This window comes from Rhipicephalus microplus, chromosome 4 (genome assembly GCF_043290135.1).
Source record: "Rhipicephalus microplus isolate Deutch F79 chromosome 4, USDA_Rmic, whole genome shotgun sequence".
In the NCBI taxonomy this organism is placed as follows: domain Eukaryota; kingdom Metazoa; phylum Arthropoda; class Arachnida; order Ixodida; family Ixodidae; genus Rhipicephalus; species Rhipicephalus microplus.
In genome coordinates this window covers 65,288,878-65,360,966 of record NC_134703.1, presented here as the reverse complement: position 1 = coordinate 65,360,966, position 72,089 = coordinate 65,288,878, and the positions used below count along the sequence as shown (strand labels likewise).

The window sequence follows — 72,089 nt, the reverse complement described above, 5'->3', positions numbered from 1 at the left end:
AACAAATTTTTAAATTAAAGGCTAGAATCAAGTCTCAATACTGTCATTTCCTATGGGATGACAGCTTAAATGCGCGCGAATATGAATAGTAGAAATTTGCATGATGTAGCGCATACTTGGTTCTTGCCTTCGTTACATGTAAATATAAATGCGACCTGTTTCACGGGACTAGAATTAAATACATGAAAAAACATGACCCACTGCTGCTACATAAACCCAACAACATGTGATTTAATGTTCTGTAGCACTAGCCTGGGTACCTTTATAATACAACTAATTAGTTTCCTGACTATTATCAATTATGCAAACTTATTTATTATCGCTTTAGGGCTATTTGTTCTTGGTCCTAAATACGCTGTAGAGGGCATTCCGACATGACCAATCGCATTGTTTGTGTCGACATACTTGCTGCGTAAATATTTTTTTTTCTAAGACTGAAGAAAAGCTCCCGAAAATGTGAAATAAAGTCACGTGCCTGCGTTTATTCGCCCCCTTAATGCAGCATTTTGAACCTCGCTGCGAGTGAATCGATCTCGGCGCATACGGTCAACCCAACGCAAATTTGGCGCTAAGGCACTTCCTTGCCGCGTATGTGGCCATAGCATCGACGCAGCTTGAAGTGACATGCCTAAAGCCACTCCCGCTCATTTCGCCTTTTTCAGCGCACCGGTTTGTTGTCACAGCTTCCTGAGCAAAGACAATTCGGACCACGAGTATCCTAGTCCCAAAAGCAGCCATACTACAAAGGCTGATAATTACTTGAGCCGGGGCTTCAGCAAGGTTACTGTCTTTGTGTTATATAGGCAGCTAACCTATTTACGCAATCGCGTTAATGAGCTCGTTTCGTATAAATTCCAGCGTCGGTGTTGGCGTCGTTGGTTGTGAGCAAAAAATCTTCGTCTTGTGCGTGATAAAAAACTTGAGAGAGGCAAATAAAGTATAAATAATCTGGGTCTTGGTGGGGATCGAACCTGGATCGTTTGCCTTCAGTCACAAAACCACGCGGATGCTTGTGAATGCAGTGAAAACAACTTCCTCTGCTTGAAAACGCAGTGAAAATAACTTTCATGCTGCATGAACACCCGCGTCTAGTGTACATGCTTCACAGTACAACATGAATTATTGCAATAATAATGCACGCTACAAGCCTATAATGCTATAGAGCGTCACAACATGTGATTGTCAAAGTGACTTCATAGAGTAAAGCTGTTCGCCCACTACAAAAAACACACATGTTACTGCGCCTATTTCATTAAGCCGACATAGGCGATGTGTGGAAGTTTGAAAAGATTTCATACACTAAGTGTTTAAAGTACGCTCAAGAGACCGGATTTGTTATCGAGTTCAACTGTCAAAGGTGATGCTTAAGCAGCAGGTAATGTAGTTTTCCCAATTTTGTTCACTCTTAAAAATGTCTTTTTCTTTTCATCTCCAAAGCGTTGTTCTAACACAGACCTTTCACCAGTTTTTAAGGTGAAAGGCGATCAAGCCAGATCAAACTAATGCGCCCAATTATTCCAGAGTTACCGACCGTCATCAAGCACAAAGAAGAAAAAGTGCAGAAAAGACTAGGACTGAATACATACGAATGACGAAGTACGTTAACGATTTTGCAGACTTCCGACAGAGGCTGTAAATAGCCGTAAGACTTCACGATAACACTTGACAACAGAACAATAGGTTTGTGGTTGGAACATAGAACGTTTCTTCAGGCTTCTTATGAAGAGCAAATGTATGCGGGAACAGCTACAGTGAACTGTTATGCAGTGCGCTTAGTTTCATCTCTGCATGGCTGGGAATGTAATGCGTAGTTTACAAGCAGCCTTTCAGCTTGTAGTGCGCCAAATGGGCGTGAAATGGCAATTTCCGTAGCTAACGCAGGCCATAAACCAGAGGTGGAAGTTCCACCTAACATGAAGTGGGCAGAAGAGAAAGAGATAAGAAAGAAGCCCAAAAAACCCGGGTTCTCTGACCGCTGAAAAGGACCATGGTGGAGATTTATTGGCCGCCATGTGATTTCAGAAGCAGCACATTAGCGTTTGCCACGAGATGAAGATATCAAGAAAACAGAGACATGAATTGGTCACTTTTCTTTACTTTGCACGTCGTAGTGATCAGCGTATAAAAAAAGGAAAATGGCTTCTAGGGAGGTAGACTGGAGAATCTCGTCCGCCTTTCAGCATCTTGTATCAACGATGCGTGCTCTGCCATCTCCCACCCTTGTGTCCCTTCATGAATAATGCTGTCGTCATTCAGTCTAGTCAGTAGCGTTTGCATGCGGACTGGTGACATTCGATTGGTTCCTCCGGTCGTCGCTCGGCCTCAGCTTTTCTCGTAGTCACTCAGTTTCGTTCCTTATATCCTATTTTAAAATAAAAATGAAAAAAAACCCGACTTCCGATGAAATAACGTTGACTATGATGCAACTATGAGGGCCTCCTGCTGTGACACCTTATAGGAAACAGATGGGGCATGTTGCAGAGACAAAATGATGCCTTTGATGCAGGGATTATCAATTAACATGAACTAAAAATCACCAGTACTATGCGGAACAGGTAGAAACGTCAACGGGAAAGCTGGAAGAGCGGCATTGTCAGAGCCCATTGAAAAATCTCTCGGTGAAAACAAGTATGCTTTCATGGCACGCACAATGTGTAAATGGCCATAATATTTGCGAAGTACATCACTACCCACTATGCAATTATTTATCATCGTGCTCAGAAGCGTGGTGCCTGTTACACATGTACAATGACTAATGTGCCATTTAAGCTGTCGCTGGTATGGTATCGTATTGTAAATTCACACGTGAGGACCTGTCAATACGTTAGTCATGTACGTTTTTCAGGCCTCACTAATTTTAGTTCATGGTGAAGCGGCCGCCAGAGCAACTAAGCTATAGCATCCAAATCATTTCTTAATGACAAGTATATGTCACGAGTTTCAGGATATACCAATCCATTAAGTTCGTCCTATACAGTCATGTTATGCCATACCAATTTTGGTATATATCCCATTACCAAAACTGCCAGGAGAGCACGAAGTCGCCGGTGGCCAGATATATGCACTCTAAGTCACAGAAGTTCGATAAGACGCTTCGCATTTAAAAAGTTGTGCCATGTTCCGAAAGTTACTGCCTTGGTTCACCGTAAAATGTACGAATATCTATAGAGGAGGCTGCGCTTCGTGAAACGAAACCAACTGCTATGCGGAGGAGAGAACGGCGACGTCAAGCCGATCTTGAATCACAGCTGGAGCACTCAAAAAACAAGAGACGTTGACGACGTGGCAATCCTGTATATGCCAGCCGTTTATGAGAACGGCATTTGCGTATGAACGGATGCGTTGCCAGAACCTAGTCATCAGGGAAACAGACTAATGGTTGTACTGCCAAACCAACGGCAACCAACGGGTTGCCGTTGGTGGCTACCAGGGACGGCTCAGTGCTCTCCCATAGTAGAGTACCGAGTACTCTAAATCGTTACCCACTTCTTTTAAACACAAAAGATACCGAGCCAGTCACCCCGACGTTGTAACCTTGCAGCAGCCAAGTTGAACACCGATATGCTAAAGCCAATCATGAGATCGACCCCCTTTACTCTGATTTATTCTTTTGTGAGCTAATGGAAACTGCATAATTTTTAATAGGCTCTCGAATAGCCACGCTTCCAGAATTTGCTGTGACTGTTGTGTGCGTTCAGTGCTGGCCTGGCGCTTTTAACGTGATAGTGTTAAAGAGCTTGTTTAGCAGAAATGCCGGGGTAGGCGTCGGCGTCAACGTCGGCACCGTTTCTTGTGAACAAAAATTATCATCTTTTGCGTGACCAAAATATCCAGAAATATGCAAATAAAAAATTGTAAATATTTCAGGGTCCTAGTGAGGACCGTATCCGGGACGTTTGCCTCACAAGCAGGTATTCTAACACAGCCACGCATTCGTTTAGGAAAACAGTTCACAAAACTTACTCTGCTGGAAAATACAGCGAAATCACATTCATACTTTACGAACACGCGCGTCATGTATACAGGCTTCATAATGCAACGTGTAATATCACGGTAACATCGCCTGGTACAAGCATGCATTGCCATCGGCCGTCGAACAGGCCATTACGAAAACGAATTTGTGGTTTCAGGCGAGCCACCCATTACAGAAGCCACACCCGTCACTGAACGCTTCAACGCGATAGCGTTAGAGAGCTCGTATCGCAGAAATTCCACTGTTGGCGTCGGCACCATTGGTTGTGAGCGAAAGATCGTCCATGAGCGAAGAATTGAGAAAGGCGAATAAAATAAAGAATAAAATTTTACGTCCCAGTGATGATTGATCCTGGGCTGTCCGCGTGGCGAGCAGATGTCCTACCACGAAGCCAAGAGGTTAGTTGCAGCTGCTTAAAGACTGCATAAATGTCATGTAATTGAACGAGTCTCCTTAACGCATCTCGTTCGACGGGTGTCATGACGAATACGAGCCCGTTCCGCGATTTGTAGACGCATTTGGGAGGCCATCAAACTGCGTCGAAAAAGGCCGGGATAGTGCAGCCATCGCCGCTAAAAAAAAAACACAGGAAGTTTAACACAGCTCTAGAAATGGACGACTATGTCCATCTAGCGGAAAACATGCCATGCATTTTCAGAGGTGTAGAGGAGGCGTTGCGTTGACCAAGCAAACAGCCAACGCTATGTAATGTGCTGCCACCTGTGAGGCATTGTGAGACTCTTTACGGCAGAAGAAAGTGGTCACACTGCACAGTCACTGCATTACTATAATTGCGTCACGCGCGCGCGCGCGCGCGTGTGTGCGTGTGTGTGTGTGTGTGTGTGTGTGTGTGTGTGTGTGTGTGTGTGTGTGTGTGTGTGTTTATTAAAACATAATAAGCATAATAAGTATAAGTATGAACTTAGCGGTTCAACGGTTCATTAGGGCCGGATTTCACTATCGCGCCCAGCTCTTAAAGGAGAAGCCTAAGGATCCCCCTATTTTCCCCTTAAGACCATGAAGTTGCTGCATAGCAAGGGTCGGTCGAAAAGATTTCACAGTCACATTTGCTCGTTGTTCAAAGAATGCAACCTATTACACAAAAAGCAGCCATATGCAAAAGTTTCACCGACACAAATCACTTCAAGCTTTATCGGTTACATTCCAGTAAACTACATTTTAATCTTCTCATGCACCCTTTTGGGCCAACTTGACAAAGATAATAACTAGCGCTAAGGCTGAAACTTTTATAGAGTATATATAAGTAGATTGCTGTACTCTATTTTGGAGTTACCTATTATTCGCATTCGCAAGTGCCCATTTGTTTTACTGAGAACGCCAATTTTGGGTGAGTTAGTACAGAGAAGTGGGCGCTATCCTTTCCGTCATTCATACATGTGGGAAGTGTTTACACTGTATCAATACTAATATGTTTTTATCTTAGACTGCCAGAGGTCACAAGCTCCCAATCAGGCAACCTTCTAGCCGGTCATCTCCTGTTGGCTACTACTATCTGCTATCGTTATGAAAGTAATCGTTGGAAAAGCAAGACAACTATGAACTTTTTTTCACACCATTGTGTTGTGTTTCCTCAGCGGCACTATTAGTACGAAAGTAATTCGTGGTGTAGTTTTCAGGAAAGGATCAAATGTTGCTACTCAATCGGAATGCGCTCGCTACATACATGAACGCTTTTTGTAATAACTAACCAATATATTCTCTAAAGTAATATAACATATTATAACATATGCGTGTGATAGAAGGGGGTGGGGTATGTGTGTTTTGGAAGATCAATTTAGTGACTGAAGAAAAACAAGGAAAAAGGCTCTCCACTTCGAGTGGTCTTCCGCGAATGCCTAATTCATTTCGGTACAAATTAAATAACAGTAACAGGTCTGACAATGTAGATGCGGTCACTTACCAAGTCAAGGTGACAAAAAAAACACTGATACGTTTCGGAACTAATACAGGTTTCTTATTAACACTAAGCAGGCAAAAGTCGTCAATCCAAAACAATAGCCTTGAACATACGATACAGCTCTTGCGCGCTTTGTGCGAACTAAGGACCCACATGTATCCCGAAGCGTGTCTCTATGTGTCCTTTTTTCCCCTTGACTTGGTCAGTGACAGCATCTACATCCTCATTATGATACCTGACCAGACGAGCTTTCGTCGAACTCTTGACTAGTAACAGGCCTGATGCCTTCTAACTGCTTTCAGCATTTTATTTTGGGGCTCCTGCTTTTGTGTGCGAACTCCTTATTTGCATCCATGGAAGATAACAGTAGCTAAAATAACATTGATATTTTACATAACATTTCCACAATATACTGCATTGTATCTAGTGGTTTAGGTACCAAAACTACCACAGGTTGGTTGGGTACATCATAGCGGGTAATTTTAGATTCATATTACCAACTGGTATTCCTACTACGTGGCTAAATCCATGTCAATCGTCCTCTTGCAGTTCCTATAGAAACTTGGTCGCTCTCATAAAACGTGACGTTTTCTCATTTAAAAGTTGAATAAAAGGTTCACTAAAAGGCGACGTTTTCACAGCAGAGCCTTCATGACAAAGGTCTGCCGTGTTTCACAGATAAAAGAACAAAATCATTATCAAAATCAATTGGCACACGCTCAATCACCACGATACACTGAGCTCAGATAGTCAACGAGAGAAGGTTAAACGTGTTGTCCCTAATCGCTGATTATCACCTTTTTTTACATTGGAATATTTACACTGGACTAGCGTGGTGAGTGCCGATTTCCGTGGTAGTATACCATAGTATAGTAAAGTATAATAAGTGGTGGAAAAAAAGTAGTTCATATTTTGTAAGTCCAGTCAAGCCAGGACCTGCATTGTGCCCAGCAGCGCTGCAAGTAACTGAGCAAAGCGTGATATAGAGCAAGCTGTGCTATTTTTTAAATATTTTTTATTTCGCAGAATTTCGGCAACTAACGTAACGGTGAGTGTCTCTCTGAAAATCGGGTCGATATTGATTTTGAAATCAGGCTGCATTGCGGAATCGTCACTTGCGAAAGGTGACACATTGCTGGTGGTTGAGAAGCCAATGCGGCAGTTGGCCTCCCAGAGCCTTTTTTGTTATTATTTTTTCGGGCTTGGTTTTACTGGACCAACGTGCGCGCGGTGCGCTGCACGTTGAGTCGTGCACCTCAGGACATCAAGTAATAATTCGCTTTAATCTATTCCTCTGAACCCTACCTCCAACCTTTCTTTCTTTCACCTACCACAATTATAATGACTGATCATAGCCAAATTAACTCCTAACGATGCTCGTGTTCATTCACGAACATATTCTTCAGAAAGCGTATTGCTAGAGAAATAAATTTTGTCCATGCAGCGTTCTTTTCTTCACCCACTATTGCTGCGTTGTCTTCTTTTAGTGACGGTGATGCTACATTATTCTTGAACAAGACGAAAAAACAAGCAACAGAAATTTGTAATTTCAAAAAACCGGGCACTTATTACTTTTCGGGACGCCTGACAGTGAAAAATGCGCACATGATCACCGCGAACGGGAGCGCTGAGTTATGAGTCGATACTTCCCAGCCAGTTAATTAGGATCGATTGCTTCCGATATCTGTTATGTACCTTTTTACACAAAATACAGAACATTTATCATTGGCCCCTTCTATATGTAACCTCAGTAAGAAACCACTTGGCCTGCGCGGAACGTGTAGCACAGCCACAGCGAAAGGTAGAAGAGCAGCCTTTTACCCCCGGATTCAGAAACGCTGCTTGATTTGATCTTGACTTGCCACCGACTTCAATGCAGCGCAAACGCGTTTCGAACGCTCTGTTTTTAGGCGGTGCCAAGGCAGCACAAACACACAGATGACGCATTGCGAACTCGCTGCATTGAAGGCGGTTTTAAGTCAAGTTCAAGTCAAGTAGCGTTTCTAAATATGGAGGTTAGAGCCTCTTTAGAGCAAAAGCTGTTACGAGATCACAACAGCGGTTGCGTTCGGCGAACTGTTGCCCGCCGCCGATGTCCTTAGCCACTATTGCACGAAATAGGAGAAAAAGAAAAGCTCAATAAATAAAAATGTCAAGGACACAGCGAGATGTAAACCTGCGTCCCGTGCGCGCCAGCCCAGTATTCCACCACAGAGCCACACCGGTGCTTGAAACTTCGTCACAAAAATTCCCTTAGGCAGGCTTGATGTCGAGAAATGAATCGTGTTAGCAGCAGTTTTAGAGCAGGGAAGGAACATCCAGGCGTCCCGCAATGCGGATCGCGTTATCAGTGGTTCGTCCAATGCTCCTACCTATTACGAAAGTTTGTTGCTAATCACATACAAGCTGTGGCACATACCCACTTCAGCCATAACTCCTCATCGTCGTCAGCCGCTTCATAAAAAACTTGCAGAAAACTACTTGCCAGTGCGTGACAGATACCACGTTTCTTCGAAGAATGACGTAGAAAAGAGTAGTGAATGTCGGGCTACTAACCGACAATAGTAAATACCCAGCAAGTGTGCTTGTAGCAGATGCCCAAGAAGTGGGCATCTACCCCGCTGTGCACGTGATGACTGGAGATAGGCGTGTCAAGAAACGAAAGATTGAGAAATAGCCTGAATCCTCTCGTTTTAGTTGGTAAGAACACGAGCTCATAGAAAAAGAGAGGAAAGGAGAACGCTTCACTTACAGCTTAATTTGGCATCAGAAGTACTGAACTCGATTCCGGGCCTACACAGCTGCTTTTTAAGAAGAAAATAATAAAAAACAATATAGTGCCCTTTGCAGAAACAAAGAACAAAGGAAATATTTACTGATATCGGTGCTCTTATAATCGTCATCAAATTAATATTTCTTTTATTGTAAAGCTTGCTATACGAGAATAAATTACTTCTGATGTTGTCAGAATATATTGCAATGTAATATGTACAAGTCTAACAATGCGCTTCTATTGGAGATAAGAATGGATTCCTCCAAGGCTTATAATATATTGCATAATATAGGCTTGGTGCGACTGCCAAGTATCCCCTGTGCAGGCTCATCTGTAGTGATCCCCTTGCAGTTAACATCAGTTTTTTTTTTCAGAAGCCAATACAAATCAAATACTTATGTCAAATACCTCTGCAAATGATATTCGGAGCCAATACTGATACGAATCAGCTGATGAGGTTCAAAGTCAGCCGCTCTTGTACGTAAAACAACAGCCAAGATGTTACGTTCTCTCAAATGGTGCACCCTGTTTACGGACTTTCCATGGCTACAGCGCACGGATTTTGTAAATGTCCAGTGCGTCACCATCTGCTGCGACGTTATGATAACTTACTTTTTGCATATTACCTAATCACTTCGAATGAATACACAACGCTTTCTTAAAACAACAACATATACATCGCAGTTCCTGATACGAGACCAACTTTCCAGTACTGAAAACAATACGTCTTTATATATTTACACAAATGCTGCTGTTAGAATATTCTGCGCTATGTTTACAAAACACTGTTAAGATATTTAATGAATGCCTTCCTCGGGATATCGCTCTTTTTGTTGTTTTCCCGCAGATTTCATATATCCACTTGGCATGCTAGGCGCCCATTCTTCATAAACGAAAGAAGCAAACACGGTAACCAGCGTTCGACCATTCAGTGCCGCTCACTAGAGCCAGCAAATATTTGACAGTGCCCGAAAAAACTTCGCAGAAGGGCTTCCTGCATTAACCATCAGACAAAGGAGTACGACAAAAAAATAAATAAGGACTGAGAATAGCACACAGAAAATCGCGATGAATGGGGCTATACACCTCCCACGCCTTCTTTCAGTGAAATAGACGGCAATTTCAAATAACCGGGGGGAATAAGAAGGTTCTTTGGGATTGAAGAGAAAGGTTAAATATTGGTCGTGTACTAAGGACATCTTGATGTGTGGCATTTTTGTTTTCTTCTTCCACTCCTCTTTTTGAAGAAGTTCTTCACGAAATGGGCACATCAGCTATTTCCTCCTAAAAGGGTGAACGTTACATTCACTTTCAGTCGAGCCTCCCTGTTCTTCTACACTCAGGCTTTATTGGAGGTTGTTGTCAAACATTGTTCCACGTACTCATTTGCATTTGTAACTCTCAAACAACCGAGGCCAAGTGGGAGTCGTCTAACCGGCTGTATATTTGAAACCTGTGTCACATTCGATTGTTATTCAAAATGACAAGAAGGCGAAAATGAAAGTTTGAGAGGGAAAAAAAGGAAAATTTATAAAACAGGTTTTTGAACTCAGGCCAATGTATTGGTGTGTGAAGTAGTCTTTTTCAAAGCTAGAAATAGCCTAGAAGTTGTTCTAGCCATAAAGAAGGCAAGTCCACAGCTCAGAACATGGGCCCGAGCACACACACCCTACTTACAGATCTTTTTTTTTTTTCAAATGTTATACCGCTGATTGATTGTATTGATCTCTTAGTCCTCCAAATGTTTCTGTACCTAGCGGAATTTCGCACTTCGATCGAGATCGAGTCATTGCTAGCTTTCTGCACCTGAGACATCTCCGTTATTGGCACATTATGTCCAAGTCACGATGCCATGATATGACGTCATCATTTGACGTCGCAATATGTTATATCGTAGTGACGTCACTATGACCTGACGATGGCGCCACACAATGTTTTGAACCTGTTACTTCATGAGGGGACAATGTTTTCAACGCTGACGCCATTTGGTGAATCATTATGTAATTATTATTTTTGACATCCTTTGCGTTGACCTATATGATTAGTTTTCGGGTTTGATGAGGTACCAAGGGTTCCACCTTTATAACGGCAAGCAACCGCCATAGTAAAATTTAGAAGCAGGGCACTTTCTTTAGAAGGGATGATGCTCTTTCTAATGCAGTAACCAAGATACCTTGACAACAACCGAGCTCGTAGCAAGTTTGCTAGCCATGGGGTTTATTAAACTATCGATGACGCCAAAAAAGTGGGTCGTAAGTAAACACTTTCTGGCGGGAATTCCATGTGTGCAAAATGCTATTTTAAGATATATCGATGTGTGTATAGTATACGTGATATTTAAAGAACTTTCAGAAGCTACAAAGTTAAATCATCCAGCGGCATTTCAGTGGGTTCCCAGTCACTGCCAAATCAAGGGAAGTGATATGGCAGATGAGCAGGCGAAAGCCATTCATCATTATATGCAAACTCTCCTCATTCATCTATCTTAATGTGGTGTAAACGAAATTTTAAGAACTAAACGTGAATTATGCTTGTTCATTGGTTTTTAGACAAAACAAAGCAATCCTATATGTTGCTGATCCTAATCTTGAGGGCCAATTAGATCCTCGGCTCTCAAGGCATATCGACACTCTAATTCAAGGCCTAAGAATTGGAACCGCTTACACAAAGCACTTCCTCCATTGTATTCAGTGTGAAACATTTTCAGCATGTTCATGCAGCCAGGACGACGAGAATATATATCATATTTTGCTGGACCGTTCGAAACACAAAACATTCAGATAGCGTCTCGAACAGGAACTCTATACGCAAGATTCCGAGCGAACATCTACGTTGGAGAAGATACTAGGCCCATGGTCATCTATAATAAATCGCACAGCAATGAAAGTGCTGCATTTTTTATTTATTTCGAAGGCACAAAAATTGTGACCAGCACTCAGTGAATAGGGTTCAAAGCGAGGGTGGTGGCTATGTATTTGTTATGCTAAAATGCTAAGTAAACTTTTGGACTCACCGATGTACGACTGTATATATGTTTATATGCTGTTTTGTTTTTGTGTTTTTTTGTTACAATCAAGTGAAAAGGGGTAGTTGTCACCAAGCAATGGTGACAACAACCCCTTCGTTTATTTTTTGTTTATACGGCAGATCACTGCAACGATGCTGCCAAAGAGCTTGTTGTCATCGTGAATATCGTGAGTGGACACGCAGAAATAAGCGCCCCATAGGCGAGAAATGAACTTTGAAAGAGTTGACTGTTTGCGCCTGTGTTCATCTGGTCCTTCCCTTGTATGATGTTTAGTTGTGCTCACACGATGGTTTATATGGCAAAACTCGCCCAACGGTCAACTATTTTGAACAAGCTACTCCACGCAAAGAATGAATGTTTGGTGGCGGAAAGAGACAAGAAACATCTGTTCGAAAAACAACGCTAGCGCAGGGATGTGACATATTATCATTGGTCTCTGCCTTATACTAGTGACATGCGAATTGCGAATTCCTATTGAATTCAAGGAATGTTTCAGTATTCGAATCTATTCAGTAATAAAATCCTCAAATGTTCTCGAGTAAATTATTTATATTTTTTCTCTATTTGATGTCGAGCGGAAGGTGCCGATTGCCCTGTGCTTAGGGAAAAACTTGTATCCTACGCTGCCCAGAAATTTCTGAAAATTCCTTAAAAGTACTGCAATCACCGTATGATTGGCAGCCCTGCTTCATACGCTCTCTGTAACCAACCAAGCGGTGCTGTTTTACAAATCCCAGCGACATGAAATTGTAACCCATAGGTGTGTTTTGGGAGAAACTTATTTTTTACCACGCGTAGCTATTTTTTTTTTCATGCAAATGAAATCCGATAAGCCGTGGCTATTACGAAGCGCAGCTTAACTAATACTCTTCTACGCACCGGGTGCTTCATACAATCACACCCATCATTCATTATTAATACCGTTGTCGAATTTCATATCTTGAAGTGGTCTGCATAGCCTTGCGCATTCACTGCACGGTGAATACATTTTTGGCTTAGAGGCTTTAAGGTGCTGCTTGCTTCTAATGATGCAGTTCAGGCCGAGCAGAACAGGCCCAGCGCACGGGAAGGCCACCTTCCTGGGCGGGTGATGAGCCATGATCAAGAAGTCTAATTTATGTAAAATAGAAAGCCAGACACTTGATAAGTAAGAACTTTGCGTTAGCAAATATATTACGCCACAGCCTGTAGACGAATAACTGTAGAGAAGTTGCTAATAGCTCTTGGTCGTTTCGATTGCTCTTCATTTCAGTCTACGTGTGCAGCGGCGTATTATTCCATCCAATGTGGCGTTGCAAATGATGCCGAGAAAGTGTTTAGAGCCTCAATTAGAACGGGATGAACAAGAAGAACTACACGAGCCCCGGAGAAGCTATCAAACTTGTTTCAGTTATCCACCTATTTAATTCCTTCCAAACGCATGTTAAGCCTTCCCAATGCAGAGCTTCTCGGCGGGCCTTGCTCGTCACTTTGTGTTGTTCTCTACGCATCTCTGCATTCGTGTTATTTTGTTTGATAAGGTGGCGCGTTAATAAATCTGCTGTCGTAGACTTCCAGGCTGGCACTTCTATTTCCGAACTTTTTTGCGGGCCTCAACATAGCGCATTTCAAAGTCCTTTGTTTTCCTGCTTCATTCCGCGACATTTGCTAAAGCAAATTTCATACTCGTACAACCAATTTTAATGTTACTGGCAGTGTTCTTTCTGGGAAAACTGCTACATGACCGTAAAGTTGCACACTCTGAAAACATAAAGGAAGTAGCTCACTGTGAATCAACAGGCCCACTGAGCAAAGTTGACCCAAGAATAAAAAAAAACACTCGTGGCCGCTCAAGGGAGAAAACTAAACATCCTCACAGGGAGGAGAAATTCCCCATCCGCAAATTGGAGAGCCAGCTCCACGAAAACCTCGGAGCAGAACAATTCATTTACTTGCGCTTCCCCGCCTCAAAGATCCGGCCCTTCTGCGGTGCTCCCTTGAGCCATGAACGCCGTTGCCTATGAAGGTCCACGCTGGAAGGCCATGCATCCAGATCCCTTGGCGCATTCCCCGGGGAACCCTCCGACCCTTCCCCTCTGCGATTCTCGGCTGACCACACCGAAATCAGTGACGCGTAAATGGTGGAGGCCACTGAGCTTAATGAACGTCTGGACCGGACCAGCGTTGGTGAGGGCCAGGTCTCTCTTGAGCGATGTGTATCGAAGCCGCGGTGTCACAGCTCCCCGCTGCGTTTGCAACAGCAGTCCACCATAAATCTCGCCCCTTCAGCTCTCTTTCTGTCTACTGTGCACTGCACGCGGCGGTCGTGAGAATACGTAAACTTCTATGGCGTTTCTGTGCGTCGCTTTGTTTTTCACAATATTTTGCATGCAGTGCCGCATATCAGTGAAATGCACGGACTCGAACGTTTTTCTGAATGACTTACATCCAACCTGATTCTTGACATCTGCAATAAAAATTCAGTTTTACCATTGCGCTCAGTGTGGAAATCTCTAATAAGAAGTAAGTCTATTAAACCATTCTCCAGCTAGCCCAAGTAACGCATTTTCGTAAACATATCGATGCATTTATAAGAAGAAAAGTCGGATCTTTTCTGCGTGTTTTGAACAAATGTTTTCAACGACTGTGCTGTGAAAAGCTTCATGGGAAATTTTATTTACATCAATGTGGTGTCAGTGTATCTTTTTTACCGCAACTCTTTTATGGCGCCACATGCCAGCACATTTGTGAGAGCTTGTAAATTGAATTACCGAAGCTAGGTTTGGCCCTAGGAGACCGCCTACACTGTCCAACGTAATGGAAGCAGTGTTACGTTCTACGAAGCTGTGACATGCACGGTAACGTGTTCGGTCGCTTAGTATATACAATATCATGGAAATCTAACTGTCCTGATTGTACTGATGTTCACCTTCATGATTCAGCATGAAGTTTGAAAACGTCTCGCTCCTTGTACACTCACTTTTTATATTCCTGTTCGATAAGTAGTCAACGAAACAGGTCTATGGTACAAAGCATTTGGGCCACAATAGTTTGACGTCTTTGTTCGTACACCTTAAAACAAAATTTTTGCGGTTTATGTTAGCCAACAGCTATCACACGTTACAGGAACAAGCTAATGTTTGCTTCCAAAACGTTTTCTTCATTTCTCCTTACATTCGATGAAGGCGTACTTTACAAAAGCTTTCGCCACTCTCATTCTGCAGAGCTCAAAAATTCGAAACTTGTCAGCTTTACCCGGGGTATTACGATGTTGATGTTTTCACCTAAGTGTCAAGCCTAATGATTGTTTAGCGAACTGGATGCGCGGGAAGAACACACACACGAAGCAAAAAGGAGGCACATAGCACGAGCGCTCACTCAAAAATGCATACTGCACTGAACTGCACGCTGCACTAAACAATTATGAAATACCAACATGCCCAGCTTTCCATCCTGTTGCAATGCAAGCGTAACGACAACGACTCACTGGTTCAGGTAACCTACGGGTGAGAAAAGAAATCTTGCTAGTTGCGAAAGCATTGCTCTTAAAGCGAAGGCATGAATCCGCATAAAGGGAACTAGCAGAAGCGGGTAGGGTTTGGTAACAAAAACATTCGCATAGTGAGCGCGGCGAAACAAATATAACACCTTGATCCTAGGGGTAATAAACGCTTGGTTCTTGACCAAGAATGGCATGAACCATAGAATTGAATACGTGGATCTCCAGCTATTTTTTTGATGTCCTTCATTCGTGAAGTGGTGGTCAGATTAAACAGCTCTGCGGGTAAGTCACCTAGAGTCAAATCATTGTGTGTGCTGCCTGTGTATAGCATTTTGTTTTCGTGTAATTACGCTGCGTAGCTAGAGATGTTCTAAGAACTTCAGAAGTAATAATAGCATTATCCGTGTGACAAATTACGTGTCTCTGAGAAACCTGTGTCAATTCTACGCTCTATTGTGCAGCAAGCTCTGCTAACCTGAAAAGGATCACATTAGGCAGCCGTGGCGGGTGACTGCAAAGAACGAACTTAACCTTAGCAACACCTTACTAGGACAGGATCGTATTCCGTGAGCACTGTAGTGTGTCTGATCACACAAAAACTTGCCTAAACAATCTTCCTAATGGTCGAGAATACCCGATCTAACGGACTAAATTCCTAACGAAGCTCCGTCGCTGTAAATAAATGAATGTGCTACATCGCCTGGGCCATTGGGCTTAATGGTGAAGCCAATCTTTCTTCGGGCTTGAGACAGGTTGCACAGAAAAAAAGAAAAACCCCTTATCGATTAGTAATTGCAGCTGCGTTTTTCCTAACAAGAGAATGAATGAGACCTGATCGGCTTTACCCAGTGCTGTCTCTTCACCTCTGCTTAAACAGCAGATTTGTTTCTGCAACTACAGCCACGTCATGGCGCCACTGGAGGCATACATCGATTCCAAACGTTCATTCGGGTTCACGGGTCGCAAGTTGTTAGTGTTCCCTTACCTCACGCTGCAATCAATCTCTCACATGAAACTGAATTCATGCGATGTCGTTCAAGTTTCAATCACCAGCAAACTAGTAGATACATAGGCGAAGTGTGATATTGAATACCCTGACCCCGTGAACAATACATCGTAACCTCCTGAGCAATACGTTATATGTTCTTCGGCTTGCACTGCAATAACGATACGTAAACGCATCCTCCTGAAAGCTTGCCGACTGAAACGCGGGCGTACGCCTTAAGAGACGCAGTGTTCTCTTTGGAGGTGTCCAGTGGCATAGTGTGCAAGGCGTACAATAATTTGCGTGTACCATGTTCTCGCATGCGTGGAAAGGAACTGCAGATAGCGTTGACTTCTTTGGCCACGTATGTTCAAGCTTGCTACAATTACCTGCATAGTTACGAGCACTGAGATTAGGAGGAGGAGAAAGAAAGTTTAGGCGAAAAGACAGGGAGGTTAGCCAATTCTTAGACCGGCTGGCTACCCTGTGCTGGCGAAAGGGGTGAGGAGAATGAAAGATGTTAAAAAGAAATGTTGCGAAGATAGAGAGAAATTACAAAAAACTGCGACAGAGAAAAGGCAACATCAAAGAGTATAAGACACTAAAGTCTGTCTCTGAGGCCAGTTGTCCGCAAATAGCGCAGCAAAGCTTTCAAAGCCTTCTGGGCTGAGGATGGGCTCGGCCAATGACCCAGAATCCTTTGTTCCGACAAAGGCCGATCATCTAGTCTATACAGAGCTGCAGTGAGTTCTTGAGATTATGTTACCATAGAAGGTATGGGGACTACTGCCTGGCATGAAAAGGTCCTCAAGTAGTGTTCATAAGCTCTCGAAAAACGGTTTACCAAATAACAACCACTATCAAGTTACATAACACTCTTTAAAAGGTTTAGAGCTCATCTTAAGGCCTCCCTGTTGCGTCTTTGACTTAAGTGAACGTTAGGCTTCATAATTTGAGGATTAATTGATAACTCAAACTCTAGGCTCCAAGACCGTCTCTTGACATACACCATCGGCTGTCATCTTGACTAGTGTGATGTTTTTAATATTGGTTAAGTGGTTCCCAAAGTCTATTTCGCAATTTCATATATGTGTTATCTCACTGCAACAGTCACTCCAGTTACATACTCTGTTCAACGATGTTCCACCATAACTAAATTCCACCTTCCTCCCAAAAACTTCATTATAAGGACTGTTACTTTCTACGCCTAAAATGTACTGGCCCACGATGCTCATGGAACAATATGCGTCACAATTTCTTCGCACAGCCCCTACCACAAAGTCTGCCCTTGTTAAACGTATTCTCTTATTACATCTAAGCAAACAAAATGTGCTTCTTATTCACCTCTCTGTTTTGCACACAAAGTTCAACTAGAAGTCACTGATAAGGCTTAATGCTCACGTGGTACAATCCCACGTGATGCTCACGGCAATCTCATGTGATCCTTGAAACGCAATCATAGGAGAAGACTACCTTTAATTACCACAGATGACGCAATTCAAGTCTACAATGAAGCTACAGAGCATTAGTCGTGTGAGCATCCTAACTGCGCCCCCCTCCCCCGCGTCCACGGCATCACTAATCCAGGTATTTCAGTAAGGGAATCAAGGCCACCGGTAACAAAATACAATGACCTCGAAGCAAGTGGGCCGGACGAGATCTTCGTAAGTACTGGTAATTTAGACTCACTGGACCATATTTATTCGTTTGTTCATTCTGCTTTTCTGATCAGCCTAGCCTTAAGACCCAAGAGATCTGGCCGAAATTTCATGTGCTTCATTGATCTATCCGCAAGCCACAATACGACTTATTCTTCCGGAAACACGCATCGATTAATCCCAAATCTATCCCTCCGACCGTCCCATCTGTTATTAATTTCCGGAGCCCTCCACTACGGCGTCTCTCATAATCATATAGTGGTTTTGGAACGTTAAACCCCACTTATCAATCAATCAATCAATCAATCATCTGTTATTTCTGTGTGTGATCGCTACCAATCATTGCTACCGATGTGGGGTGCTAAATCCATTGCGTTCATTTTTTTTCCCCCTGCTTGCTATTGCTGTTTTCGTGGCTCCCGCACGCAGATCTACGGGTTATCATAAACACCATGCTTTCCCTGAATGCAAAATTTCCCGTTCCCTGGAGCATCAGCAATGCTATGGGACAAGGCATAACGGAAGAAACCATGTGCATAAATGTATAAAAGTTTGCTTCTTCAACAGTACTTCAATTAGTCTGAATATTATTTTCACCTCGTAGAACGTGTGAAGCGGTAATGTATATTTACGTAGACTTTTGCGTATTTGTTTCCGATTTAGCTGATAGCCTCATTTGTACATTTAGTCCAGTTTGGTTATAAAAAAGGATTGTTGCCTTTAGAATTGGTGGTACAGCTTATTGAAGAGCTTACGCCGAGTGGAAGATGAGGACGCAAGTGAAGCCCAACAGGTGGCACACACACACACACAAAGATATATATATATATATATATATATATATATATATATATATATATATATATATATATATATATATATATATATATATATATATATATATATATAAGGCCGCCATGGCAACATTTTCGACTGAGGTGAGAATGCTAGATGCCTGTGTAGTTAGATTTTCGTGCACGTTAAAACACCAACTGATAGACATTCCAAGACGATGAACCATAATAATTAATATTTTCTTAATTACGCGGCGTAGATCCTGCTAGCGAATTCCGGTCAGGCATGTTTTCACACTTTCTTTAATATTATTTGAGATTCACTGAAGGTATGTTTCATGAGGGGTCTGATTACCCTTCAAGTAGCGCCCCCGATATGTACTTGAAAATTTGTCTCTACAACCGTCGACAATCCCAGACCTTCTCGCATATCCATTGTTGTCTACTGAGCACACAAAATGGCTACGTGTGTGGTAGAGGAGAGCCGGCAATCCTACTATTTCAAAGCTTCACAATATTTTGCTTATCGTTACAGTAATAGTAAATAATAATTTATGCTACAAAAGTGCCAAAATCTATTTTGAACAGCATCTCACTCACTCAATTACCAGAGATTCCATAACACGTGCCCATATTTAGGGAGAAACCATTCCAGGCACAAACACAAAATACAAACCACCGGACAGCATAGAAGTGCTTCCGTTTAGCATCAACACTAAGGCGAAGGCTACGGGGCTTCCGGTGATTTACATTTTCCAACCCAGAAAGTTATTAGATGCGACTGAGTGCAACACTGTAGGGGGCTGAAGAAAACGCGCTTGCTCTGGTAGAACGCACGGCATCCAGAGGAACTAAATGTTCTTGTCACTACTACATTCTTCCAGTGCATTATTTAGGCTCACGAGTCCCTCCTTGCTCGCGCTTCACTTTGTTCACGCCACACCACTGTGCCACCGTGGCTATACAGAGATTCTGGCTATCTACTTCTGACGACGGGAACTCGTAGGATCTGCGACCGCCAGACTTAATAAGTGCTTATCTTTCTTTGCCAAGCTGTTTTGTTGCAACTGTGTGGGAGGCATTAACCGGAGTCTGGGTAGTCTTACTTAGTAAATATTAATTGGGACCGTAAGAATGGTTCTCGCGAAGCAAAGCTGGTTTGGTTGTTTTTATTTATTAGCATGATTTTTACAAAAAACTTGACCACCATGGTTACGAAGCTAAAATGATAATGGTATTAAGAATACTTTTTTCCTAAACACGTCGCAACATCTTTTCGTTGATCTGGAATGTATACAAAACACAGGAAATCCTGGTTGATGTAACTGGCCTTGACTATCACAGAAAAGTATATTTAGTGCGAGTGTGACACTTGCAACCTCGTGTTATGTGTGAACACAGTATGGTCAATATGTAACCGTTAATGGAATGTCCATTCAATGTTAAATCAGTTAATCATGCAAATACGTGCAGTGCGTTGTTATTCCAGTTTTCGAAGATAGTTGAGTAGCATACGCAAATACATGACGGGGAAATTTGTTGCAATTAAGATAGAAAGCAAGAAAACAAAATGAAGAAAGCGGGGAGGTTGACCAGAAACATGCACTGTTGGTGACTGAACCCTACGCTTGGAGAAATGGAAAATGAAGAGAGAGATTAAAGAGAAGAATAAAAAGGTGAAGAAAAAAGGAAATAGCGAATAAACGCACACATGTCACGTTCACTATACAAAAAAAGGGGGCAATCGCACAGTGTTGTCCTCAAAAAGTTCGGAGGCTCTAAAGATTCGGCTTTAGGAGTTGAACGCGATAGCGATATCATATTCGTAGTGCGTACTTCGAACACTTAGTGTATGAGTGAGTGAGTGAAACAACTTTATTCGGTCCACAATAGACGCGAGTAAACTCAGCGTCACCTGGCTAGGCCCACTCGGGGACCATCAGGTTAAACCTGACGGCCCTCGCGCGGGCCCTCTGGACGGCCAGGATTTGAGAGGTCTGGTCCTGGGCCTTAATGAGTCGCTTCATTTCCTCTTGGGTGAAAGGGGGACCGGCAGAGGCGCTGCCCCACAGTACATACTCGAAGTCCGCATAACCACCACACAGGGGGCAGTCCGGGCTTGGAAACCGTTCAGGGTACATTGTGTGCAGTGCCGCAGGGCTCGGGTAAGTGTTTGTTTGTAGCAGTCGGAGAGTAACAGCTTGGGCCCTGCATAGCGAGGAGTGTGGTAGAGGCAGCAGTCTTCTTGACAGATAGTGGTGCTTGCATATCTCGTTGTACGAGCAGAGAGGCTCAGGTCGCCCAGGAGATGACGCGTTACCCGGCACACGGTCAGTCAAACCTCGTGCAGCCGAGTGCGCCTCTTCGTTGGGATTGAGCGAGGCACCCTCAATGGTTCCAAGGTGCGCAGGAAACCAGACCAATGAGTGATTTTTGAGGTCTTTGACTTTTTGAATAATCTGTAGGACCTGGGGAGCCACCATGCCCATCTGGAAGGCCTTGATAGCGGCCTTGGAGTCTGAATAAATTGTGTCATGTACACCGTCCGTCAATGCAAGAGCAATGGCAACCTGCTCTGCAACGCTGGAACTAGAAGTGCGGATGGTAGCGCAGCTGATGACTCTGCAATCACAGTCGACGACCACTGAGGAGAAAGCTTCTTCTTGAATGTACGAAGCAGCATCGACGAAGCAGGCTCGATCCTTGTCCAAGCGGGCACTGGTGAGCAGAGAATTACCCCTGACTCGTCTTCGTGCTTCGTTGTAGGTTGGATGCATATTGCGCGGCATCCGCGCAATCTGGATCTTGGATCTTACGTCGTTGGGCAGCTTCACAGCGTCAGGACCGACAACCGTGGGGTTTCGTCCCAGCATGCCGAGTATGGCTCTACCCGTTGGGATGCCAGACAGTCTGACAAACTGTGCAAACTCTTGGGCTTCGACAATTTCTTCGAACGTGTTGTGGATTCCCAACTTCAGGAGGTCTTCCGTGTGCGTTCGAACGGGAATGCCAAGGGCCAGCTTGAAGACTCTTCTGATTAGGGCATTGATTTTGTTGCGCTCCGACATGAGCCAGTTGTGCATAGCCGCCGAATAAGCGAGGTGGCATAGCACGAATGCGTGGATAATCCGGATCAGATTGTCCTCCCTGATTCCGCGGTGCCTGTTAGCGATTCTTCGAATCAGTCCGAGGGCGCTTTCGGTCTTGCAACAAATGCGTTTGACGGTGGCTCCATTGGCTCCGTTAGACTCGATAAACATTCCAAGGACCCTGATAGTGTCCACCCGCGGAACTGGGGAGCCGTTACCGGTGAATAACGTAATGTGGCTCTCCATTGCTGGCTTCCAGGACCGGTGAGAACCGCCTCTGGGCCTCTTCTTATACAGTAAGAGCTCGGACTTAGCAGGCGAGCACCTTAGCCCGGTGGGGATGAGATAGCGCTCCGTCACATCGATGGCCTCTTGCAAAGCACGCTCGACCAGACCCTCACATCCGCTGAGGCACCAGATGGTGATGTCGTCTGCGTAGATCGTGTGGTTAATGTTCGGGATTTTGTTCAAGGCCCTCGACAGGTTGATCATGCAGATATTGAACAGCGTCGGGGAGATCACCGCCCCCTGAGGTGTCCCTTTTGGCCCAAGGGTAATTTCGTGGGTCAAAAAATTGTCATTCTTCAGTCTTGTGGACCGCGACGAAAGGAAGGAGCGCACAAAATTGTACGCCCGCTTGCCGACGTGAAACTCAGACAAGCTCTTGAGAATAAAGGCGTGTGTTATGTTGTCAAAAGCCTTTTCCAAATCCAATCCAAGAATCGCCTTGGTGTCGGCGGAGCCGGAGTCAATGACCTGGTGCTTGATCAGCTTCATGGCGTCCTGAGTCGAGAGCCCCGACCGAAAGCCAATCATGTTGTGGGTATAGCATTCGTTAGACTCGAGGTGGTCAGTGAGGCGGTTGAGCATGGCGTGCTCGGCCACCTTCCCGACGCACGACGTCAACGAGATTGGCCTAAGATTCTCGATGCTCGGTGCCTTATCCGGCTTGGGTATCAGTACTGTGCAGGCCGCTTTCCAGCTCTTGGGAATGAGACCGCTGCGCCAGATTTCGTTGATCTTGTCTGTAAGAAACTCGATCGAGTCGTCGTCGAGGTGCTTGAGCATTTTGTTGGTTACCCCATCTGGTCCAGGGGTGTATCTGCTATTGAGGGATGCGAGAACCCGCTTGACCTCAGCCACGGTGAAGTCCTCGTCCATCAATGGCGCGTCGCGCCCCTCGTAGTCGGGAAACTGGAGAGGTACCGGATCGTCCGTGGCCGCCAGGTACTTGTCTATGAGCTTCTCCGTGATCGCCTCATCTGGAGTTGAGTCGGTGGCCAAATGGACAGCTTTCGCCAAAGCTCTCTTCTGATTGGACTTGGTGTTGCCGTCGTGCAGTAGGTGTTTGAGGAGTCTCCAGATTTTACCGGTCTTGAGTTGGCCCTCCATAGAATCACAGAGCTCATCCCATTGCTGCTTGCAAAAGACCTTGCAATGATCTCCTACCGTTTTGTTGATTTCGGACATTTTTTTGCGCAGTCTTCTGTTATGGCGCTGAGTCTTCCATCTCGCGAGCAGTGCCTGCTTGGCTTCCAACAGATGCGCGAGCCTACTGTCCATCCTGTCCACCTCCAGATCGGTTGTCACCTCTTTGGTGGCGCTGGCCACATCTTCTTTTAACCCGTCGCACCAAGAGTCTAGGTCCGCATCCGGGGAAAGGGCGCGCTCGGAGCGGTTGGCTCGGAACAAGTCCCAGTCGATGAACTTAAAGGTCCTCGTCTTGTTGCGGGCAACCTCTATGAGCACTTCGATGATGCAATGATCGCTACCGAGGTCGATAGCTGTGTTGGTCCATTTGACGTTTTCCAGACTCTTGACAAAGGTGAGATCCGGGGTTGTATCTCGGCACACCGACTTCCCTCTCCTGGTCGGGAAGTCCTTATTGGTTACCAGTGTCAGATCTTCCTCCATTGCCGTGAGCCATATCTCTCTACCCTTCTTCGTATCGGTGAGGTAACCCCACGCCCGATGCTGGGCATTGAAGTCCCCCATGACGACAAGAGGTTGACAGCCGGCAAAATGCACGGCCTTCTTCAGAAGACCACCAGCCCTGGCTCTGTGTACGCTTGGCCTGCAGTAGACATTTAATATGAAAATACTGTTCCTTCGTAAGCACCGCTTAGGGGGGTCGACTAGGAGTTCCGTCATGACGTACTCGACCCCATTGTCCGCTGGACCGAGGTCTCGCTGAATGCACGTGAACCTTTTACTGACCAGAGTGGCCACCCCCCTTCCCCCTTCAGTGGAAGCCACAGTGACGAAACCAGGGAGCCTGATGTGTGATGATGTGATCGTTTCTTGCAAGGTGATAACTTGGGGTTTATCCTTTATGCCTTTTAGGTATTGTCGCAGGGTCACCCGTTTGCTGACGAACCCTGCGCAATTCCACTGCCACACTGTTATGACGTTAGTTTCGTTATCCATGTTTGGGCTTGGGGATGGGTTTCGAGAGGGCCGCCTGCAGGATGGCACCCTCTGTCGACGGGGCAATGACACTGTTCAAGTTTGGGACTGGCGTTGTCGATGTGCTTGGCAAAAATCCGTGGTGGGTCCCCTCCAGTCTAAGTATTCTCTCGCTGAGGGCGACCAGACCCAGCTGGGGGTGCGCGATCATTTCTTGTACTTGAGAGAGGCCTGACTGTATGTTGGAGATGGCCTTCTTGAGCTCCGAAAGGAGCTCCAGAGTCTCGTCTTCCCTTGAGGTATCCAGGGCGCGACGCTTCACTGCACCCGCCTTGGGGGGAGCCTCCGCCGTGTCCATGGCCGACGAACTCGTGGCGGCCGGAGGAGCCGGCGGTTTGAGCGCCAATTTTCGTATTTCGGCTATCTCGGTGGCTAGCCGACTGATTTCCTGCTTGAACTGGGCGTTTTCTTTCCTAAGACTATCATTGGCACGCCTAAGCTCTTTGAGCTCGTTCGTGAGACACGGGTCGTGCAAGTCCTGGGAGTTGGACGCCTGCGCTTGGTTGCCACGGGCCCTATCGGCCCACGTTAGATAGGACTTGCCTTTACCACCGGAGGGGGTGTTGAATCTTGGCCTGTTGGACGAGCCGCTCCGGGTGCGGGACGTGGAGCGGCCTCTGGAGCCGGAGCGCGCTGGAGAAGGCGATGATGGTCGTGATCTTGGGGCAGAGCGGCTTTTGGAGCCCCGTCGGCTCATGGAGTGACCTCGCGAGCGCGAGCGTCGTTTTCCCCTAGGGCTAGGGCTACATGAGGCTTGAGAATAGGAGGATCGAAGGATCGACTGCGGGGGGAGCTCTTCTTGCTGTCTGGCGCGCTCGAAGCGTCGTCGGCGAACAATGTACGGAGTCTTGAATCTATGCGCACATTCTTTATTGGCAGTAAGGTGCGGACCGCCACAGAACTTGCATATTGGGGTGCATTGGTGCTGCTCATCAGGGTTTGGAAGGCCGCATCCTCGACAGACGACGTCGCTAGGTGTTGGACAGACATCGGCGCGATGCCCGAGTCTTCCGCAGGCGTGGCATACGTCCACTTGCTTTCTATATAGGGAACATTTCAACAGGAGCGTTCCGTACCTGACAAAATTCGGTACCCGGTGCCCGTCGAAGGCGATGATCACAGTCTCCGTCTGAGCAATTCTCTTAGCTGCCAGTGCGAGCGGGTTTTTCTGGTTAGCGATCTTGTCATCCAGCGTCGCAGGGTCGTCTTGCAACGGTATGCCACGTATGACCCCCTTGCACGTGGAGTGTGGGGCAGTCTCGTACGCGCAGAGTTCGTGGATGTTGCCCGAGATGCGGATTTGCTTAAGGCGGGAGTATCGATCGGCATTTTCCCGTCTAGGAGTGCTGGCCACCATAATGTTTTGCTGTAATTTCGGGCACAGAGTGTCTTGTGAGAGCTAATCGGGTCTGATGCCGGCGGCTGCAAGTATAGCGTCAGCCACCGCAGCCGCTGCAATTTTGGAGATATTCAGTCCACCTCTTGGTCGAATGACGATTTTGGTGTCTTCTTCGGGAAGAACCGGCATTCGGCCTGCCCTAATAATCTTGGACTTCAGCGCTGCGCCGCTATGCTTGTCGCCACGGGACGCCGAAAGCGTTGCCGCGGCGTTAGGGCCACCTCCCTGCAATTTGGCGTTAACTCTTCTGGCGCCCGCAGTTTGCCATCCCTGGTCTTGAGTGACTTCCTCCGGAGAAATGTTTTCTCCCTCTACTCGATATTCCATCATGGTAACGGACGAGTGGCGCCGAGCCACCCCTGAGGCCGGCTGGGTGGCCTAGATGAGCTAGGCCTAGGCCTGGTCTCCGAAGTGCTCGTTAGGTGAGACGCCGCCGACGAAGGCACACAAATGTCCGTAAAATGGTGAAAAAAACTGCCCGCAGCTTCCCTCGGGAGAACACTGAGGAGGATGCGGACCATATAATTGGTTAACGGGGTGTTAAAGTGCGACTTACTTGGGTCGATGGCTAATTTGGTTAACGTGGTTGTGAAATGGGGTGTTAAATTGCGACTTACTTGGGTCGATGGCTAAATTGGTTAACGTGGTTGTAGGAGGGGGTGTTAAATGAGTGAACACGTACACACGTATGCGAAAGGGCGGCGCTGGTCGAAGGGACGTCGATCATTGTGTTTGTGGATTCGTTGGAATTCATTTCACCGCGACCTTGGACGTCGACGCGCCGTACAAACCAACCGACGAGCGGCAACTGAGCGAGCGAGCGCCGACCTTGAGTATATATACAGCACGACAGCGCATGCACTGTCAGCTGTTGAATGTTCTCGAAGCGCGACGCCACATGCGCGTCCACTGGAGAATCAGGAGAATTGTAGATGTCGAACGCGGTGTGTAGAGGAGGAAGGGTGCACAGATGGTGGAGGAGTGAAGCGCGCGCGGTGTGTAGAGGAGGAAGGGATGCACAGATGGTGGAAGAGTGGGCGACGGCGCGACGGCGCATGCGCGCGCGTCAGCTGTCGAATGTTCGAGAAGCGGTGCGGACGGCGCGGACGGCGCGGACGGCGCACTACAAGGCGCGAGTATAAGGTGCTCCGCATCTAAAATCACTCACTGTGGCAAAAAAGGGTGTCCGCGTGGTCCTTAGAACTTCGCGGAAAAGATTTGCACAAATAAATATGGATACTCGACGACAGAATGCTAGAAAAGTTGGCAAAATCCGGGAGCCGACGCGAGCACGTCTTGACTCGCCGACGCGAGCACGTCTTGACTCGCCGCCGCCAGTGTCTCTCCCCCACTTAGTGTATGAAACTTTTTCGAGCTTGCTATGCACCCACTACGTGGCCCTAAGGTGGCAGTATTGAGTATGCCTTTTGTAGTGCCTGACTGACCTTAAACCATGTGAACAATATGTTAATCACATCTTCTGACGCCTACTGGTAATGAACGCTTGTGATTGGTAATGAACGCTTGTGAAAAAAGGACGCGTGTATCTGTAAAACATGAAAGCTACTTTCATTGTAATTCCAAGCAGAGGAAGGTTCTTTTTACTCTATTCAAAAGCACACACATGACGGTGTGGTAGAACGTATACACTTGCCACGCAAACCACCCGAGATCTATCGCCACTCGGACACAAACGACTTAGGCTGGGTCCCCACTGTCGCCCAGGATTTTTTCATCATTTATTTTATTTGCATCGTTCTCGATTTCTCGCTCATGCATAAGATTATTTTTGCTCACACCAGTAACTTGACGCCGAAATTTACCCGAAACGAGCTCTTTAATGCGATTGCATTAAAAGCACAGTTTTTAACAGCTTTGTGGGGTTACGAGATGAGCCGACGGTGTATCAACAGCATCGCAATGAAGTCATTTAGATTGCCCTCTGCGAAAAATTCTAGTGAGAGCAAGAAGGTTGCCTTTGCCATCAAACAAATCACTGTTTGCATGATAAATCTTTCAATGCGCTTTGAGGTCTGCTGGCACAGCTTTTGTTGAGATCAATTTTTGTGTCCACTCTTCTGCTAATTTTACTGCACTCTTGGGCTGCGCTTCAACAATTTGCTAAATATTTCAATGGTAACGAGTTTTTCGACGTTCTCATTTGATTATTGGTAACTATTTCAATAGTAACGAGTTTTTATTGTATGTCTTGATAATAATCAAGACATCCAATAAAAACTCCTGCTACTGCTATTTCTCGGTGTAGATTGCATTGATATATGTTACTTGCGTTTAACATTTACTGTTTCCTCTGTTCTTTTTAGTGTGTTTGTGAACACACTTCTAGCATTTCGCCCCTTTTCGTCTGACAATACCAAATTTTTTTAGGTTGAAATTGATAAAACCGTCGTTTTTCGGCTTCTGAACAATGACACAAATTTTCTTACGAATGCGATTTTCTTGCTGGAAACAAAATAAATGAATGAGTTGTCCTCATTTGTTCCTGAAGAATGTCCCTTTTTGAATAGAGAAACTATACTGTTTAAGGGCTCGTTTTTTTGTTAGGCACAATATTATTGAGAAATAAGTTCGATAGCATTCAATTGCATATCGTGATTTAATGAAGCTCCATATTTTATTACTAACCTTGATTTTTTTTTTACATCCAAGAACCTCTTTTTACTCATATCAGCAGCCTGAGTACGTTTACTGCAGGGCCAAGGCGTCACCCACGATCCGGCAATGAAGCCGGTGTGGCGCTTTTTGCTGCCACGTTATACCTGCGAATTTCCTAATCTCATCGGCCCACCTAACTTCCTGTCTCCCTTTCGTGCGTTTGCATTATCTGGGAATCCAGTCACTCACCCTTACTGCCCAGCCCATGTCCATTTTTTTCTTCTTGATTTCAACTGTGATATTCTTAACTATGGTTTGTTCCCCGACCCACTCTGCTCTCTGCTTGTCTGTTAGGCCGCGTTCACACTGAGCATTCCAGCCGCCGAAAGTGCTCCGAATCCGGTTCGGTGGCGGCGAGATCCGCCGAAAGGGCCCTCTCCGCGCCGATCGCTCTCGGACCGATTTTTGCGGCGTCTGCCGCCGAATCGGTCACCGCGGACCAATAGGAGCGCTAGTCAAGGAATATTGAAAAAAAATGCCAGCATATCCACGTAGTGAATGATGGAGAGTGGGGCGAAGAATTCGTCCGTCCATTCGTCCTTTCTTCCGTCCGTCCATGCGTCCGTCAGTGTGACCGTCCATGCGTCCATCAGCCCGTCCGTGCGTGCTTCTGTTCGTGCGTCCGTCCCTGCGTTCGTCCATGCAGCCGCCCCTGCGTCCGTTCATGCGTCCATCTATGCATTTGTCTATGTGTCCGTTCGTCCATCTATTCAACACTCCAAGTACCACCATCTCGCATCTTTTCATCATATATTCCCCATATAGAAGCACCGCCATCCAACGGACATTCCAAGGACTAAACGAGATGTGCCACACGCACACTTTCTTACGGCTTGCGCTTCGGGTCCACTTCCCACGTTTAACCACCTCGAGTTCATGGTATATACTAGTTCACTGTAATCATGGCACTGCGGCCGAACGCTCGCTAAACCTTTCGAAAACCAAGGAGGTTACGCCCAGCGAGTATGACGTAGCAAACGTTTTCAGTCAGAGAGTGCTCAATGTACATGCGAATGGCTGCTAATGGGAAATGAGAGGCGAAGAATTCGGCTTTTACTTTCTTACGGCTTGCGCTTCGTATCTACTTCCCATTTTTAACCACCTCGAGTTCATTCATAGCACTGCGGCTCAACGCTCGCTAAACCTTTCTAAAGCTAAGGAGGTTACATCCAGCGAGTATAACGTAGCAACCCTTTCTTGTCATATAGTGCTCAATGTACATGCCAATGGCTGCTAATGATGATCGCAGCCTGCGCGTTAACTAAAAGCCGAATGCTCCTGTCTCTCATTCCCCATTAGCAGCCATTGACTCGCAAACATTGAGCACTATTTTTTATTGTTCAACAACGTACAGAAGAAGTCCCTCACTGTCACCACCTTGGAGGTGAAAATGTTATACTTGTTACATACTACGGGGGACGAATGGGTGCCGCTATAAGGAGCTTCGCCTCTAAAATGGCGGCCAAACCCTACTCACTTGTTTAGCCGCAGTGCACGTAACTGAATGTTGAAACGAACGGGAGTTTAACCTACTCTGTGTCTAATTCGCCTCCGTATTTCATGAAAGAGGTGACCGAGCTTGTTGCGTTCGTGCAGGGCAGAACGAACCCACCAACGCCACTGGCGTCAGTGGTTTTCCTGCTATTCGTGCATTACAAGACAGCCACTTGCCAGCAAAGTAAGCAGTACTGTCTTTTCTTGCTTCTTGCGTACGACAATCGTCGAAGTAGACACCACCGGATAGCCTAGTAGCGTTTGCGAGCCGCGACAACAACCAGGTGACAGCGCATCCATTCCGCGTTCGCCCCATCGTAGATGGCATATTCGGCGGCGCGGGGCGCGTCCAGTGTGAACGACGCTGCGTTTCGGCGGCAGAGGAATTTCGGTCGCTGTAGAAAGCGGATGTTTCAGTGTGAACTAGGCATTAATGCTACACCTATCTTTTTCCTTTCCATCGCTCACCACGTAGTCCCTAAATTAAGCTTAACCCTTTTCGTAAGCCTCTAGGTTTCTGCTTCATTGGTAAGCACCGGCAAGATGCAGCTTTTCTACACCTTCCTCTTGAGGTTTAGTGGTAGTTTACCATTCATGATTTGAGAATGCTTGTCGAATGTGATCCACTCCTTTCTTATTCTTCTAGTTATATTGCTCCGATGGTTCGGCTCTGCGGTTGCTACCTGTCTGGAGTAGACATAATTTTTTTTTATTTCCAGCGTCTCTTCACCTATCGCAAAGCGTTGGTTTCATCCAAGACTGTTGCACATTATTTTTATGCATCTTAACTTTCACACATATTCGTCTGTTTTCTTTCTCTAGTAAAGTAATCATTAATGTAATTTACCAAAGTACAACAAAGTACTGAAGTCAAAGTGTCACTTCAAACTGAATGATAAACCTTTTTTGCACCTGCTATGCGCATTTGCGTTTGTGATTTCCTTAATCCCAACCATTACTCATCTGTCTCTGGAGTTGAGACATTCTTTACAATATTCTCAACAATGTCGAGTTTTTCCGTCTGTTATATCAGACGCAACAAAGATTTTTATAGTTTGCAGTCACACATATAATTTCAAGTCGCATGACATAAAACTAACATCGCCTATATGGCCACGATTCTCAGGATATTATGCTCTCTTCAAGTTCCAAGCAATTTTTATGTGGGAATCCAAATGGTACTTAAAGACGCACTAAATTGTTCATGTAAGTTTCATTACAAAAAAATGCACTGTAAATTCTCGCACTTCCTAGTGAAGAATCCTCTGTTATACACAGTTTAATTTACCTAATTTGTTGCATTTCCTCTAAGTTTTCCTTAAATTGGAAGAACCATGTGTATATACACGCGGACTCATCAGCTCAGGAGACGCTGGTGGCTTTGGGAGACCAAGCAGTTATTCCGCTTTTAAGTGACCTCGATGGCGTTTTGCAATGCCGGGAGTATTGCAAGGTAACAAAGTTTCAAAGACTATTTTCCTATCGTTTTCGCAGGGATTCACTGATTAGTAGTATAATAGGCGCATGATAAAATAAACTGCATTAGCGCTGGCTCAGGCATGAATTTCGTAAAGAGGCATTGAATTATAGAAAGTTTTGCCAGCGCTAATCTACCCTCTATCGCTGAACAACTAAGATCATTGCAGTCGGCAGACGGTACACGCTTTTATTTATATATGCCTCGAAAGTGAGAATTATCTGTTCTTTTTTCTGGAGGAGCTAGGGGGTAACGAGTTCTTGGGTGGTAATTTTAACTAGAAAAACAGCACAAAATCGCCAATCAAATATGCTTACAACACGTATACACTCAATGCTTCTTTTGGACGGCGGCTCTAAGTGTGAACATTCGCCTGTGCAACTATTCGTGATTGCAAAATCAATACACGCGTAATTCCTGTTACCCACTCTGCCGTCGGTACAGGCAGGTTCAGAATGAGGATCCAAAGAGACAATCACAAACGCGGGAGTAATGTCCAGAAGGAAGCGAGTACGAGTAAATGTGGAAAGAGTGAGAAAGCCGTGCCATTCAGTAGGAGGAGATTGTGGAAACGTGGCGACGGGGGTTTCATGACAAAAGCCGCTTTCCCGGTCACCGTAGGGGAACCCTGTTCTGGTTGCAGATGCGACTGCTGATGCGACTGCCGATGCAAAGAGAGCTCAAATGCAACCTTGAACGCCCGCCCCCTGGCAAGCGCAGCCAGTAAGATGTGCATGCGGGTCACACCCCAACCCTCTGCGGGCTAAATTTATTCGTGCATTTTATTTCCTTCGTGGTGTTCTTCAGAGCACAGGCAGTTGAGATTACGGCACTACTACGCTACACAAATGTCTTGTTTGCATTTTTTTTGCAGCAGCAGCAGTTTTTGCTATTCTACGTGTGCGAACAACTCATACAGGCGCTGATTCTCTCGGTTTTGATCGACAATATATAATTGTGTTAAAAAAATCACTTTGCAGCTATCAAAAGCCGTCCTTGCAAAACGCCGTCACGTTAGCAGTGTTTGTGAGAGAATGTTTTAGCCGATTGCGATAGTCAGAGTCATCTACATCTAAGGCAAGTGGCATGTCAGTAGAAGGTTATGTTTATTACACAATTCGAGAAATTATTGTTGGGCTTATCGACACTATCATTACACGTATTTCAAATTTCTTTCGTAAAGTAGAGTATTCTCGTTCCGCTGATTTGATTAAAAGTGAACTGAATACTTTAGATTTACACCCATGGAATATCATTATCAAAGTAGGCAAGCGAATGAAAAAGTGCACTCATTAAAATATTTGAACAAAATATGACAAGACACTGCCAACCAGTCTCACAGACATTTTTCAAGACTAGCCGGATTCCCGAACTCAACCTTATTCGTCCTTAAATATTACGAAGAAACAATGTTGTCACTAAGGTACTGTTCTGGCCGGCATTTGCACGTACTTAGATGGGCGACTTAGGGCACCGCATTGAAATGAAAATGAACACGGTGCCATTTGCATCTCCTAAGAAGCATATGAAAAATTAGGACGAATGATGTGAACAAGCAAAGGAGTTGACCAGAAAATAGATTCGTTCCTCGCGAAGCGCTGCGTCCCTGGAACAGGGAAATACGAAGCAGCGGTAAAAAAAAAGTGAGCGAAGCGTGCGGAAAGTGCTCAATGGGCTGAAATTGGACTTGCTCTGGACAGATGACATCTATAAGAGTCATAAGAGCCCTAATAAGGGGCTCCTCATTAGTTGTAAATGTCTCTCTTCTTTATGTTTATTTTTATTTTACTTTACGTTCATGTTTCTTGAGCTGAAGCTTTTTTTACATTGTATCACATTGCTGTCGTGACACCTCGTGACATTGTTTGTCGTATTGACATTGATGGTATATTTCTCCTATGAAGCCGCACGGGAAAACTCGTGATTTCTCTCCGGTGGTTCCTATAAATCGCAGAGCTTTATCAACTTCCTTTGGTTGAACAATCCTTTCGCTATTTGCAAAGCAGTTTCCTGATTGCCATTCATCCTCACATTACGCTTCTCATTCATAATTGTATAAATACAACTGATAGATGTGGTGGCTGCCATGCGAGCAACTACTTATCTCTTATGAAGATTGATTTAATTCAGCCAACGCTTTCACCCTGTTCTACACTTTATTCATCATCACCAACTTGCAACAGTCCAATCATCTGAACAGTTGACGTAATTTTGGTGTCTTATTGCAAAAATAAAAACAGCAAGTAAAATATCGACATCAATTTGCAACATAATTTGCGAAAAGTAAGTGCCTGATGCCGCAGCCAAGACATTCAGTAGTACCGCTATAGACAACCATGTCTTCAAGCTGTCGCGCATTATCAGGATTGAATTGCGGAATTGAACTTGAATTGAAGAAAGTCACTTGCCAGCAAAGTAAGCAGTACTGTCTTTTCTTGCTTCTTGCGTACGACAATCGTCGAAGTAGACACCACCGGATAGCCTAGTAGCGTTTGCGAGCCGCGACAACAACCAGGTGACAGCGCATCCATCCCGCGTTCGCCCCATTGTAGATGGCATATTCGGCGGCGCGGGGCGCGTCCAGTGTGAACGACGCTGCGTTTCGGCGGCAGAGGAATTTCGGTCGCTGTAGAAAGCGGATGTTTCAGTGTGAACTAGGCATTAATGCTACACCTATCTTTTTTGAGAGGGTCTCCCGAATGGGCGTCTTACGAGCCCATTTCGCGGAGACCCTCTCAAGAATTCGACCATAGTTCGAAGGCCTTAAATAACCTAAGTCGGAGACAGTGGAATGTGAGGAAGGCTGCACGTTCGCGGTGATACTAATTATATCACGCAAGCTGTTTCCCAACGGCGACCGTAAACATCGATTGGCACCCGACGAAATGCGTTGCTGTCTCTGACTATTTCTCTCTCTCTCTCTTAGCCCCTTCCTCGCCTTCGAGAATGCGTTACTGTCTCTGACTCTCTCTCTCTTAGCATCTTCTTCGCCTTCGAGAAAACTCTCTTAGGGGAAGTTTACGTAGTATGTTGCAGCGATTTCAAACACTACCAAGCCCTTGAGCGGTGGTTGAAGTCTGAGGTCAAACATGCTAAAGGTTGGAACGCAGTCCTTCATGCTTTCTTTAGATACATCTTCCCTTATTTATCACGTTTTTTTATATCAGCAAGCAAAACCTTGAACTCTTTGTTACGCAAGAGATCTACTATTTTACGCATAAATAAGGAAACTACTTCACTGCCTTTCGGCATTCAATTTAGCTGAACAGTCATCAACATTGAAGTGGTTTTACGTAACTAAAAGTGACATTTTTGCGTAACTATGCGGCACGAATCAGAAAGATCATCTGTCTTTGTAGTTTGTCGTCCAGACTTCTCTTTGGAGAGATAATAACCTGTCGAACAAGAAATCCCACAGAAGTCGACGTCTCGATGGGTGAACTTGCATTCGTCAAGGCTGTCATGAAGGGAAAATAGTCCTATGGTTAAAACATTGCTCCAGCGACGTTCCATCGTTGTAAGACTTAACAAGGCTTCATGACTTCATCTTCCCCTACACGTCTGTTTTCGTCTGATGACTCATATGTTACAGATAAAACTCGTCGACATTTTCCGGTACTACATTGAATGTTTAACGAAAAGAACCAATGTCATCTTCGTTTGAAATGAGTTATTGCCCCTTCCCTTGACATTCCCACGCATTTATATATCGCCCACGAACACGTGTTGCGCCTCTACTATTTCTTTCTCTGCCCTTCACCTGCTTCAAACAATAAAGCAAGTCTAGTCGTTTGATGTGTTTTTCTCTTGATAATACTTTCATTATTCACAAATTTCAAGTTTCTAGAATTCTAAGTGACTGTAAGTCTCTTTCAGGTCACTCTTCGTAGTATGCTCGTAAAATTCTCATCGCTCAAGTGCAAGGTAGAGGACAAGACTTGTGTTGTCTGCTTATCAATCTTCCTATGAATATATATATATATATATATATATATATATATATATATATATATATATATATATAATGCTGTCTATTTTATGTTTGCCGCTTTATGAGGTCAAGTCACAGACGTAAACTTAATGTCATTCCATTCTTTACAGGTATACCTTTGATTTGGGCAGCTAGATAAGACCACTATCACTACCTGTTCTAGAGATTACTCACACAAGGCAAGTTACGAAAAAGAGCCCATGTTCTGCTCATGCGTAAGTTGTTACCTGGTTGCTCACAAATATCCACCTAACTGTCGGTGGCCAACCTGTCCGCGAAATATTGCGCTTCTCGCATGATCTTTCTACGCTGTATTTCAGACGTTTATGTAGTTTTTTCGCGTTCATGTCTCTTAATTGACGCATGCATTTTGTCTGAAACGCTACAAGGTTTTGGTCAATTTGTAAGTAGTCATTGTAGCGATGAACTGTTTTGGTGATTTGTCCATGTGTTGTGACGAGAGAAAGATCCCAATGGTCAACTTTTTTATTTCTTTTGGAACCCTGTGAAATACGTCCTCATCTGTTAGTTTTAGTGGTAATTGGGAGTACCGACGCCCGCGACTCCTAATCAATTTAGTAAAGAAATGGTAATTTCCAGAATGCAGTGATCACTGCCGAATATTTTACTAGAGTTGCGACAGGCCGGTTACTTTACTGTCATAGAGCTGCACGCATAGAGGTATATTGATGTTAGGCTGCACAGAGTTCTAGATGACCTGCTGACATCACTGAGCAGAGAGAGGGAGTGTGTGGGACATGTTGAAAAGGTTCATCCAGGTCACCGAAGAGGCTTAGTACCCCCAGCAGGTAAGGCTGTTATCGCAGTCATCGGTTCACAGCAAGTCCAATTTTGGCTTGGCAAAAACTATAGTGGGCAAAATGTTCATCAATTAGAAACGATTCAACTAAATTAACCCTAGGGTGCATCAATGAGGGAATTTCAATTGAAGGCGTTAGTTTTTTTTGTCTACTTTAAAGTATGATCGGTCCTCATGGCTTGCCCACTGAACGAGCTTATGTTACCTAACGATCAATAGCAACGCACTGATTTGTATTTATGACACTAATTCAAAGCGTGCGTTCGTTTATTCTCCTCTGTTTTGTTCTGTTCTGTTCTAACTGGTTTGCTGTGGAGAAGTTGAGGTCCGTAATGCCTCGGCTACTCCATGTCAATAGGTTCAGCAGCAAAAAAAAAAAAAGAATACTGAAAGGTACCCAAAAATGAACAATCCGAAATAAAACATAATAACACACTGAAACCAGTTGAAATATTATGCCAATGAACAATTTGCTTGCAGCAATTCACACTGTCATAAACTGTCCACACGCATAGCTTACTTTTCTACGGCCAGCATATGCACTAACACATTTCATATATTCTCCTCGACAGTGTAATTTCTTAATCTTAACGTTTTGAGTCATTTCGATTCTTGCAAAAGTGCGGGATTTTCTCAAAAACGAAAGACTAATTTGGGGAAGCAAGGGTGTATTTTTTTATTGGGAAACCATATTTCAGTCTGCATGCAGAAAATAAAGACCTTAGTTTAGGCTATAGAGCCCGGACACAAAAAAAAAAACTGCAAATCACCGCGTCAGTTTCAAACTTTACATGTTGACAATTCTTCGTCTCTAGTGCAAAGCCTGAATACTGGGCGTTTTCATAGTCTCTGCGAACGTGGCACTACTCGTTAATTAAGTGAACAAGCGCCAAAACGCATAGAGCTGCACGGTAATTCTTTTATTAAAAGCACGAAGTTTCACACCCTCGCCGTGGTATTGTAGGACGAAAAAAGAAAGAGTTATTTATTGCATTGCTTACCCGTATGCTAGTCTTGCGCCGCAATGCAAGAGACTGCTTATCGCACTTGCTGTATATAACTCTTCATTTCGGCACAGCGTCCATGAGTTCAATTTACAGTACCTTTAGGTTCAGCCATATAGGATACAACCTTTTTTATTTTTCTTCTTGCTGGTCTTTTTCTAGGCTACAGAAATGTCTTAAAAATACTAAAAGCAGATCAGGCTGAAATAAATGACGAGAATGGTGTTTGGAGATCTACGAAATAAAATATGAGATATTCTACGCTCCTGAGTGTCACCTTGGGAGTCAGCCTAGATTTACGTATTCGTTGTAGCAACAATAAAATACCCGCTGGAAAGAAAAACGACACCTAATCGCTCTTATTTATTTTTTTTATTTATTAGAATACCCTCAGGGCCCGTAGGGCATCACAGAGGGGGTGGGTACAACATTTTATAACACACAAAGGAATAAGGACAAGAAAAGACAAAGAAAAGAAACAAGTGTCAGATGCGCAAATCACGAAGGTAACATAAATGAACTAAAATGTATAAGTAAGAATTCAAGCACATACAAGACAAAGATAATGGAAACTGTGGTATAGTTACAAACATTGCTGAGAAATTGCAGTCTCGAATAACAAAGGGTCTGTTATTGTTACAACGGAAGAGGGAAGGTGGTTCTAATCGGCGGCTGTTTTCGGTAAGAAGGCTGCTGAAAAGAATTTGGTGCGGCAAAACGGAATGGCAACCTTATGCTGGTTATCAATGGGCGATGAGTGATATGACGGTTGTGAAATGAGGTCTCGCTTCATTGATAGATTGTGAAAAAATATCTTATGAAAAAAATGCAGTCGCACCAGTTTCCTCCGGATAGTTAAATTGGGCAGGTCAAGGTTAGATTTGATTTCTGATATGCTAGCAGTACGGGAATAATTAGAACAAATGAACCGAGCTGAGCGGTTCTGAACAGATTCTAACGCGTTGATTAAATTTTGCTGCACGGGATCCCATATAGCGGACGCGTACTCAAGCTTTGGGCGAATTAGTGATCGGTATAGTAGAATTTTGAGGGACAGCGGAGCGCGAGAAAAGTTGCGGCGTAAGTATCCTAGCGTTCGGTTAGCGTTATTACAGATGTAGGTAACATGCGTGTGCCAAGATAGATTGTTGGTAATGTAAACGCCGAGGTACTTATATGAAGAGACATGCTGGAGGGGAACTGCGTTAATTCTGTAGGTACAGGGGGGAGAAATAGATCGCAGGGTTATTGACATGCATTTAGATTTGTTAGAGTTGAGAGTCATAAGCCATTTATTGCACCAGCTTGAGACAGTGTCAAGGTCTGACTGTAGAAATTGGTTATCTGATTCATTGTTTATTTCGCGGTAAATTACACAATCGTCTGCAAATAGCCTTATAGTGGAGTGAATGCTGTCGGGTAGATCATTAATATATATAAGGAAAAGTAAAGGGCCTAATACGGAACCTTGGGGTACGCCGGATGTTACTTTAGAAAGAGGTGAGTTATAGTCATTAGTTGTTACAAACTGAGTGCGATTAGTCAGAAAGCATTCAATCCATTTAAGAATGTTCGAGTCAATGTTTAAAGCACTAATTTTCAGGAGGAGTAATTGGTGAGGTACTTTATCGAAAGCTTTTTGAAAGTCAAGAAAAATGCAATGCACAAGTGAGCCGCGATCTAAAGCCGATGCTATGTCATTAGTAAAATAAAGAAGTTGGGTTTCACATGAGTAACTTTTTCGGAATCCGTGCTGGTAGGGAGTAAAAAAAGAGTTTGATTCTAGGAATGAGACAAGGTTGGAGTAAATTATATGTTCTAACATTTTACAAGGAACACTGGTTAGGGAAAGTGGTCTATAATTGAGAGGAGACTGTGTGTTACCAGACTTGGTTAGAGGGACCACCTTCCCCACTTTCCAGTCAAGCGGCAAAGTGGAGGTCTGAATAGATTGCGAAAAGATTAGGGACAAGTAAATTGATGAATACAATGCAGTGTTTTTTAGAAACTTTGAGTTGATTTCATCTACGCCACAAGAAGAGGATAACTTAAGCTTGTGAATTAAACTTTGCACTCCAACGGCATCAACAGTAACAGGATACATGGGTAAAAAATCACGACTAGGCATTTGTGGCAACGCAGAAGCAGAACAACTTGAAAAAGAAGTAACAAAAAATCATTTAATGCAATGCAACACTCTTCACAGCGAACTGGCTGCCCGTCTGAGTTCGTAAGCGAAGTGTTTTTCTTTTCCCTAGGTTTAACAATTTTCCAAAACTTAGAAGGGTTGGTTACAAGAATCGAGGGAAGGGTATTATTAAGAAAAACATGTTTGGCTTCCTTGATAGCTGCTCCGTATTCGGAAAGGACAGATTTGTACACGTGCCAACGGGCGAACGAATTAGTCTGCTTTGCCTGACGGAACAATTGTTTCTTTTTATTCCGCAATTTTTTATGTCAGTTGTGAACCAAGGGGGGCGTTGGCGACCCTTGATAACGTCTGTGGGAATGTATCGCGTGATTAAAGATTCAACTTTCATTTTGAACAAGTTCCAGTTTTGTTGAACACTGCGATCAAAGAAGCCATTAGCAAAGCTCTCAAAATTCGATTCGAGTTCACTGTTGATTGAGACATAATCGCCGCGTGAATAGTCTCTTATTGTTTTCCGATTGTTTGACCGACGCCTTAAAGAACCTGTTAGATTGAAGTGTACGAAACAATGGTCACTTATGCCTGGGATATATGAAATAGAATGGACAAGGTCTGGTACAGTGGTGAGAATCAGATCAAGAACATTTGATGAAGTGGGGCCCATTCTTGTTGGCTGCGTTACGAGTTGGGTAAGGTTAAAGTCTTCGCACAGTTCCATGAAATGTAAACAGTCGGCTGAAAGTGAGCTTAATGAACAAGAAGGAAGTGACCAGTGTATTTTCGGGTAGTTAAAATCGCCTAGAAGAAAAACAGGTGTATGCGGGTGCACAGTAAATTTTTTTACACCCGTAAGGGTGTAAACTGGCTTGTCGCCAGAGGAACACCCTATGGGTGTTTTCAGATACACCCTACTTAGAAGGGTGTTGAACACCCTAACATTTTGCTGAACACCCCTAGTGTAGGGTGTTCAGCTAACACCCTTTAAGAGGGTGTTGAAAGGGTGTGCGACCTTCGTGTAACGCGTTATTCAAAGGTCGCAGGTTCGGTTCCTGTCCATGGCAAGTTATCTTTTCACCCACATTTCTTCACATTTACATTACAATTCGGTCTAATAACTTCCCCTATACTTTCCTTGGCAATATTGTCTGTTTGATCTCATTATATATATATATATATATATATATATATATATATATATATATTAATGAGATCTAACAGACAGTATTGCCAAGGAATGTACAGGGGAAGTTATTAGAACCTATAGAATGTAAATAAGAAGAAAGAATAAAGAAAAGTGGATGAAAAAATGTGTGTGTGTGTGTATAAGCAAGCTTACTGAAATGCAATGATATTTCTCAAAGCCTTCTTTGTAAAGCCGACTATAGAAATTTAGACTGCCTTCTATAGTTATACAATTAAATACAAATATTTAGTGTTAAATAGCATAAACATCTGGGGTATATCAATTGGTGGCTCAGTGAGTCGATACAGCAAAGGTGCTTGGTATGCATACGTTTGTGTAGACACACGAACACATTATATTCAAAAAACATTATTACCCGTAACAGTGCACACTTCCCATGCAGGATGCAGACATATACATATTTCAGCAACTTAATTTGCAGTTACACTTGGTATCGCAAAACCATGCGAGTTCAGCCTCACCTAGTTCATTTCAAACTTTCTGATTATACAAAAATAACAGAGCTGCTCTGGCAGACATCGTTTCCACTTATTGATAAATATCTTTTCCCACTTCCTAAAAGCAGACATATATTGGCGTAAGATAAATGTCAAGTACATGTACCACAACACAGGTTTTCTCCCAACTGAAAGCAAACACAGTTATTATGATATTTCATACATACTACAGTTAGAGCATTTTACCGCCAATATTCGAACAGGTAAGGTCAGTGGCCGAAGAAAAATGATTAACAGATCAGCCCGCACCCCATGAAGCTTCACCACATATTAAAATTGCAAGTTTTATTTTTCAGCATCTTTCTAGGTAATAGAGACAGCATCCATTTCTCAAAAACACACTCTTCACAACAAAACCAAAACGAGGGCCGACAGGTGGAAATGCCTCAGATAGGCTGACCAAAGTTTCGATAGGAGAACCTATCTTCGTCAAAGGTGCCTAGCCTTCTCATCATTGGCATATTAGTTTCAAGGGGGTTAGTAAAGACGTCATCTCCTGGTGGTGGCATGTGTCCCTGTTGGCAATCGTAGCCTGAAAAACAAAACTATAAAGCAGAGGAGTGCAGTCCTTGCTTCATTTCAAGTTGGGTGGCAGTGATTCAGAATGTTCTCAGAGGGTGGAGAAAAAAAGAAAAAAAAAAGGAAACACCCAAAGTAGGAGCGGTGTGCTGCCAATGGGTGGCCGCTACAGACACGAAAAAAGCAAAGAGGTTAAAAGTTGGAAACCAGCAGACTGTCCCCGCGTTTGGCCATCACGAAGGGTTGCTGATTGGCCTATGCCGTTCTCGAACATCTATGAATAGGACTTATAAGAAAGAGGTTACAAAAAGGCGCAAGAGAGAAGCAGGCGGCTACTTTTAAATGCCAAGATTTCAAAGGTAAGCGACACCATATGTGTTTGTAAGACCACGTGTTTATTGGGGAAGGTCATTGGTTAAAATATGCTTTCACTATCCCCATAAGTGTCCCGCTCAACGGAATTGCCTCAAGAATTTGGCGGCATGTTGGCAGAGAAATAGGCAAGTTCGGAATGCAAAAGGAATAAGCAACTACGAGAGAAACACAAAAGAAAAGAAAAAATGAAAAAAAAAGGCGGATTAGTGATAGGCGACACGCTAGCGTTAACAAACGAGGAAAGGAAAAATAGACGCAGAGAAATTTGTGGCTTGGCAATGACTTAATGGTGCACGGTAGGAGTGTTTTTTGAAGCGATAAAAGAGGAAAGGAAGCTGTGGTTGAAAGGTTCTGGAAAATAAAAACTTCATAGTTGCGTGTATATAGACACATGTATATCTATAATTAAAGTTTTAAAATTTAGAGTGAATATTATTATTACAATATGTAGGTTAGGAGTGATTCCATGTAATACCAGTTATGTCTATTTGAAGGTTGAATGTTTCTAGTCCCTAAATATGGCCGCAATTATGCAATGGCTTTCGGCGATTCCAAATTACCACGTGCAACATTGATTCCTGATGGGTGTAGGGACATAAATTTGTGTATAAATTATGATTTCATGTATTCTCTCGTGGTGACCGGAAATTATTTTGTAGAACATAAAGCTTTGCTTTTTAGAAAGTGTGGTCCTGTTGGTAGAAGTGACCGGCTACTACTTTCGGTAAATTGTGCTTTGTGTCTGCACGGTGACCGTTCAGTCTTACGTGATTTGGCGGCCCACTTTCGCCTATATATTGTTTTCTACAGCTGGCACACTCAGAAAAGTATATTAGGTTGTTTAAAAGTGCAGGTGAAGCTCTATGTGACCTTGTAAATGTAGTCAGATGCTGTGCTTTTTATGTTGGTAGCCGGCTGTATATATTTGCAGGGTGAGCACCTGGGCCAGCCACAGGGATCAGACGTCCTAGCCTAAGTTTGCGTGAACAAGCATGTCTTTAAGTTAGCGTTGCAAATGCCACGTGCCACGCATTTCTAATTCCCGCAAAACTTAAAGCAAACACTAGGACGTCTGGTCCCTGTGGCCGGCCCAGATGCTCCACCTGTAAAAATATATAGCTGGCTAACAACTTAAAAAGCACAAAATTTGACTACATTCACAAGGTCTCATCGATCTTCATCTGCACTTCGAACAACCTAATATACTGTCTTAAGTGCGCCACCTGCAGACAATATATAGGCAAAACTGGGCAGCCAATTCACGTAAGACTGAAGGACCACTGTGCAGACACAAAACACAATTTACCAAAAGCAGTAGCCAGTCACTTCAACCAACAGGGCCACAATTTCGACCAAGCATAGCTTTATGTTCTACGAATTTCTGCTCACCATGAGAGAGGAAATACATGGAATGACATTTGATACAGAAATGTAAGCACCTACACCGATCACGAATCAATGTAGCACGTCGCAATTTGGAATCGCCGAAAGCCATAGCATAATTACGACAGCATTTAGAAATGAGAAAGGTTCAACCTTCAAATAGACATAACCGGTATTACATGGAATCGCTCCTAGACTACAAGTGTACTATTGATGTTCTCTCGAAATTTTTTAAATTATAAATATAGATATACATGTGTCTATACACACACAACTACGAAGTTTTTATTTGCCAGAACCTTTCAACCAAAGCTTTCTTTCTTCTTTTGTCGCTTCAAAAAACACTACTACCGTGCACCCTTAAGTCATTGCCAAGCCACAAATTTCTCTGCGTCTCTTTTTTCCTTTCCTCGTCTGTTAACACTAGCGTGTCATCTACCTCCAACCTGCCTTTTTTAATTTTTTCCTTTCTTTCTGCCTTTCTCTCATTGATGCTTATTTCCTTTGCATTCTGAATTTCTCTATTTCTCTGCCAACATGCCGCCAAATTCTTGAGGCAATTCTGTTGAGCGGGCCACCTACGGGGATAGTGAAAGCATATTTTAACCAATGACTTTCCCAATTAAACACATTCTCTTCCGAACACATCTGTTGTCGCTTACCTTTGAAATCTTAGCATTTAAAGGTAGCTGCCTGCTTCTCTCTCGCGCCTTTTCGTAACCGCTTTCTTACGAGTCCCATTCATAGATGTTCGAGAACAGCATAGGCCTTTATCGTCGGCAACCCTTTGTGATGGCCAAACGCGGGGACTGTCTGCTGGCTTCAAACTTTAAAGCTCTTCGCTTTTTTTGCCTCTGTAGCGGCAGCACACCGCTCCTACTTTGCGTGTTTCCTCTTTTTTGCTTCCATTTTTTTCTCTACCCTCCGAGAACATTGTGAATTGCTACCAGTGAACTTGAAATGAAATGAGGACTGCACTTGTTTGCTTTCTAGTTTTTTTTTCTTTTCCGGCGGCAATTGCCAACAAAGACACGCACCACCACCAGGAGATGACATCTCTACTAACCCCCTTAAAGCTAACATGCCAAGGATGAGAAGAAACGGCACTTTTGACGAACATAAGTCCTCCTATCGAAACATCAGCCAGCCTATCTGAGGAACTTCCACTGTTCACCCAGACTATCCCACTGTTCACAAGTTTTTTCTGATCCTAAGGCAGTTTTCAAGGCATTCGAAACACTATGGGCTGTTTATATAAGCTCTGCACACACAATTTAGCCATCTGATGTACAATATGCAAAGTATAACAGAGTGACTTGTTGGGCTTTACACTCTTACAGAGTATAAAAGATGGAAAATTCGTAACTTCATATCTAACTCAGAATACATGCAACAATCATTACCTCTTACAAAAAATTAGGAATGTAATAAGCACCAGCACACACTTCGCAGAGCTGCTCAGAAATGCATCTTGATAAAATAGTTAAATATTGCAGTAAATTACGAATGCAAAAACACAACACCAGTGCACTAGTAGAGATGCCTGGTTGGCACCAAACTGCTGTACTTAAGATGCATTATGGAAGCGAGACCACAGCCCACAACTAATATACGCTTCAAGTAACCCTTGACTGCTAAACTGAAGGCCACAAAATTAAACCATGGCTGTGGTGGCTGCAATTTCGATTAAGGAGGAAATGCATGACACGTGTCTGCTTAGACGTGGATGGATTTAAAGAACCCCAGGTGGTCAAAATATCTGAAACCCTCTACTCCAGTGTCCCTGATAATTATATCATGGTTTTAACACGTTAACCTCGGTAAATATTATTCTCATTACACTTGACATGAAATAAAGCAAGCAGATATTACTATGTAGCTGAAAAAATTCACCATTCAACCCTCCGATCCAAGGACTCACGTTACAATATTCTAGTATGCCTTCTATCAGTTATCATTAACAATGTTAAACATGAGTATGTATCACTGTAAAATATCCGACATGGTTTGGTATTGGCAAAGTTAGGTATGATGAAGTATGACAGTGGGAAAACACTAGATTGTACTTATGAATTGAACTTCCCAAAGACAATGAAATAACTACAGTGACAAAAATATATTAAAATAGAATATTCAGTGAAGGTTACACTGAAGATAAAATCATTAATGTGCTACTTTTTATCACAACACAAAAAGTGTTTCTAAATGGCCAATTGCACATAAGGCATCAATTAACATGACATGCAAGTCTGGCGAGCAACACACTCAGTAGATCTTGGAAAAAACAAAATATCCAATAAAGAGCTCAGTAAGCAGCACTGACACATTCTTAATTGCACTGCCTAGTTACATTGAATTTTAGCCTTAGGAACAGAAAAACACCTTGGCAGATTGTGTCCAGGGGGACACAAAGTAATAAAATAATGCTGTCATCTGGCCTATCAACCAAAAATATTGAAATTTTAGTAACGCAAATAAGCAGGTATGTTTGCATTAAAAAGTTGGAGGCAGTCGTGTTTCTACACAGTCCCACTTGGAAAACTTTTTTGATTATGTTTATGCTCCTAGATATCCCGTTTGAAAGTTTAATTTTGCTTTTTATGATTACGCATGCAAGGCAGTGAGGTTTAGCAAAATATCACTCCATAGCGGAACGAGCAGTCGGTTCTTGCTATCGCCAGCGAATAGCAAGAGTAACCATTTTAATGTTTGCCCATGCCTTCCACCGACGGTCAGATTAAATGCATGAAATCAGAATCTGTGCTAGTGCTCACTGTCCTGCACACATAATAATGCAAGCCGCAACTAAATTTCCAGCAGGATATCTGAGCACAGGCATGCTAGAATTCTTACAAGTGACAATATGTAGAAATGTGACTGGCTCAAATATTTAACACATACATGATCTCCTGCTGTGGTCACTATTAAGTTGATTAATAAAACTTAATGGCACCGCTGACAGTGATAATTATTGTCTCACATTGCATCCTCCTCGATACATAGCTATCAGCAGAGGTGGCTTTACATAGATAACTTACAGCGCTGACTTCCCTTTTAAGGAAAAACAAAAGGGTTAACTTTGAACACCCTGAACCTTTGTGCTCCTTGAATACAGCTACCAGGTGGCTCTCTGCAGCTCGCTTTTTAGAAGAAACAGAAGCCATGCGCCACTGATGTGCACCAGCAGTCAAATTTTCCACGAGCCAGCCTTGGATGATGGGCTAGTCCAGACGTCTCCTACACTCTCTTCCTACGACGAGCATGTATAGACTGCGAGAGAAACAAAAAAAACAATTTACTGATGTGTCTGTTAGCGAAGCAGAATTTGGAACTCAATTTAGAATGATCTGGAAAGTTTTGTTTTAAAAGAGTAGGATGTACGAAAACCAGACATGCTACAACAAAAACATCCTCAATGTTTTTGGCGAACATAGCTGCAACCTTACGAAAGAATATGCATTTTTCACATAACAGATCTGTCACAAAATATACTTGAATAGCGCTCTGGCATAGTGCGTATACATGCCAATTCAATAATAGGGCAGTGCGTACATGACGGTATGCACTTTGATCAAGTATCCATTGGAGGTAACACATAAAGTTATATTACGAATTTTAGTTTGAACACAACTAATGCAACTCTCTTTCGGCTGCCTACATTAGAACGATTATGCCGATAACGAAGAAAATTGGTTTCACTAAATTACTATTGTCAACTGCTAAATTATGGCTGTTAATTTAATGATTCCAGGTGGCTAAAAGGCAGTGCCCCTCACTCATCCCTAACATACCCCTCATTACAGGCTGTCTAATAAATAATGGGAAAAAATGTGGAAGTGCTAATACAACGCACCCATCTTGAGCTAAATACCATCCCAATAAAGCATGCAAGCTTCTGCAACGATCTCTAGTAACAAGAATACTGGAAGGCATTGGTCACGATTTAGCAATACACAATAAACGTTTGACGAGACTGATTTCTGAAGTTGTGTAATTGCGTCAATGCCAACAGCTTGGAAACATGCAGTCTATATTCATGATTTCCAGATGAACATACTGTCCAATTTTCCATTTTCACAGCAACACGTGCATGCCTTATGTATGCATACTATGATGTATAACATTATTGCAAGTTTTGAGCATTAAATGATATATTTGTTTCTCCAAACACCACAGATCCCTTCTATAACTGTAGCGCATGCCTATAGAATTTACTGAAGCTTGTCATCTGATGTGAAGACAAAACAACATGCTGACCCTAATTGAAACCATGACGTTTTGGCCCCCACACAAAAGCCCTATTCACAAGTGACAAAGACTGTGCTTTTATTCGAGACCAATGTGCGGTTTTTCAATGTTTTCATGTGTGTTTCTGACCAGATCGGCATAAGCTTGTCATCTGTTATTAAATGCCATTGGAGGTGATGGTCTAAACTGTTCTTACTGTTCGTACAAGTAAAATTGCTTAGCGAAGTTTGAACACAAAGTTTTGGCGAGGCACATACAATATTTAATAAACCACCACAAAATAATGAAGTCTAAGCATAGCGAAAACAAGCTGAATAAAATAAAATGTGCTCTACCGCATGAACTACTGATCGAATTAGGGCTCGCTCAGTTAAGCTACAGTTATTCGGCCCCAATAAGCCATGAAAATTTTGTTCGGAAATACAGTTCAAGTTTAACGAACGGCTCAAAATTCATGGGTTCCGAACGCATCAGACAACCTATGTTGCGAGTGTATAACGTAAGCTCAGATTTGACTAAACGGACTGCATAAACACGTAAGCGTACATACGTGCAAGCCTTGCGAGCCGTATCTAAGACGAGGCAGCATGCTGCACGCGAACTCGAATAACACGGTAGTTCAAAGATGCGTGCCGGCGTGGATGCATACACCGGCATACGTTCTGCTGCCCGCAGCAATTTCTGATAGCAGTTTAAAAAAAGGGCGTACAACATACGAAACTTTTCAAACTGCTTTGGACGTACAACGTATGAAACGTACAACAAATGAACCCGTTGACTCCTGTAGCACACAATATGAACAGGCATGCAAAAAAAAAAAAATCCTCAAGTTAAGAGATCCAAACATACGCGCCCTAGGCGTAATCAACGCTTACAGCTAACAAACGCCGTCTTCGCCCAACAATTATTTAACCAAAATATTGGTCCATCGCGAGCAGGGCTCCCTGCCAACACCAGTGCCGACAGAGGCGAGCGCCGTCACAACTCGCACAAATCCGCTGCCGAATTCCCACTGCGCAGGCACGCGCCATGTGCTTCACACACCGAAGCATGCTTGAATCGAAAGAAAAAGCTCGCCCACGCTTGACTTCCTACAAAAACGCCTTCATCCTGATGAAATGACACACACAAACAGGTTCGCTACGTTAAAAAACTTCACTTATCACCCACATGTAACGAAAAACGTAGCATGGCGTCGTTATCACGCTCTCGGTGTTGACAAAGCGCCGACAGCAGGAATGTGGTACGTACCTGGCGAGTGTTCCAAAATGCGACGCCACACGTCCTCGCTTGAGTAGAGTTCATCTTCGTAATAGGCAGCACCGGCAGAACACAAAACACGAACGCAGCGCGCAAGCACACCTCAAAAAACGAGAAAAAACGATGCAGAACCGACAAGCTGCAGCGCCCGACCAGCGAGCACGCCAAAACAAGTTCGGGGTTACAGCTCCGCAGACGTACAAAGGCGCAATAAAATGTTTAAGTAATGCGGTTAAGTATAAAGAGTAAACGGAAATATATATAACATAAAAACAAAGCAGGAAAAATAATTTTATTTACACGAAAAAACGAATTAAAAAATTAACACGTGACTTTAGCGCGCGAAGTTTGAAACGCTTGCAGGTACAATGCATTTTTAACAAATGAAGAACAGCGGTAATAATCACCTAAAACACTCATACTCTTGACTTCGAAATGTACTATGGTTGACGCACACATTTACACACAAAATTTTATTGCAATGATTGATGGTGCCTATGCATAGGCGTGCCCACCACGTGGGAAGGGGGGCGGGGGCAACCCTTGGTCACTTAGGGGGCAATGTAAATCCCTATAGGTACATAGAGAAATAGAGAGGGGGCACTGTAACTCGACGTAAGTTTTTTAACTCGACGGGGGTTGCAGCGCCCCCTGCTGATCACCTCATACACCCCCCCCCCCCCCCCGAGGGGATGTCAAAGAGAATAGATAGCAAATACAAATTTTACGGCGTGGGTCGCAGTGTCCCACAATATATATATATATATATATATATATATATATATATATATATATATATATATATATGTGTGTGTGTGTGTGTGTGTGTGTGTGTGTGTAGGGGGGGGGCGAGAGGCGTGTCTCTTCCTCCTCTCGTACCCTTCTCCCCTTCGCTTCGCAAAGGCGCTGCGTGCACTGACCGTGCCATTCTCTGACCTTTATTTCTTCACCTAAAAAACCACTTCCCGCGGGCTCCCGCATGGTTGCAGAAGGTAGTGCATTGTTTTCTTTTTGGACCAAGCACGTCTAGTCTTCGATAATCTTGTGAAAACAACTTGCACTCGAACGGCTTTTGACCGAGCAAGGGTTTTTTGTAATAAATTCAAGCTTTTTTTCTCTCAATTGCTTCTACACATGAATATGTGCTGTCCGTAGATCGTGACAGTAGCCCATTCATTTATTCACATATAATGTGGACGATATAAAGCGGCAAAGCATGTCGAATCATACAGTGCGAGAAGAAGTTAGTCTCTTTTACATTTTCTCAATTATTCTTAGTGTTTTGTAAAATTTGTCAATGCCTCAATCATTTCCTTGATTTTTTTCATCCCTGCGACATTGTTATTTTAGGAAAGGCATGCATTCCTTGCGCTATGCGTGGTATTTGATTTGCAAGCATGGATGCAGCTCGATTCTTGCACGTGCACTCCCGCGCCGGTGGTCTGGTGCTTATGGTGCTGAACTGTTGACCCGCAAGTCGCAGGATTGAATCCCGGCAGTTCACGGCGGCCAAATTTTTAATGGACGAGAAAGAGTGCGAGACCTGTGTAGTTAGACTTAGGTGCACCTTAAGTAACCCCAGGTGGTTTAAATTTTCGGAGCCCTTCGGTACAGCGTCTCTAATGATTATATGACAACTTTGGGACGTTAAACGGAACAATTTTTATTCCAATAATTATAGGTGTACACCCTTCTGTTCTTCAACACCCTCACAAACGGCATAATAACACCCTTTTTCCCGTTACACCCTTCTCTGAGGGTGTACCAGCAAAGAAAAGGGTGTTAAATTCATTCAAAGAGGGTGTAAATCTTGAAAACACCCTTTTTACACCCATAAGGGTGTAAAAATTTTTACTGTGTGCCTTTTGACAATATCATTCAAAGCATCATGCAGTTGCTCGCAAAACACTGGCGTCGCACTCGGAGGGCGGTAACAGCCACAAATTATGACATTTTGATAGTTGACATGGAGGGAAACACAGACAAATTCTAAAGGTGATGCTATTACAACTTGGCTAGAAACTATATAATCAGCTACGGCTATAAGTACACAACCTTCTGACGATTCTTCTCTATCACATCTGTAAATGGTATAATTATTTTCACAATCGAACAGCTCTGCACTTGCAATGTTAGGGGTAAGCCAAGTTTCCGTTAACACTACAACATCGGCGGCGCAGTCATCAAAAATTGAAGATAATGCATCCCGTTTGTTAAGAACACTTCGTACGTTAGAATATAAAAGTGAGTAGTTACGATAAGTGGCCGAGGGGTGAACTTTGTTAGGATAAGAGCGTATCTTCGTCGGCATGCGTAGCGGAGGACGAAGCTTCTAATGAGTTCTGCGCATGTGTATGCAGCTCACAACGCTGTCGGTCACCGGAGAGTACACAAAGCACTTTTTGTTGATGTAAAGCTTATTGTACTTGACGGTATACTTCTCGCCACTCGCCTTGCCGAATTCAAAAAGCTTCTTGCGCACGCTTCTTGTTGCGCGGCAGAAATCCTCGCTGATTGACACATGAGACTCGCGAAAACTACTTCTAGACTGCAGTATGCTTTCTCGGAACTTAAAAGAAGCAAATTTTACGATCACTGGTCGAGATTTGCCAACTACGAATTTGCCTAGCCTGTGCGCGCGGGATATGCGGTCGTCGCTACTTCCCAAGTTTAGCTTCAAAGCTTCATTGAGGATTTGGCAAACTTTTTCTTCTGATTGTGCCCACGTTTCCAAATCGCAATCTTCTATTCCTTAAAAAATCAAGTTTTCTCGGCGAGAGCGATCTTCAAATTCGTCAAGGCGCTTGTTAACCGAAAGTACCTCTGGTACCCGTTGACGATTCGGCTCGCTGTCTGAGACCCGGGCACATTCCTCAACTGCGCATAATCGGTTGTCTAATTCTGCCACTTTTTGTTCAAGAGACACTTGCGCCTCTCTAACTTCGTCAATGGATTCCATAAGTTCTTTGTGTTTTGCGTCTATCTTAGAGTGCAGCCCCTTAATCAACGAGATTAACTCGATGTATTGCTTCCCCGTATCTTCTTTTGGCGGGCCCGGGTTTTCCTCAACATCACCGGACATATCCAGAAGCCTAACGACATGAACGCACTCGCAAATGGACATAAGCAAAACTTGTGGGCATGGAAGCATCAGCAAACACACGTTGTTTGTTTTTTTAGCATAGAGGGAAACCGGTGAACTAACCTGCACAATATAACAGAAGGGTGTCAGATGCGTGTACATCTTCGCTGAAGTTCCATGCCCACTAAAGCATGAATCAACCTGCTAAAGCCTTAAAAGCAGCGAAGATGTGCGATGCAGTGAACTCTTACAATGGACGATGAAGGAAAAAAGTCACGTCCCTCTCCCCCTAATTCGTTTGCTTCTTGATGTTTTCACAGATTACTATCTATGGATGCTTTATCATCTCTCAGTTCTCGGGAATGAGCAAGCATCTATGCTCTGAGAACCGTTTGTTATTGTATTATCATCATCATCTCTATTACTCAAACATTGTTCATTTTTTGTCTTGGTTCCTTATATTCACTTACTTCACTGCCTTGTTTACTGAATGCATGAGTACTTCCTTTCATTACAAGTGCAAAATATTCGGAGAGCCTAATATACAAAGTGCCAGCTTCAGTCGGTTCAGAACAAAAAAAAAAACAATCTTGCAACAAATTTTCTACATAAGATCGCGGCATAGTTTCAAGCTATCCTTCATGTTCGACAGGTTTTGCTGTGTAGACATGTTATGCCAAGATACGCCATTTCTAATGGCAATCACAGCAAAGGCACTGTCTTGTCTTCATGAATCATAATCATAATCTGTCTTTATAATCTTTCTTTCAAGTGAAACTCAATCCAAAATCGGACATTCTTCCGTTGTATGTCCTGTTCCAACGAAGATGAATCGCCAAGCTGTCTTACTGATTTGAGAGCCATGTGGCAAACGCTTCATTTTCACTAGACTTCGTAAAAGTTTCGTATACATAGATGGCGAAAAAGAAACAAAAAGAAACGAAACGCCGTTATGTGCCTGTTAAACTACAACTCTAAATGGTTTTCTTTTCGCTTATTTCTAGAACTACAGCTTTTACGCTTGCCTACAAAGTCTGCAAATATCGGCTGCTGTGTTTACGAATTAAATGCAAGCCCAAACCAAGAACCAAGAAAGAAATTGTGCAGCACATCCACGTGGAAATACTACCACAGAGATTGCGTAATTACAGTAGCTTCATTCACCCCAACAGCCACAGCGTAAGGACGGAACAGACGTGTGTGCCAGCCTGTGTGGCTGTCGAGCGATATTGTCTCATCTACTCCTACCGCTGCTGCTTCCGATTGCTTTATTTTCATTACCTTTAAAGACGAGTCTTTCTTGGGGACCTTGGACGCAAAATTTTGGTGTGTCTGTCTGTACATTTCTCTGTTTGTCCACCTTTAACGGTACATTAGACGACACCAAAATGACCAAATGATACTCCATACGGCCGACCCTATCAGCAGCGCCCACCAATATTGCTCAAGTTTGAGCATGCATGCTTTTGCGGTTGTCAATTAAAAAGCAATATTTGCGCATATCTGAGGCCCCAGAACAACACGTCAATATTCTGTATGTGTGTCTTTACACTAGAAAAGGCATACATAAGTAATCCTAAGGACCGTAGCGTTTATCACGCTGCACTGACCATGCAACGCTTGCACGAAACGGCAAGTGTTTCTAAAGGTTTACAAAGACGACGCTGTGGTGGCACCTGCCCGTCACCTTACGTTCTACACCTTATCAATAAAAATTCATTTAGGCTCCTCGGTACATATGCTTCAAATAAAATATACAGCGCATGCACATAACAGGCACCACAGAGAAAACAAACTACACACACAAGCGATGTGTGTGTTGTTTCTTTTCTCTTAGGGGCATGTTCTGTGTTTGCGCTGTTAATTTCAATTCAGAGACATGGAAAATGAGAGAACAAGCCTTGCTTTTTCAGTTGCCCTCTAAAGACAAAACAAAGCTGTCTTAGTATGAATCATCTCCGCCTGTACTTATCCTCACTGTGCTTAGCTACTGACAAGGCCATAATAGAACGATTATGTTGCAGTTATATCAATGTTATAAGAATGTCTATCCGCTAAGGCCACCTTTAGTTGTTCTATTTTTTTGCTTTTAATACATTTAGCCTAAAAAGAATAAATAATTTAACAAAATGTGCGATGAACAAACAATATTTTTATGGTTATAGTGCCTCATAGATCATTTTACTTGAAGGAATGAACCTGAGATTATGCCTCAGGCCAAGCCACGTTAAAGACAACCCTCTATCATCCCTGCAGTCACAGGATGTCGATGTGGCGCGTTCAAAGACTCGAGTGAAAAGTGGTGCTACATTTGCCTGAAAGAGAGAGAGAGCGGGAAATGGGGTATCAAGAAAGGCAGGGTGGTTAAGCGGAAATCAAGTATCTGGTTTGCCACCTCGCACTAGTTAAGGGGGAAGGAGAGACAAAAAAGTATTTCACAATATAGTATTGCAAAATTGCCCTATCATATCTGTCAAATTAGGCTAAACTAATTTTATGCAACCTTGCCATTTGTAATCTAACTTTCTGACTTGTCCTACGTAAGCAAATCGTGTTTTCTCGACAAGGTATTGTACATTCGTTTCGCAAGTTCATCGCCAAGCATCGTTCATCGCCAAGCCTGTTGTGCTTCCAATAACTGGCTGAAAATTACCTTCACCGTGGCTTTGCGGGACAATGTGATTTTCAAACCTGAGGTTTGACAACACATTTCATTTTCTCATCACACCCCTCTGTTCCAAACGTAGCTACTTATTTTATGTCCTGACTGCATTAAGAAATACAGACGTAATCCTACGTTACATGAGCACTAATTATTTGAAGACACAAAAAAAGCTTGCCATGCAAATTCTGGCCAAGCGTTGAATTGAAAACGCCGTACAACAAGGAATCAAGCATTCCCGTGGGCACTATGTTCGAATATCTCTTAATATACCGAGATCTCAAAGGGCGACGTGGTGAATTTTAAAATTTTTCAGACACTTCGTTTTCTTTTAATAAAAGTGACGCATTCTAAAAAGGATTGCCGAAGAAACAAGAGCTGAAGAAACGACCGTCTCAGTTTTACTTGCGAAAACCCAATATACATTTTAGAGACGAGAGAACTAAAAAAGTTCATTTCCAAGAAGAAGTATGACTTTCTTTTTTTTTTGCCGTCAGTGCGCTGAAAGATGCACTTTTAGAGTCACTATGGAGCAGGCAAACACGACAGCCAAATTAATCAACGGCAATGAGTATCCAAGCTGCCATGACCTAAACTGAATTCATTATTCACCAAAGTAACGAACAAGAAATATGCACATAAAACATAAAAATTTAACAACTTTGTTTTTAACACCAGCAGATGAGATCAGCAGAAGTAATAAAATGTAGACAGCACAGCTTCTTAAAAAAACACAAAAACGTAGCAGGTGCCTTGAGACATATATAAAATATCAGTTGACTCTTTCAGACACAGCTCATCAACATATGACCGTGATAAAAACATGAAAAATAGCTCGGTCATCATCAAATGTAAGAGTACATGCTATAAGCCTCCTAAGAAAATGCCGAGAAGTTATCAATTACCCGTACGTTAGTGAGCGTTCTCTTGTCTCATATTCTACGCATGTCTGAGAAACGCAAGAAACACAGCATTTCCGATCTTCTTTTCGCTGAAATACGTAAAAAGTAGTGAAAAAAAAGAAACGCAGCTTCGCAGGCGCAGTTACTTGCAATGTGTGCTTTAAGGGAAGTTTCGTTGATGAAACCGTTCAGAGAGAAAAGGAATATTGAGAAGTTAGGGAGGTTAACTAAACTGTGTCCAATTTGCTGCCCTACGCAAAGGAGAGAGCAATGAAAAAGTAAGAGGCCAATCATAGTGTGTTGATGTTCTATGCTTTCACGCTTAAGAATGTCAGCCAACGTGAAGCATCCACAATGCCGTGCGTTCAATTCTTTTTGTTATATCATCGTCCAGACATATTTTCAAAACAGGTAAACGTATCATTACTGCTATAACGTGCTCCAATTATTATGTTGCATTCGTGTCATGGTAGGTAATTTTACAAGTAGGAAATGCGTGTAGAGTAACTTTATGAACACAAAGGTTATGTGGTGTTGTACAGATATGCCAGTGGTAACTATCAAGGGTGAATTCGGAATGTCTCCACGCTATCATCGGCGCTAGTTAACCAGGCAAGCACAGGTCATATAAAAGGCCGCATGTGTGAAAACATTTACCGGGACGCACTGATCGAATTAGGCATACGTTAAACATTTATTGAAGTTGTCGATGCGGCAGTGTGCACTGCTTGACGCGGACACGTCACTTCATCAAGCTATTGCCGATATGCTCTATCCTCCCTCAATAGTTTATTTTGTGAGCCGGACATTCTAGTGCCCCGGAAGTCGTGGCCTAACGGTCGTCCAACAGCAAATAAAGAAACATCAAGACCTTTCAGCACAGAGCAGGTTGCTCTCTTCCAGTGGGTCGCCTTTTTTTGGATATTGGTTTTGAGACAACCTTATGCCTATAAGCATGTTCCGCAACCGTTGCAAGGCACAGAGTCTGGTATATTGTATACACCTAGAGTCTACGACGTACCGCATAGTTTACCCTGCCTTCAGAATTCTTTAGGGGCGCCATTCGAAGCGGATCGAAAGAACTAGCAAGCTGGGGTATGTGAACACCCTTGGCCTTATAGGCTTATCACAAAGAATGAACAAAGGTTGTGTTGAGTAAAGCAACACGCGCATGGTCATCAATCAACTGTGTACTCTGTGGGAACTTTAGCCTTTCCAGATGGTTCCTGCCCCCAGGCAGTGCCGCTTGATATAACAAGTGATCTGGGCTACACAGGATCAGTTGGCTCTAAATCGTGCTACGTGTTACTGAATTTGCACTGAACAATATTTTTCTTTTCTCATGTTTTGGCCAGAAGCGCATAGATGAAGCAACCTCTTCTTTTTCAGCGTATATAAAGGTTTGTGCACATTGTTCTCATTCTTGTTTCAGACTTTACGGTGTGAGAACGAATCCGCAGCTACAAAGGCGGTTAAGGCAGAAACATTCAATCACACTGTGCGAACTTACAGTTTAATTTAGACAGTCTTTAAATTCAACTGATTCTTAGTTACTCGAGAACAAACTAAGAAATTGTGGTGGTAAGTTAAATTTTTCACTGGTACTTGATCCTCACTTCCAAAACAAGCAGTGAAAAGCTATAGGTAAGCACTGAAAGAGTAACAGAAAAGTTGTGGCAACTTCACACTATTAGTGACAAAACTGAAGAAATCGTGGACCTGGGTGGCCTTTCGGAGATCTTTAACCCTTTTGTTGCGCCATCTAGCGCCAACGGGAATTGTCGTCATCGTGAACCAGCCCGTGCTCGCTTCGTACTCTTCAATTTCTGCTTCACCCCCGCAACACGTGATTCATCCGGCGCAAAAATTCAAAAATTTATCATTGTCGAATCTGTTACATCATTAAGACTCGTGCAACACCCCGTAACCTCTAGCCGGGGGACTGAAATTTCATAACATAACGAGTGCCGTCATGAAAAACATGTTATACATCTTAACATTTATTCACGTGACTAAAGTCACGCAACATTGCGTAATAGCTAATATAGTGGCATGCTCCCACCAAAAAGACAATGGAGACAGAAACGTGCAAAACAAATCGTAATATCAAGTGACAAGTATACTCACGTGCCACTTCTAGGGAAGAGTTGCCATACTTGGTACTACCAGCCAAAATTAAGAGCCTCTAGCAAAACCTTCGCGTTACTAACAAAACGTAGCTAGGTCGAACGGTAGCTCCGCTGATGGTTTCAGCCTTTTCCCAAAATTGGAAGCTGCACAATTTCTCTTCCTTTCTTTTTTCCTTTCTTTCACTTTTTCTCTCTTTCTTTAGTTCCTTTGCTTGTCTTGTCTTTCGTAATAGCTCTTTCTTTCTCTTTCTTTTATCTTTCTTGCATTATGTATCTTCATTTCTTTTTCATTGTTTCTCTCTTTGTTTTTCATGTTTCTCTCTCTCTGTTTGTTTCTAACTTCCCTCTCTTTTTTTATTTCTGCCTTGCTATATGTTTTTGTCTATCATTTTCTCTCAATTTCTGTTTGTTTATCTGTCTTTTTATTTTAAATAAATTATTTTTCTGATTTTCTTATGCCCCGCCGCGGTGGCCCAGTGGCTAAGGTACTCGGCTTCTGACCCACAGGTCGCGGGATCGAATCCCGGCTGTGGCGGCTGCATTTGCGAAAAAGGCGGAAATGTTGTAGGCCCGTGTGCTCATATTTTAGTGCACGTTAAAGAACCCCAGGTGGTCAAAATTTTCAGAACCCTCCACTACGGCTTTTCTCATAATCATATGGTGGTTTTGGGCCTTTAAACGTCACATATCAATCAATCCTTATTTTCTCCAATTTTCTTCTTTATATTTCATTTTTATTTTTATTTCTTTATGATGTGGTGGTTTAACGTCCCAAAACAATCATATAAGCATGAGATATGCTGTAGTGGAGGACTCCAGAAAATTCGACCACCTGGGGTTCTTTAACGTGCCCCCGAATCTGAGTGAGCAAACGAGCCTGCAGCATTTCCGCCTCCTTTAAAAATGCAGCCACTGCAGCCGGCATGTGATCCCTGACCTGCGGGCCAGCAGCCGAGTACTTTAGCCGTTAGACCACCACGGTGGGGCAGCTCCACATCCTTTTTTTTTTTTGTCGACCCATGACTGTGGTGCACGTAGAACTTACGAAACGCTAAAATATTGAAAAGTTCTTCGCGATACGCTATTCCAATTTCACACTATTTTTCTGCATCCTCTGTTTGTACAATTTACGAAATTACTATATGACGCTTTACTTTTTTAACTAAAACTACCGTTTTCGACGCAACTAGCTCTTTCCGAAAATTCTTCACTGCATTCCCTCAGGGCATACATTCCCCAAGTCTCGAAGACATTTCCACCACCGATGGCTGCTATTTGTGAACCGAATATCCTTGGGGACGGTACCGCAATACTGGCTCAATCACTTTCCCATTAGCAGCCAATTACGTGGACGGCAAAGGACATAGCCTCTGTAGCTGGCTTAGTATAACCAAATCGATCTTGACGCCGCTTCATGGGTGCACCGGGCTTACCCTCTTGGCCTTAATTGCGACAATCCACGATTGTCTCGAAAACAATAAGTGTACTAAGTGTGCCAGGACGTAATCGGTACCCTTCCCGGATGAAGGAGTCACCCCTATAGCTGCTCTTGATATCCCTAGTTCAATAGCATCAGAAGGATCTATTTACAAAAAGATGAAGAACCTTACTTCTTCGCGGTTGCCAGACAGTGCATAAGCTTTGCTTTTATTCTTATATTTAGCCAGCATACGGCCACACAAGCCAACCTTAGAGATTGCTTAGCCAAATTAGTCAACAAACTTTGATATTAACCACCATCATCAAATGATATCTGCCAATATCAAGGATATCGCACACAAAGCCAATCATGACGATGTATGGTACGGCTGCTTTCAGCGGGGATTGAAGTGATCTGTTTCTTTCATGTACTGACTGTATAGTACTTGGTGCGGTAACTGTGCGCTGACCTAGTTAGTTCCCCATCTGTATTGTTTGCTCACTCGGGGCTCCAACTCTATTTTATGAACACATACTGTGACAACTGTAGTGTGCAGTCCTTCCTATCATATTACGATATGGTCATATACAGAGTGTTTCTATAGAGTATTTCTTTCTCATGAAAATGCTATGCCAGTCAGGACCACGCCTCTTTTGCGAACGAACTCAACGCTCAGGCGGCAAACTTTTGCGCACCTAAAGTAGCATTGAACTGACACTGTGACGAAAACACGTAAGATAACAGCAACTACTAGGTTTGGGAGATTCCGTTCATCATGCGAATCATGGCATCCTACATCAACAATTCTGTGTGTTCTTTTTTTGTCATCGTTCTTTTTTTTTTGTACTACTTCTAGCTGTTCGTTATATAAATTTTCTTATTAGCTTTAGGGCAGTTGCTTCTATGAAAAGTTGAAAATGACACAACTATTTATATACCCATAATTTTTTTTAAATTTCAAATTATACCCGTAATTTTAGACATTATTCTTCAGCACCCGATCAAGCCCCGATCATGGCTATTCCACAACTGAGGGCGCTGGATGCGCGGTAATTGTGACAGTTGTATTAAGCAAGACTGGACGTCCACTAGATGAACGTTAAGAAAAGACACGTTACGCCAGAGTATGATTTGCAGGAGCGACATGCCGTCTCCAAGACAGATTTGAACCACTTTTTCTTCACATAACATGTCTAGTGCTTATTTTCTTTTATTATTTAACGCTCAAGAAATGCAAAGTACTTCTTCGCATTGCTGTGAAAAGTAGCGCCGCTTTGGCTGCAGCCTAGTTTTGTGCTGCGCTGTCAAAGAAAATGTGAAAATCACTGTGTTCTAGTGTACATTGTGAAAGAAACGGAGTTAAGTGGTTGAGTGGGGTATTTAGCACGACTTTCATTACATCCTGACTAGATTCTTCTGCATCCATCGCGCCTTTTCTTAGAGTTCTTTATGTATGGTTCCGGTATGACGGAACATAACTGTTGCAATTTCCCCGGGCACGGCGAGTTCAATTTGAATACCTACTATATCAAGGCCTTGAATTTCGATTATTAGTATCTGAAATTACGTCAGGTTTAGAGCATTTTTAGAGATTGGTAAGCCATAAAAGGTCCTCTTTCCAACATAATAAATAAATGTTTGCCCTCAAGTCAGTAACTTATTAGAAGAAACAAAAAGCTTACTTCATTACGCATTTAAATGTAAGTTTACGTGTCGATATGTCCTTGCGGCTCGGCATATATTTCGTTTGCGAAGACAGCAGGGATCTGACTGTCACAGAAGTTCTGTAAAACGTGCGCACTGGTCTAAATAAAGAAAGAAAATATCCTGTACATCTACACGAAGCTAGATATATTACAACGGACTGTAACGCGTCCCACTCAGGACGCTAGGTTTTCAGTGGGCAGTTGTCCAAGAATACTTGCGCACTAAAATAGCAAGCACTTCTCATTCCATAACTAAGAATTGAGCTGACAGGAAAGCGAAATACGCCCATTAAAGAAATGGCACCCATATTCCTGTAAAGAGAACCCTGAGTAGTATGTGAAGCAGCAATGGGTCGAATTAAAAGTTTGGTGAAGAAGTTCTCTCTATTAATCACCTGTGACTTTCACGGTTGCGCACACAGCCGCTTTTTAAGCCCTCGCCTCCATGGAATTCATGCTAATGTCTCGATTCACACTGATGTATGTTTGAAAGAGAGAGAGAGGAGTAAGCAATTTTATTATACTGGGCTTCCATTAAGCCACCTCCTGACGCCGACAAGAGCTCTCGCCGAGTGGTGCCCCGTCCTCGGACACCTGCGACCATGTTCATTTTTCCTATCTTATCTTTGCTTCCGTCGTTCGCTGTCCCTGCGCCTCGCTCTCTCCATCCTCTCTCTATATATACCTTTTAATCCTATCCTTTTCATTCCTCCTTACCCTCATCCCTTGTGAGCTACTATTGAGGTGTCGCACTCTGATGCAGACAGTTACGGGGCTCACTTTTCTCTTCTTTTCTCTTTAAGAATAATATAAGAAAGCGTAGCTATAACGACGGACAAGGGACAAGCCTCAACCATAAGCTGCTTTGCATCTAAAATTGGGACCGTAGCCCAGAAGGTACTGGTCGCCTTATTTATATATTAGTTCTCATCCCGTAAAGGAGTCATATGTTACGAAGACAAAAAGCATGTTAAATTTTCTTCCGCAAGCACAGAGCATGCTCATTTGTTCATTTTTCGGTTTGCTTAATAAAATAAAAACAAAACTTACATCCCTGAGTGACGTGGTCGTAACCCAAAGCACACACTGGTACTAAAGTTTATGAAGAACAGTTTCAGAGAGCAAGGTTGGCATTACGTCTAGCAAACGACAAGCACCCCAGATGAGCAGGAAACGCGGAAATGTCTGGGCGGAGGTGAAATTGAGCGCCGGCTTTTATATAACACCACAATCCGGAGCAAAAATGAGTGACTACATGACAGTTATGAACGGAAAAAAAAAGAGAACTTCAACTCAAGGTTCGTATGACACATTTTTATCGTTGGCCCCGCCAGCCGCCGTTACCTTTCTCGCTCACCATTTTCCTCTCAGTGCGCTCAATCTCAACGAACAGCCCCGAACAAACAATAGAGCCACGTATACTCTAGTGCACTTTCGTTGATTTCTTCTGGGAGATTCTCCGTTCGTTGAGACACCCGTAGTGGTAAAGTCCTCCATCCGTTCGGAAAACGGCAAATCCTTGTAACAAGAGACTCGCGATGGCCACCGCTAAACCTTAGCGCAGCGAACGCACACACGTGGAAGAAGACTGGATGATGGCGACACCAATAAACGGCTTCAGATGTCCTAGTGAACACGTAAAACTAGAACGGCAACACAAGAGCGACGTCGAATGCGTAAGAAAAATAGCAAACAGTGGTACTGCAGAAGCTCAATATGTGCGGACTCAATCTTGAAAAAAGAAATTGCAATCTCGGCAGCGCCAACATTCGACATGCTCCTGCTGCCTATAAGCCTTAGAAGTTAGGGGCATTCGACTACGTGAACTGGCAAGAACAACCTTTACTCTCAATGATGTGTTTTATGTTTTGTTTCCTTTTTTAATTGATCTTGACATTTCTTCTTCTATCCGCCGGCTTATAGCAAAGTGTTCACTCATCCAGCTGCTCAATTTCTCGGTGTTGTCAAAGTTATGACACTCAGCAGGGGGAGAATAGTTAACAGTAATGTTTTAGGGAACTATTCGCCAGACGAGATGCCTACAGTTACCTATCTCAATTTACTTGAACCGGTAAAGCGAGTTACTGGAAAGAATACACAACCGAGCAGGTTGACGCAAGAGTAGAGAACGCTAACTATTGGAAAATTGCATCAAATACCAAGAGTTGCGCAAGCGTACAAAAAACACCCAGATGCATCGCCAAGATTATATTGTCTGGGGTTTTACGTTACAAAATCAAGATAAAATTATGAGAGGTGCCATAGTGAAGTGCTGCGAAACTTTCATCCATCTGGTGTAATTTAACGTCCACTGACATGACACAGTGCACGGGCTTCTACCATTTCGCTTCCATCAAAATGTGACCGCCATGGCTTGTATCGAACCCGCGACCTTCGGGTCAGCAGCCGAGCACCGTAACCGCTACACTCCCACGCTGGACAGTGCCGCCAAGTTTATACGACGTCATCGCGACGTCACTGGCCAAATATTCATAGATGGTACTCCAGTTTCTATGCTTGCACAAGTCCAAGTATTGCAATTTCCAAGTTGTCCGTACTCTTAGGCATAATATGAAAATAGGAGAACAATTTAAGCGATGCTTGTTTATCCATGTTTCTTGATCTTGAAACAATTGAGTAATTCTTGTTTAAACCTTCACCAGCATACCTTTCTTCATAACTTTCGGCGAGACATGAAAGATCTGTGTTCCACAACAGGCGTATGATTTATAGGACACACCAGCTCACAAGCCGAAATAAGGTATTCATCACGGCACCGCTTCATGCCATCAAACAACCCTGCTGATGCAGTGGCTGATATATGTGTAAGAACTATTTTTTCGCCAACCTGGCTGATCGTACCATCTTAGGTCCTTGATAGCTGAGAGAGAGAAATTCAAAAGTAAGCAGGTGGTAACTCATGCTATTTTGTAGGTTTTATTATTATTATTGTCATTATTATTGTGACCGCAAGTATATAGACAGTTCCGGCTGTGTTTTTTTTTCAATAACTACTGCAATTATGGGTTCTTGCCGTCATTGTCGCCATCCCGAATGAAGCCCAAATTGATAAGATCCCCCTTGGGTTGTACCTTCTACCCGCTAGTATTAGCGCGCGAGCGGGGGCGATGAATGCGTCCGATGGGGCGATCAAACGGGTCGGCCTATCTCCGTCGCTCCGAGGTGCATTCGATAAAATCCTCACACCTGTGAAAATTTTGAGCCGTCGAATGGGCCGGAAAATACCCAAGAGGGGTTTCTTGAGCCACAAGTGTCAACTTCGATTTTACAGGTGCGCTCTTTCATAACGTTGCGGCTTGTATGCCCTTCAATTTGATGCGCTCTAAGCGTGAATAGTGTGCAAAAAGTCTCCTTGCAGCGGCCACGTTCTCTTACATCATCGTTTCGTAGAGCTGCGTGATATCGGATTGAAAAGAACAAGCTGCTATTCTCACTCCGTATAACAATACAATTCATTGTTATCGCATGCATTGCTTCACACTTGGGGTGAAACCGTTACTTTTTTTTTTGCTAATAAGTTGAACAAGCGTCCGTTATCTAAATCATGAATAATTATTCATTCTTCCATACTCGAAGCAAGCAAGAAACTTCTATTGGGATCAGGCTCATTCGACGAAATTAAGAAATTCCCTAATGTTGTTAGGATGTGCAGTGAAAGGCACAATGATGCTGATCGAACGCCTACTTGTACTGGTGATACTGCTTGTTAGTTCTTTCTTTAATCTATGGCACGTAGCCACTCTGAGGGATTGACAAAGAACGCGAAGTTGATAATATTAAGTGGTACTTGCAGAATGTTAGGGTATATAAAAATAAGAAAATAAAATGGCAGTAATACATGCGACACTAAATTAGAACTACAAGTGCTATATCACTCGCGTTCCAAACTGCCGTATTCTCCTGGTAGGAACAATTTTGAAAAAAATTAGTTAGATTTGGCCTATTTTAATAACAAATATTTTTAAATAAAAGACTAAATAGCACTCATTTAAAGTTATAGTGAAATTACACACGACATTAAAGGCATCCCTGTAGCAGCATCCTGAACCTGAGGCACTGAAGCTTAAAACAATTTCTTCAGTAAGGATAAACTTATTTTTGAAAGCGGAGTAATGAGAAGTGTTCTAGTATTAGAATATCGGCGACATGACAAAATTAACTGCGCAATATTTTCCCATTCCCCGCATAATTGGCACAGGGATGATATTGTCAGACAAGCCCTGTGTAAGTATAGGTTTAAGGGGGGGGAACACTGCACCAAAATCTGGTCTCGTAAGTTCTCATGATTGAGATTGGCTCCAATGCGACTTCCTTGGAAAATTTAAGTGTTTGTATTTTTCCACGTTGTTATTGATTCCGTCCTTTCTGTGTGAATTGTTAATCTTTGATATCTGATTGAGGTTAAGTATTCTACCACTGGAAGAACCTGAACTATTGGGAGATCAAGCGATGCGCGATCTATATCACGGGCCACTTCGCCTAATTTTAAACCAGAGTGACCTAGGGCTTACACTAATTTCAGGTGTTTCATCTGTGACGTAACTAAGGATTGTAACGTGTTAAGGGCATGAGAGTTGTGAAAAGGTGTAGGAGCTGTGCCAACCGAGAGACAATAAGTAGATATTACCGTCCTGTTCTCGTTCATCGGAAGTTTTCGCAGTGCCATGATGACAGCCATGAGCTCAGCTTCGAAAACAGGAGTGAAGTCGGGTAGCCTCACGGCGACTGAACAGCGAAGTGACTGGAGACTTTTCCAACGCCTTCCCTTTCCTCACTCATGGAAGCATCTGTAGCAATTATGTTAGGGGTTTGTGCAAGTACCAGTGAATCCTTAAACCTGTTCTCTGGGAATACTGCTTGCGCTTGCACTTATCGTCATTATAGAACCAACATGAGAAGGTCGTGCTGTGAAGCGAAGCAAGACAACGAAATTGGCGAATTTTGAAGTAAGCCACGGAAGCTTTGTAACGGCGAAACAGGACAATTTTGAAGGCAGATCTGCTCGCTTCGCTAGGTGATGCCATTTGTTTCTAGATTGCTTCCATGTCGTTGCTAGGCTTTAGCTTGGTGACGGTAGGCTGTTTCTACTATGATCTTAACTACAGAGAGGTTCCTACACTGATTTGAAGCCCAGAGCAGGCAGTCACAAGCCCGATACGGGCATAGTGTCGTTAACATAGGTTTTCTATTGGTTCGGGGTCATCTCGCAGCCGCCGTTCTTTTCCCCATTTCCCAGTGTTTTCTCGTTATGCGTGCCCGGAGTCTCCTCCTCGCCGCCGTCATTTCGCAGCTATTTATTGAGCTAACTGCTGTCTTTATCTTTGGTGCAGCAGTGATTGGTTGTGGTATGTCCCCAATTGGTGTGCCGCATAGTTTTTTGTACGGCGTGAACAAAGCACTACTTTTCGAACAGCTTCGCTGTTACTAGCGAAGCACATGGCTTGAAGACAGGTTGGAAGAGAAAGTTAATACTTCAAACTGAATAAGAAATTGGACTCATGTTGCAATCATTGTGATTCTGCCTGCTTGCGCGCGCGTGTGTGTGCCAGTTATCCGGAAGCATAAGTGCCTCTCAGCACTCAAGGTACGCGAAACACAATATCTCTGGTCGTCAATGTCACATGCACTTCACAAGACAATATCATCAACTATCACCATTTAAAGCAAGAGGACATAAATGCAGCTTTGCCTGAAGTTCGCGTATCAGTACCCTGCAAAAAAACGGAACCTTCAAGAATTCATACACATAAAATAATGCTTCGTGACGACAACTTGTAGTGTTGTAACGAGGTCCCTTAATTGGCTCAAATGTGGCCTAAGAACGCCTTCTTCGTGCTGCGCCAGCCACGCGCCTGTAAATGACGTGAGCGAACGAGCAAACAATCTAAGTGATTGCAACTCGGACAGCAGGAAAAAAAAAGTTGGTACCCAGTCAAACTATAGTGCCACAGGAAACTCACTAAGGCTCTTTCGCTAAAATCTTGGCTTCCCCTTCGCATGGCAGTTTGACAGACTCCTTGGAAGTAACTTACTGGTGCATGGTATATAAATTTTATTTAATCGGTTTCATTGATGGGTATTACAAGTGGTGCATGCCAAGCGTATATAAATGGAGAGAGCGCCCGAAGCGTACTGGGCGTAATAATGCTTAATACTAGTGCAGTGTTATGCTTTTCACCTCAGAAAAACGAGGCGCACCTGTGGTACTAAAAACGTGTTGCATAGGAAAACCTTGAAAAAAATATTAACATTCTTAATGCTCACAAAGCCACTGCACCTGATTTACTATTGCGATGGTGATGTTATACTCGGGACCTTTTGCAAAGGCTTAATCTTCAGAGAACTTTCACATCGAAAGCCTCTTATTGTTTTTGTGAGCTTGTAAGAAAGACTTGCTAAAGCTTATCGCTGCACAAAGCACATGACATATCTTTTTCCCCTTTATTTTTTCTGGACAGGGAAGACGCAAGCACACATTATTATTTTGTGATTGCGCTAATTCTTGAACTAACTAGGTATGTTGAGTTAGCAAGGGATTAGCAGGAGTCAGCAAGAAAGCAATGCCATCCATTTTGTAGCATATCCGCTATCTTGTATCTAGTTAACTTTTTTTGTAGGTCTCGTTTTATTTTCGGGCACCGACTCGCTTTCCAGACCATGCTAATTATTCAAACATTTGCCTCCTAGTTATGGTCCTATAGAGAAAATCATGCTCTCATTTTCTTCACGCTGCAATTAAAAAGATCAATAACTGTTCAGAGGTCACTGTATGTTCAGAGATCACTGTATGAGCACACTTCAATAAGCAACCTAAATATTACGCAAACTATACTTGCAAGCTAGACTCAAACAGGTAACATGTGGCTTATGCAAGCCCTAACACCGCCTTACGGAATGGAACGTGGAAACTTCAAGCAGAAAGTAGTCTACGAATAACTAACACGAGAAAAAAAAGAATCATTAAATTGCGTGTTTTCAGATTGATATGTGAGATTTAACGTCACGAAACCACCATATGAATATGAGAAACGCTGTAGTAAAGGACTCCGGTGATTTCGACCACCTCTGGTACTTTTACGTGCACATTTTTAGCATTTTCATATGTTTTCAGAACATACATGTTACAGTGAGCATTCTAGTTGTTCTTATTGGCTTCAAAGAGCTCGTTTAAAAATTCCGGTGCCGGGGTTGGTGTCCAGGGTGGTGTCAGCGTCGTGTGTTATGAACGAAAAATCGTCATCTCATTCGTGATAAAAAATTGAAAAGGGTTCGTATAAAACGATAACAATATTAAAAGCACTAGGTATCTCGCGTGACAAGGGGTTGATATACCACAGATCCATGCGTCTGTTAGTGAGCGCAGTGAAAGTAACTTTCATGCTCTTCATACACATGCGTTCTGTATGCATGCTTCACAATACAACATGAAATATTGCAGTAATAATGCGTGCAACAAGCATGCATTGCCATCGGGTGTCATAACATGGCATTGATGTAACAATTTCGTGGTTTAGAGCCGGCCGCCCATTACAAAAGGTTGTATACATGCTTCACAATAAAACATAAAATATTGCAGTCATAATGCGTGCAACAAGCATGCATTGTCATAGGGTGTCATAACATGGGATTGATATCATGACTTCGTGGTTTAAAACCGGCCGTCCATTACAAAAGGCACACACATTGCTGCACCTAGTTCCTTAAGACCACATAGTGGGTGCATAGCAACTCTGAAAAGATTTTATGCACTAAGTGCTCGAAGTACGCACTAGGCACAGGATATCGCTATTGCGTTCAGCTCTTAAAAGGAAAACTTAAGAATCCAATAATTTGTTTATTTCTGTTTTGCTACGCTGCTCAGCCTCTTCGCATTCTCCGAGGATATTCGAAGCAGTGACGAAATGAAAGGGGCCATTGTCACTGCATGCTCTTTAATAGTGTAGGGCATGCTACGAAGTTTTGGGGCTCTTGGTTTGTATAGTCTTCAGCCTTTATACATGCGCTGATGACTGGGTTTCACTAAAGTGTGTTCCTGTCTATGGAAGCCAATTAATCAGCTTTAATTATAAAAACCTTGCCATGCTCGGCTGCTACGAGGTTGCCCCTATCGGTCACCCGTCATGCTCCTATACGCCAATTGTAAAAACTCCTACGAAAAAAGAAGCAGTATCGATTCGTTAAGTTGGTGATGCGTAGCAACTGCTCTTGGCGTTCAAAGCTTCACTGCTTGTGCTGTGGAGTGACCCCTCCGCCGAGTTGCGCAGCAGCTCTAGAATTTCTATCAAGGGAGTTGGTAAAGAGGGTTGTAGAGCGTGTTTTTACGAGGAGTCAGGCAGATAGATATATGTCTGTACATGCGTAATTGAATGGAGGAATAGGTGAAGTAAGCATTCGTGGAAGTAACTAGACAGATGGTTAGATAGATGGATTGCTGTGTGCATGGCGATGAGATATAATAAATTTGAATCATTACTTTTTATGAAACAATAATGGATGGCATCGGCACACCCGGGCACAGATGTTCTTTTTGGTGAACAGGTAAAAACACAACCACAGAGCATTAGCCTGTCCCTTGTTCGTACTTTTATCTTTATTTTTAGACTACCAATATAATACGGGGAACAAAATTATGCTGTTAAAGGAGGAGATAAAATAATGAAGCACTGAATGTCTTGTAACTGTATGTTTTGAGCGAGGCTGAGTCTGTTCATAAAAATACAAGCGTTCATGGAGCCAAACACTTTCCAGAGCTGTATTAGAAAGTCGATGATGCTCAATGTACAAGAGTTTAATTGCTTATTATCGAATTTCTGACTTCGAAATGGCTCATCCACGTGACTCTAAGGCACGAAACCTCAGTAGAGGCATGACTTTGTGCTAAACTAAGTTGTTTGATTCCTATCTTTCACCAATTCATCTTACGATGGCAATGGTGCTATTTTTTTATTGCGTATAAATAAAACTCATTAAAGATAATTTAAATTTTGATACTAAAACCTGTCACTGAAGCGTTTCGTTGGTTAAATATCTCCTGATTTTACTATCATCATGCAACGAACTCATTAAAAAGAAAGTACACGTCAGTAGCGCCTGTCCAAAAATGTAAAACAAAAAAGACCGTTTGCAACGTATGCATTATTAAACCAATCGTTTCGTGCCGCCTAACAGACGCACACTGTAACTTTCTTTTGTAACGATAGAGCACATTTTTCTTGAGTTGTTTTGTCACTTGTCATAAAAAAAATAAATGCGTTTTGGTGCCAAAGAAAGAAAACCTGGCAACGGATCCCATTTTTCCACACTTGTCGCTCTGTCTACTTGTCTCTCAGCCGTACAAGTCTTGCGGAATCAATGTTTGTAGAACCTTTTTCTATAACTGCATTTTACCCAATTTCCAACAAGTATATTGTAAATTTTGTTCAGTACAACAGCCATAGGATAAAAGATCGGCGATGAAGTCTTTTCGAATGCCATTTATATATGCAGCAATCGTCTATGCAGTCTCGTCGAAGACAAGATGCTTATATTATTCGCGCAAGAATATTTGCTCTACACAACGCTTATTGCAAAAATTCATTCTCTCCACGTTTTTCCGACTTTATAACGATGTACAATTTACCAAAATACAAGAGCATTGAAGACTGGCCACGTTTGTTATGCGGAGAAAGGCGCTTGGGAAACTGAGCGAACTGCATTAACACGACAAACGACACACTCTTCTTGCGTTAAGGACTCGTTGGGAGGCATGGAGTTGCGTTGCCAAAAGCATTGCATAGACATCATCTTAGCTTTCTTTAATGCTCGCTGTCGTGTCTGTGCACAAATAACCAACCGCATCGTATTCGCTCCGAAGACATGAATGTGCCACTGCGAATAACGAAGGACAATCTAGCAGCGTGTTTGTATTCACGGCATAAATAACTATACCTTACAAGATCCCCGAATGCTTAGATAATTTCCTTCGTAACTACGCCATTGAATTCGAAGTTCATTATGATGACTAAAGTACATTTTTTTTTAATTCTGGCGAATGGAAGACCCGGGTTTGGGACCATTTAGAGGACTGATTGGAGCTCTTGTTCCCGCGCTAACTCCGCGGCTAGCAGCCGAAATTATTATGGCATACACATGGCGTCAGACTCTGGTTTCTTCCTTGTGAGATCATTTGCCAATGGGCTCCGTCTATTCTACGTCCAGAGGAGGTCACCGGTAAACAGGGCAGCCTCCCAGCCACTGTCTTGAGGCACCACCTTTTTTTTCCTTCTCTCCCCTTCTTTTTCTTTTTCATCTTTCTTATCAGTTTTCCTACGATTCCTTCAGCGTAGGGTAGCCAACCGGATGTCAATCTGGTTAGCCTTCCTGCCTTCTCCCTTTCTGTCTGCTTCCTTCCTTCCTTCCTTTCTTGAAGGTCGCAAGATTGCAAGAGATGCCTAGGAGGTAGGTTTATCAAACAGCTAAAGAAAACGTGCCAAAATATCTCTCCTTTGTAGTCAAATGAAAAAAAAATATTCTGATCGTAAATTTCCGGCTAACTTACAGCTGCTCAGCTTATCAGATTGTGCCTCGATAGAAGCGCTTTAAGAGCTCTGTTTAAATTAAGAATGAGCTTGTGGCAGTTGCTCTACGAACACTCAAACTCACAGGATCCAGCCTAGCTACCCATTCTGACATATATTAAACTTATTCTGAAAGTATTTTATAATTTTTTAAACATCACGAGGAGAGGCGAAAGTCATACTAGCAAGCGTCAGCCATTTTTGTGATATCCCATCACCCCAACCAATCAACGTTCTATATAAGAAATGAGATGAGAGAGAAAGATAGTGAAATCGTTTCGCCTGAACATTTAAGGGTGCGACAATTCTGTAGTTTAATAAGATAATAGCTCTGCCGAACTTCTGCGCCAATAGTCTCGCAGCCTGTTTTCACTGAAGAAATAAGGATGCACTCGGAAAGATTACATAGCGGCCTGCCCACCCAGAAATTTTCACAAAACACTAAAATTCTTCATCCCATCTTCTCGGTTTTGTCCGTCGCTTCAGTGCAGTTTGTAGAGAATACTGAAAAGGCCAAAAAAAAAAAAAGTCCTGACAGTGAAGTGGTTTTATAGCTTCGGGACCCCCGCTGCAATAAACATCCACTGTTCTGGACACAAGTCTCCGAAAATATTGGCTTTGATAACAAGGGAAACAGAAAAAAATATAATGGGGAAACAGCGTCTTAGTTCTGCCTCAATTGTTGAATATATCGGTCGTAAACAACAGAAATTAAGTAGCCAGTCGACCCTTTCTCTTAAAGAACACAGACAAAATTATTTCGCTGTAATGTCTGATGGTCGTTCACGTAGGCTTCATTCTGTCCAAGGCGGCAGCATATAGATGGGGTTCAAATCTAGGAACACAGCGTGCATATATATATATATATATATATTTGCCCTCAAACAGTTCACGCGATCAAGCCAGAGAGATGAATAGCTGAGAAGTGAAAGGAGGGGACGTTAACC

At 43.2% G+C, this 72,089-nt stretch overlaps 1 long non-coding RNA gene across 1 annotated transcript; it reads right to left on the bottom strand.

Moving 5' to 3' along the window:
- Positions 1–40,678: 40,678 nt before the first annotated feature.
- LOC142814297 (uncharacterized) lies at positions 40,679–48,832 on the bottom strand. Its single transcript, XR_012894910.1, has 2 exons — positions 48,656–48,832; positions 40,679–46,426 (listed from the first exon to the last, which is right to left on the bottom strand). It is a non-coding gene; the product is annotated as an uncharacterized LOC142814297 (long non-coding RNA).
- Positions 48,833–72,089: the final 23,257 nt, after the last annotated feature.